The sequence below is a fragment of the Cygnus atratus genome, chromosome 1, assembly GCF_013377495.2.
Source record: "Cygnus atratus isolate AKBS03 ecotype Queensland, Australia chromosome 1, CAtr_DNAZoo_HiC_assembly, whole genome shotgun sequence".
Lineage (NCBI taxonomy): Eukaryota > Metazoa > Chordata > Aves > Anseriformes > Anatidae > Cygnus > Cygnus atratus.
The window spans coordinates 111,857,281-111,918,228 of NC_066362.1; the positions used below are offsets into that span (position 1 = coordinate 111,857,281).

Genomic DNA, 60,948 nt, shown 5'->3' on the forward strand with positions numbered 1-60,948 from the left:
GTACAGAAAAAGGCAGCATGAGAGTGGTGTTGCTCCACCTGGAGTGCTTTCTGCCAGGTTCCTCTTCACTTTGCCACACATTTCACAGGAGAAAAAGCAAAAGGCTGTGGGCTGACTCAGAAGACATGAATATCTGACAGGGCACACAGCATCTGAAATGTCTTGAAGCAAAGGCACAGGCTGTGAATCATTTCTTCCAGGAAACATTGACCAGCTCCTACATAAAAACAGCCATAACTGGTCATTTCTTTTAACCCAGTATTTTGCCTTACAGTGGTCAGAGCAGGCATTTAGGGAAAATTGGTAAGAAACTGGTGTCAAGCTATGCATCCCTTGGTACAGCCCCTCAGCTGCAGCAGGCACTCCTTGCACTGAACCACACGCTGTTAGATGATTCCCTGTACCTTGCTGAAACCAGAGACAATAGCAACCTGCACAAACTAAGAACACATTAAAAAAAAATCTGCACATTTCCCTAACCACAATGTCTGTGGGAAAACAAACACAGAGGTAGCATCGACAAGGCATACCTCTGTTGGGACATTTCAGCTTTGTGCTGAGCCCACTGATGCAGTAAATGCAGTGCCTCTGGACCACAAGGCCATTGCAAACGATGAGATGGAGACCACAAATTTTTCTAGGATTGCAACACTTCTGCAGCATGTCTTGGGCCACTTCCATCCCCTACAGCATCTTACACAGTGCCTGTCCCTGCCATACCCAGCAGTGTTAACACAGATGCTGACATTTAGTTCTCCGGTCTGGAAGAAAAGCGCAGCATCGCAGGATCATCTAGGTTGGAAAAGACCTGCAAGATCACCAAAAGTTCCACCATCCTACCAGACCATGTCACTAAGTGCCACATCCACACATCTCTTAAATACCTCCATGGATGGGGTCGCCAGCACTTCCCAGGGCAGCCCACTCCAATGCTTGACCACACCCTCTTCGGGAAGAGATTCTTTCCGATATCCGACCTAAACTTCCCCTGGCACAGTTGGAGACCCTTTGCTTATGTCTTATCACTTGTCACCTGAGAAAAAAGAGACCAACAGCCTCCTTGCTGCAGCCTCCTTTCAGGTAGTTGTAAAGCAGGCTGCAGTACTGATGGACGAGAAATCCCATCTTTACCAAAATTACCAACTAATTCTCCTCCATTTCAAACAAAATCATCTCTTGGATATTACCTACCTGGAGTGAGCGTCCCCAGCTGCCTGCAGGTGCAGGAATGCAGGTCGGTGATGGGTGGGGGTTAGGAGCTGGCTGTGCTGGCGTGGGATGGAAGAAGCCTACCTGCAAGCATAACTAAACTTGCCATGGGCCCAAGTTATGCAAATTTACTTGACCAGCACTTAACTTCTTACCTCAGAGCAGGGCCTGCAATACACGGTGAGGAGGAGAACAGCGAAATGAAGCTCAATGCAAACTCTACTGCTCTGTTCTTCAAGGCAACTCCTCTTCTTTTCCTATATCAGCACCGTGAGTTTTAATTGCAACTTCCTCATTGCAGGGACCTCATCTTTTAATTACCTTGAAAACCTCTCACAGAGTTTGGGCACGATATACTTGGAGGCAAAGATGATAATTAATCTATCTTGAGGTTACCATCCCTCTTCAGTGCGTTTAATGAATGACAGAGACGGAGCTTCCAAGAAGTGCCAGAGGCTGCAGCTCCACCTAATGACATTACTGAAAGCGAACCTTGAACACGTGCGGAAAGAGATTAGTTGTGGTAGATATGCTGTCAGCGCTGCGCTCCAACTTTTATTGCCAGCGGTCTGGAGACGTGAGCCCAAGGCTGCTGAAAAAGGCAGAAATGAAGAACACGTAAACTAACGGTTCGCGTGGCTAGTGGTCAAAGGCAGCGTTGGGAGAGCGATACTGAAACATAGCCCAAGAGTTTTGCGCCAGTCCCCTGAAATAAATGGCTTGATGATTCTCAATATTTATACCATCAGCCTTAAAACCCAGCTCCTTAGCACGTTGGCCTGGTTTTTGTTTGTTGTTGGCTTCTTGTGCATGCATGGTTGGGGTTTTTTGGCTAGTTTTTGTTTTGTGCAGACATAAAAGAAAGAGGGAGGCAGAAATGCACCAGCAGTGCCGGTTGAGCAGAAAGCACAAGAAAAGGATGTGGGTCCCCACAGTGGTTTGTGCACGGAACAGACAGACAGTCGTGATTGCAAAAGGTACACCCACATAACGTGGTGGCTTCCTAAGGGCCATGAAACATTTTTACTACACACCACTGGCTCCTGGACTGGCAAGAGAGCAAAAATCTGCTTCTGCTGCCATCCCTGAAGAGGGTATTTGTTAGACCGTAGAGGTCCTGCTTCCCCCACCCACACAACTTCCACCCCTAAGAAGTTTCAGTGCACCCAAACACACATGCAGAGAGCAGAAATTTTGTGCCTCCAGAAGGGTGGCTGGCTTGTTGCTGGAGCTGCTGAATGAAGGACACTGCCTGCCTCCTGCCTGCCCCTGCTCCTCTCCTGCCCTGGGGTTTGTGTCTGCATTTATACACTCACGCTTTAATTGTGCATACGTGGACATTTTCTCCCCACACTCCATATTTGCGTTACTTCAGGCATTTCTTTCTTTCCCTCCTAAGCAAACAAGCCTGCTCAGTTTTTTGAATTCCCTCCCACTCATAACAATAGGCTAGACACGGAGTGAAACTGTCCCTCCTTAAATCAGGCCGTCACACATTCCTCTTGCTTTAAATAAGGGACTATTGCTAAGCTCATAATTTCCATTCTTTCTCAGCCAGCAGCAGGGCTGAAGCCCTCTCTGTTTCCGACCTGGGGCTGACAGAAGTGACCTCAGCTGCCCACGCTTTTTGTGGCACCTGGGACAAGCCGTGCTCAGCCACAGCCTGGGGAGAGCAGCACCTCAACGAACAGTGAGGTGACCTTAACCAAAATGGTTGTAAAAGGGATGGAGTTCATTAAATCCTCCTTCTTATTATTGAATAGTAAATGTCCTCAGAGAAGGTATTGCCATTAAATGAAAAGCTGATAGCTAAAAATAAAGTTTCTCAGATCAGGACCAAAATGCTTTGGAAGACACAAAATTACTTCCTTTACTGAAATCCCAAACTGCCATGAAACACAAGGGTTTTGAAAAAGCCACTGTGGCAGAAGCAGCGTGGCAGTGGAGCCCCAGGTGGGAGCTGTTGGCTTCCCATGGAGCCATGGCAAGCAGCAGCCCACAGAGCCTTGAGTGGGTACGTCCCAGCCCTGTGAAGCCTGATCCTAAACCCCAGTCATGAAGATGCTCAAACGTGAGATGTCAAATATTCCATCCTGCTAAGGTGTGCCACATGCCAAACAGCAGGCCCGTTTTATTTAGAAACGTAGCTATAACAAACATTTTTCCTAAGCCGTGGCTTTACTCAACCACGCCATTCATAATGCAGTGACTAACAGATTTACTAATTTTAAGCCTACTTTGTTTGTTCCGCACCAGGAAATGGAAAATGTGAATTCCTGTTGTTCAGCTCCTGCACCAGATATAGTACATTATTCCCTTCGTTTGGAAAGTTTTGTTTCCAAACACTATCCATTACTCAAACTGTATTAATGCAACAAATGTACCATCCAAATAGTTTCCAGTAGATCTCACCAAGAGGATATTGTTTTTTCTGGTGTTATGACCAGCAACACTCATGTCAAAAAGCTCCAGTTAGTGCCACCTTTTACCCTAAATGTTTAAAAAATAAATAAATAAGTGGGGTTCTTGTTTGTACAGAATTATAACCACCAATGATTCACTACCTGCAAGTGTCGTATGCACATCCTGGTCAGTGAGGACCTCAGGAAACTATCCAAAAGCTTTAGCTTCTTAGTCTTGGGTACTTTTGGCCAGCACCAGAAGCAGCAAGGCTCACCAAGCAGTGCTGGGAGGAGAAAACAAATGCATGCTGGGCATTGCCCTCTCACCTGGCTGTGCTTAGCTGCTTACTCATGCTGTGGCAGTGGGAATAACGAGGGGCTTGTTATGACCACAGCTGGGAGGTGGATGAATACTTGAATCCTTGTCATAGATGTTACAGATGCTGTTTGGTTGCAACTCTTCTCCATTTAGCTCTGCTCTAGCAAAGTGGGTCTTTAATGTCTTTAGTGTTTCTCATCCTTCACAATAAATAAATAGATAAATAAATAAATAAAAACACACCAACAAACAAACAGAAAAGTGTGACTTAAAGTAAGGCTTTCTGGACAAAGCAGGAGCATAAAAGCAATACTTTCATTTACTCTGTCACACCTGATTTCATCTTAATGTGACATCACCAGTTCAAGACTCACTCAGGTTTCTATAGAAGAGGGACATTTTCCTATGGTTCATTTTCTTTCGATTTCATCTGCATAGTTATATCAATAGGTGCTTGTGATCTGAATGCTGCTGTCACACTGCAGAGCGAGCCAGAACATCAAAATTGCTCAAAGCCAACAACAAACCAACCTCAAATTGAGCCTGCCCCTTCTAATAAAAATAACAGGGCAAGCACATACCCAGGAAATGAAAAAATAACCAAGATACCTCTGCTTTTCTTTTTAATGAAAGCTGCAGCACCCACACACTCAAGAGGGACTGGGGTCCCCTTGGGCCAGGTGCCCCATGGACGTGATGCACCCCAGCCTCTGCGCCCCGTCATCGCTGCTGTGCAGGGGGCCTCCTCTCCACTGGAGACCTGCTCAGTGGACAGGAGCTGCCCCAAACTGACCCCCTGCTCCCTTCCAGCACGTGGAGCTGTGCCTGAACCCCCCAGCCCTGGGGAGCCCCACATCTCCCTGTGGGTCCTGGACCCTGAGCTCCTGGTGCCAAGCGCTCTGCGCCCAGGCAGCAGCAGAGCAGCCCTGCCACAGCTCAGGGCATGCTGGTGAGAGGAGCATACAGACCTCAGGGGGAAGAACGGATGCCTATGACTCTTCATATATTTGTTCAGAGGCAGTTTGAGTTATTTTTGCACTTTTTTTTTCATAAGCTTTTTCTCTTTTAAACTATGATCGATGTCAAACTGCCTTGCAAATATTTACACGTGTAGGAAACAACATCACCACAAATGACAGCTGAAAAAAACCTCACAACCTACCAAACAAGAAACTGCGTACCAGGGAGTGACAACACAAGTCACCATTTTGTCACTGCAGTAGTACAAAATTCATCTTTCAGATTGCTTCTAAAATCACTTTTTTCTGCATATGTTGTTTTAAAAACTGAATCACAGGGTACTGAGGAGGAACAAACAGGTCTTAGGTCATCTGTTTAGGGGCAACGATAGAAAGGCTAAGACCAAATCCAGGCACTGATGAGGCCACAGATGCTCTCTTTGCACTAATGCTCCGTGTTTGAAAAGGCTCCTGATGGTGAGAGAACCGCATCCCGTAACATCTCCCACCACCCTGGGCTGCTGCAGCTCTGCCCGGACACTTCCACGTGACTCAGCCTCCTGTGTAAAGGTTTCTTTTCTGCTGCATGGCCATCATCAAATTTACAGATTATAAAAATGCATTCAAAGGGCAGATGTTCATGCGGATTTCATTTATGACTGGCTACATTCAGCCCAGGCCCAGCGAGAGGCACCTTGCTGCTGGTAGGCATGACTCCCACTGACATAAAGGTCACAGGCAAGGCAAAAGCAACTGCCAGGCAAGGGGAAACAGCATGGCCAAAGTTTCTGGCCAGACACGATCCTCTTGCTCTGTTTATATAAGAGGAAAGCCAGGCAGGACACTAGGTGCTGAAGTACCTCCAAACAAGAAGGGCCTTTTACATCAAACTTGCACAATCCAGTTGTCTGCAGAATATAAAAATTGTTGTGTTTTTTATAATTTTTTTTTCCAAAAGCAGAGCTGCGTGCCTTTGCCAGATGCCACAAGGTGTGCCTCCCTCAGCAAGCACCTCGCACAACCCCAGCAGCCAGCCCCTGGAGGAGCTCACGGGCTGCCCCCCAAGCCCTGCTCCTTGCAGAGCACCACCACGTGCTCTGGAAGGTGTCTGGGTTTGCTGGACCAGCCCTCCAGTTTTGAGTGCTGGTCAGATGTGTCAAACCAAAACTTTCCTATATGTCTTCCACAGGGTGGGTTTGAGTTTACCTACCTGCCCAAACAGCAATTGGCCAACAAAGCAACCTGGGTTTGGAGCAAGGTGAGTGCAAATAATTGGTTTTTTTTTTTTTTTTTTTTTTTTTTTTTTCAGCTGAAAAGGGGAAAGAGTGCTTTCCCTCCCACACTCCCCCCCACTCTGCCCAGAGCAAACCAAGCACAAAAGCTTACTGTTCTGCCATCAAAGAAAAAATCCCCTGGTGTTTTAGTTTGTTTGATAATGTCCTGTTAACTGACGTTAAATCAGTAGAAATATGTTGATTTGGAGCACAAGGGCTTCAAGAATGCATCCATCACCATTTTCTGTGCTTGCAACCGCAGAGACATCTCTTCCACTCCATATTCTGTACCAACAAATAAAGAGAAGGAAAAAGAGAATCAAAGAAAAGAGGTAATTGCCGTTAAGATGCTTGCAGTACGCTCCTTCACCCGGCAGCAAGGACACTGCAGCTGAAGACCAAAGGGTGTGTGTGTGTAAATTGTGTGGAACCAGTCCTGGCCCTTTGAGGTGCTGAAGAGCAAAGAAAATGGATTTCACCCCACTGGAGAATCTTCAGATGAAATTGTCCACGTATTTTTATGTATTTATTTATTTATTTTGCCATTTTTAATACTCATGCAATTGGATTTGCACTAGCGGGAATGGCAGAGAATAACACTTTGCAGTTCTGGATCTGCCAGTTAGTTAAAAGGCTTTCAATCAGCCGAGTTCAGCCTCTACCACCTGAAAATCTTTTGTCAGCAGCTGTGAGTGTGGCTTCTAGTTGAAAATGCTTGATGCCTGCTGGGGTAATAGTGCTAGCTGGGGAGTCCGAACATGCCAGGGGCCTGGGAAAGTGCACAGACCCTCCCCCTTCCTCCCACCTCCCCAGCAGGATAGTTATGTTCTTGCTTAGGAGATAATGGAAAAAAAAATCTGAGAGCAGCTGTTTGTGCTTGAGGATCCATCTGCCTCACCACGTAGAGCTTTGATGCCCATTTTAAGAGGCACAACACAGGCATCTGATTTGCTGATAAAGGAAAAGATCACAGGAGGCTGGATGCTCACATGCCTGCAGGTTTGGACCTCACCCAAATGCAAAGGCTGACCTAAGATGGAGCCAGCTAATTGTGTCGCCACAACAGCCAGTGCTGACGTGATTCAACAGCAGATGAGCTCCGGTGTTTAATGCAGTCACATTTCTAATGCGTTTAGGATGCTCTGGTAATACCCCAAAAATATTACTGCTGCGATGGATGGTCTGGGACACAGAGCTTAAGAAGAATCTGGACCTCTGTGAACAGACCTTGTACATGTATCAAAACATCATCCTGCATTGTCTACCAAGTTACTTAAAAAGAACTTTAAAAGCTTCACCACTGCCAAATATCATTTTTACCTGTAATAGATGTTTAAAACCAGCTGTTCCACAAGTCACAGAGCAGAGGAAACTTGCTTTCCTGTGGATATCCACTTTACAACTGGATATTTTGGTACTCAAAAAAAACCTCACAAAACTCCACAACCAAAGAACCAAAAAAAAAAACCACCAACAAAACCCCAAAATGACAGAAGTGTTCAAGGAACGTAGAACATTTGCCATGTGCATTTTCTGTGCCATGTTGATTTTTTGTGATAAATAAAATGTCCTTTATTCCTTTGCCCTCTCTCCTGCATCCAGCCATTATTTATCATCTTCTCTTGGAAGCTCCCCATACCTGGCCAGACCTCAAGATATCCGCAGTATAAATTCTCCACATGGTTCCTGTCTGCAGCCCTCTTTGTGGGGTTTGTTTGTGGAGCTGGTGCAGGATTTGCTGCGCCATCTGGCAACGCGTAATCAAGTGGAGCACGGGGAAATTGAGAAGTCTGGAAGCAAAATAGCTAGCATCTGCAGATACCAAGCAGCCTTATAGCCAGCCAAGCTGTGGTGTCATCGGCAGAAGCCTGCCATTTCCAGATCCAGGCTCGGCGATTTTGCAGTGTCAGCTGCGGAAGCGCTTGCTTTTACAAGGGCTGGGGACAGCAGTGCTGTGCGGGCTGACTAACACCTGCAAAGTGGCAGCCTTCTCGCTTCCCTCTCACCCTAGGTAAGAGGCAACAGCACCTCTGGCTACCTTCGGGCTGTCATGAGTGGGTAACAGAGCAAACGCGCCTCTTCGGTGCATTTCTCTTTCTGCCAGCAGCCAGCAGCTATTTAGATGTGCAAGCTATTCTGCATGCCTCGGCTGAGCAGGGGAAGGCATCCACTGCAGCTGAACGGAACAGCTCTGGCATCCTCTGCCAGACTGTACTTCTTACAGTTTCCACCACCTCTTGCAGTCCAGCCTGCACAAGTGGCACAACAGTGGGATTTAGACAGATTCAAATACACATTAGAATAGGGCCCAGCTTTTAAACCAGAGTCTGAATCTGAAAAGTCTTTTAAAGACCTAATTAGGAGAGGCCTAACCAGAAGATCCATTCACGATAGGTACCAGACAGGGATTCATGAAGAGGCTGTACCTGCCCTGTCCTCCACCCCTTACTTGTGCCCAGTGACTTATTTTTTCTGGCCTCCTCAGTGTCCTCTCTCACATGCTTGGATGTCCTCTCTGCTCACACTGCAGCTCAGAGCTGCTTGAGGCAGAGACCTTCGTGAGCCTGGTGTTTGCAAAGCGTATGCGTCACTGTGAACAACAATTAATCACAGCTGTTAATCCGAGCGGTTCTTCTTCCCTCCTCCACACAGCCCACGCATCTTCCATGGCTCTCAACAACCCTAATACCCGATGAGCAACAAACCCCCTAAAACAACACAGCAACACCTTGCTTCCTTATTGACATTCTGACACAGAAACTGGGCTGTGCATAAAATGAGCCCCAAAACGGCTCCAGAAAGGCATCGGTCATATAAGGGAAGCAAGGATCAAGCACTGAGCAGTACTATTTCAGAAACCCTTGGGAACAGAAGGAAGTTCTAGGACATGTGGGTGAGTTAATTCATTGTCGTGCTCTATGGAGAAGGACTGGGTATTTACTACCAACCAACAAGCCCTCCCCCAAACAGTACTATTCATTTCCTGAATGATTCCACAGACTGACAAAGCATGGAAAGTTCTCGCTAAATGTCTCTCCCACACAACACAATTTGGCAGAGGGATTAACAGCGTAATGCGATGCTCCTTCTTTTTAATCTCATGTAAAAATTTTGACTGCTTAACACTCTCCTTACTTAGCAGCTAGCCATCAGAGCTGCTCCTCAGGAAGTGCGTACCAGGACACCGCACTACACTCAGGAAGCTTTTTGACCTACCTACAGGAACTATATTACAGCAGCACTAGCCTATAATTAAGGTTGTGTCAAAGTTTCCATTCTGTAATGTTACCCTAGAAGGAGTATACAGAGCTGAAGGTACCTAGAAAACCCATGGTTACACGTCAAATTGCTTGGGGTATTGCTTTGTACAGCTGAGACTTCAAACCAAGTACCTTGCCATGACTCACCCAAATGAATCCAAGACTTTACTGTCTGATACAACAGTCCCTTCTCCTTTCCTGAAGATTTCAAGCAGCATAAACCACATTATTTTCATGAACCTGAAGATTTTTCATCTCACTTTTCCTCAAGAGATCTAAGGCGGTAAAAGCCCTCACTCTTTCTAGTAGTCCTCCAGCACAGTTTGGTTAGCATTCCCCTGCTTATTGTGAGCACGCTGCATCTGAGCACACTTCCTCAGATGTGGCGACATCTCTGATCCAGTCCTTTGGATAAGCTTAGCTATACACTGTAGAACATGCATATATATGTACATGCTATCAGAGTGAATTGTCTTCATAAAACAAAAATTCCCAGAAAATGCCTGGGTCCTTAAAACTTTAAAAATAAGCAAAGAAATTACATTTGCTTGTACTTCTTAAAAGAATACCGTGGCTGTGCTTGGCTGAACCTTGAAAAACAGACCCTGATCAGCACCATGACTGGTAAGGTCATTCAACCTGTCCCCTTGGTTCACATTCAAGTGGTGAAGCAAGGTCAGTGAATTGCACATGTGCCACTGGAGCATGAGGAAGTAGAGGCTTACTTGCTGCGAACCTCAAAAATGAGGATGAGGGTAGGGAGCTGGGAGGCACTTGGTGTTGCACGAGGAACCTGGTGCTGTGGAGCGTGTTTTGGGAGATGAAGGTGATGTGCTTTTGTGCCAGGAAGGGCCAGCTGCTGGAATCAGCATGGCAGTCTCTGTGGGAACAGATGTACTGCAGGTGGGTACAGAGAACCTGGAGGACTGCTGCCTCCACAGCAAGGAGGTGTACGTGGGGGCACTGAGGAGTAGAGGGAGATGAAATCTGAGCTGAGCTTGCTCTGATGTCCAGGTCAAACTCTGGTTCTTTGTCTCGGTTCTTTCCCATACCCAGTCTCCCAGTTCAGCTTCAGGAATCTCTTTTGCCTCTCCTTTCCCCCGTGACTTCATGCAGGCTTGGCACTAGCCAGGGCAGGCCTCTGGCTGCCTCATGCTCCAGGCTGAGGTGAGCCTCTTGCGACCAAGAAAAACAGATGTGGTTGCTGCTGGCCATCCTGCTTGGGACACAGGCAGAAGTGAGAGAGTGACAAATGCCAGCACATAACCTGAGACACTTGACCGCTCTGCTGACTAACCCAGACAGGGGAAGTGACGGTGGCAGAGTCTTAGGTGAGATCTGGTGAAACCATCTTCTCATCTAGGAACCAGACTAGACAGAGGAACACTACACCAGCCCTGCTCTCTCCTTTCCCCACACAGTGTCTTGGGTCAGGTCACAGATCATACAAACATCTCAGACACTACTGACAGCTGCTCTATGTTCTCATTTGCCCCCAGTTTCCTAATTTCAAATCAGCTCACCTGCTCCTAGTATTTCTTTAGGTCCTCCCTCCAGCTTTTCCCACCTTTTCTATCACATTATGCTCCCTCTCTCTTCCCTCTGTCTCAGTCTGACCACCACCTCCTCTTCCCTAAAATCTCAAAGTAGGAAATCTCATGGAAAAATAACACCTGGAGGAATGCACTGCAGCATGCAAAAGCTCTTCTTGAAAACCTTTTTCATCTCTTTAAATGAACTTCTTTGTACGGCTGAGGAAATACAAGCCTAACTCCAATCTATCTAAGATGCACTTAGATATGCTTCTTAAGACAGCGTGGGCAGCTACCTTGTTTCAGAAAGAGCCACCTTACGCAGAATGGAAAAGCAATCACAGGCAAGACTTCTCCCTGCAGCACGTTTTTTTCCTTTACAAAAATAGAACTCCTTCCAAGTGTCCTTCAACACAAACAAGGCCATTTGCCTTCAGCCAGAATAGTGCGTGTTATGACATGCAATAGGTTTGACCTTCAGCATCAGAACAAGGAAGATGCTGTAATTCCCTCTCACAACAGATATGCTAGCGTGCATATTCTCATTGCATGCTCTCCCTCCTTTGAATGAGGTACGAAGTACACACAAATCATTTAAAAGGTAAGTTTGAGAAGTAATTACATGGCTGAACAAAAACTTCCATGCGGCATTTAGTTCACTGGCCGGCTGTTTCTGCAACCCTGAAAAGATCAGAAACATCATTTTTAGGAACATCTGAACAGGACATAGGATATCTGAGGATATCAAGAAGACACTAAAACCACTGAAAGATCTGTCACTTTCTAGACGAATAAACGAGCTGTCTCCACAGATTTTCACTGGTGAAATGCCAGCTGACTGTTGATCTGTTTGTCCTCACTGAGCAGGGGGCACCAGCTAAACCAGTGGTGAATACCCTGGCTTTCTACCCGGAGGTACTTCAGCACCTGAACCATTTCAGTCATGTCTTGCTGCTTCAAGCCACGCCATGCTGGCGTGATCAAACTCCCCATTACAGTATGGGCAAAATCTCAGGAGGGGAAAACGAGGTATAAAGGGCTAGGGCATGCAACTGTCTTCTTACGCCAAGTCATGTATTTTTGCAGCTTTCATAAAAATCAATACATTGATCATTAGTTTACTTTTAACAATCCAACACCATTCAACTCCAATACTGGAAAAAGACAAAATCCACATTGCTGTTAAAAGCACTTCATGTAGCTGCTCTTTTTGGATTAGTCTGGCCGTAACTCACATTAAGAAATGCTTTTGGATGAGCTTGTCTAAATCAAATACACCCTGTGAATTAGCATCACTTGATATATATAAACTAGTATTTGAACTTCACCTTTTACAGTGAAAACTGACTGGACACAAATGTACGTGCTCTTTGTGCCCCTTCAAAGGGAGCAGTTTTAAGAAAATTTGACAAAAATCCCTTTGGAGTTTTTCATTATAATATTTAAACATGTCTAACAGCAGGTAACACTAGCAATTTTTACTCTCATTTACATGGCACAAAGCTCAGCCAGGGCAGCTAGCAGGGAGAATGATAAAGCAACCCCTACAGAACTACATCCCAGGCTGTTTCTATCCTTTCGTATAAAATCACACCCCACTTTTAACACATAGCTTCACTGCTGGTTACAATTCCTTTGAGATGGTTCACTTAAATACGGGATTTGGATTAACACTAGTTTGAAAAGTTTTAATATAAAGAAGTCTTCAAAATTAGAAGCATTAACCATCTCTGCAAGCCTGCAACGCACGCCAGCCTTTTACAACTTGTTTTTCTTGTTATGTGCATTGCCGTAATTACTTCTGCTCTCTTTCCCTGTAGGGAGAAGCTTCTCTCCACAGGAACTGCTACACCGCAGCATGAACAGCAAACATACAAAATGCTTCATCACCTGGATTAATCCCATTTTACGGTCTGCATGCTTACTTGCATACAGAGATACCCATACAGAGATGCACAAAGTTACCCAAGTACTGGAAGCAACCTTGCCATGATATATGGCATCCTTGGCGTGCACACTCGATGGGCATTTTAGAGATTATAAAGCACAAAGTGCACAACAGATATGAAAGCCTTCAAAACCTGTGCTGCACCCCTGTGGCCTCCTAACAAGCTGAACTAATGGCTAGCTAACTTCCAGTAGGTAACCCGCTCTCACCTGATTGCTTAGCATTAGGATTTCTTAGGAACAGGATTTAAAAACTTTGCCTATGTGAACTTTTTCTCATGAGTCGTATGAATGAAGTCAAGCAGGGAACCAGGTGTGCCACACTGCAATTTACCACTTTTATCTTTAAATAGTATTTCACTACAAAATTTTGTATACAACATAGAAATGTTTCAAGCAACATCCCAAAGGGATCAGAGGTAAGGAACAATGTACTTTCACAGCTCGGTAGCGAAGTTATTTCTTTTCCACATCTGCTACCATGATGGGAGCCTTAGCTGAAAGTTGAGTTTTTAGTTTAATTTTATCCAGTAGCACGCAATGGCATTGCTTGATATTTAGCTCCACCTATTGGGCACCTCCACGTACCTCTTTCAATTCATCTAAATTAAACAACAACTTAATTATACTTTAAGGCTCTGATCATACAAGTTTCCCCCTGCCCCACCCTCCCCCAAACGTATATGCAAAATTCTGCTGAGAACTACATGAAAGTTCAGATCCAAGTTCTTCCAAGCAATAACCTAATTCAAGGTCTCTAGTTTATAAAATTTTTCTGGACCTCTTGAAACAACCTGATATGAATTAGTAGCTCACAAGAGCCATATTTAATTTCATTTGTTGATCATAAAATAAAGCATGAATGTCTGTGAAACATAAAAAATAGGTTCCTTTGAAAACATCTGTAACAATGTAACCAGAAATGGCCACTTGCTACAAGAAGATCATCTTCTAATTTACTGTCTGAATGTTACAGTTTACTATTTTACTTAATTTTCCTGTTAAGAGACAGACACTGTAAGTAAACATCACGAAGGTGATTTCACCAAATCTATTTAAAGCTTTTTAGGATTTGAAAGATTTTTTACAGCCTTAGAAGAACTACCAAATATTAAGTTAAAACTATCTTAAGAATCAGGGGACACAGGTTTATAATGTCATGGAAAGAGGAGAGACGAAAAGGATTTTGGCAGAGGCCACAGGATAAACTTTAAACCACTTCAATGCACAGAGGCAGAGAAATCGAAGAGGAGCTCCAGAACAGGTGTGGATCTAGAGGCATCCCTCAGCACCCCAAAAGGTACAACACACTCCCATAAAGGAAATTCAAGTGAAATAATAGTGATGTCTACCTGAATGACACTTAAGGATAACTTTTCCTCTCCAGTATTCCTAAAGGCTTGATACTGAAGTAGCTCCAAATATTCAGTGAGTTCTCATCTTTGGCACTTTAGGGGAGAGACGTAACTCTAGGTAGCACAAAAAGAAAAGACAGACAAATTTTCTGTTTCTTTCTCCAGAGATCTGCAGTAGACCTCAGTAGGCCCCTTTTGGTAAAACCTTTAACTAAAGCAGTGAGGGTCTAGGGGCACTCAAGAAAATGAATATGGAAACATCTAAGTTGTGACTGGTTACCCACAGAAACCCTCAATATCAAGTGCAAAGACTCAAAGTAGAGCATTATGTAGAGAGTCTATTTTGACTAAAAACTGTAACAAGATAAAAAGAAAATTAAAGCTGGAGAGAGAGAGAGAGAAGGAAAAAGAAGAACTATGAGTCAAACTCTTGTCTACACTCTAGGGCTCTTTGTACATTTGTTTATCTTTGAACAAGCTTCTCTTCACTGGACTTGGGAAGTGGTAGAGCAGGGAAAAACACCTCAAAATTTTCAGAGATTTGGACAACAGTACCAAGCGGCCGGCATTGCACCCATGGGAATCTGCCTTGTTTCCAGGCCTACATAAGTACTGAAGGTATGTGATCCTGGGAATTGATTATGGCTTGGCCAGAGTTACAGATGCACCGTACCAGAACAGAGTACAACAAATTACACCAGTAAAAGAAATAAAGGTTAAACATGTATAAATGAGAGTGGTAGACGTGCAACACAGATCAAACAGAAAAGCAGATGTAATTTCATTAGGATTAACAAAAGACAAGACACCTTGAACATTAGGTGAATGCTGGAAAAGTTCATGCAAGTGGGATGTGTAAGTAATGAAACTGCAAATAAAATAAGTTCCTGGTGCATACCTGTGGCAAGACACATCCACACTGAATGTGAGGGCAGGTGCAAACAAAGTCATACATAAAATCCAAGGAGGTAACGGCCCTGCTTGGTAGATAGTATCAAGTCAACTCCAATATGTAGGTAGAAGGGCAAAAAAGTTGTGTAGTAGAAGAAAGATTTCAAAATGGAACAAAGCTACAAAAACAAAACAAACCACCACCACCAAAAACCAACAAAACCAAATTCACTCTCTATGAGGACAACCGCTTACCACCTGCAAGCTACATCTTCATAATCACTCAAACTATGAAAGTTATTATTGACAGAGTCAAAAGCTGATAGCAAAAGCAGCATTAGACTGAAGAATAAACAAAAAAATTCCTATTGTTGCTCCCCCCATGCTATGCTGCTAGCAAAGACCTTTGTAAAAACCCTTGTAAAGCCTATAACGAAGTTCTGAAGCCACAGACACTGAGCTCTATCCTCAGATAAAAAGTGTTTCAGGAAGACCCAGGAAACCCTTTTAAACACCCAGAGACCCTCAATGTTTTGGTAACAGAGGAAATGGCATCTTGAGGAAGACAGGTGAGAGCAGAAAAAACATTAGGAAGAACTGCAGCTTCTTGGGCTGTTTTTTCAGATGGAGTAAGTCCCAAAGAGAATGGTGACAACACAACTGCCAGAAGTGATCAAGTACCACTTTGAGCATTTCTCCACCTATTTAATCTTTCATACTTAGACTCCTATCATTTCATTTTTTCATACCTCAGAGTGTACCATGCTAAAAAACAACTGCCAGCTACTCAAAAAAAAAAAAAAAAGCAAGCAAGGTGACCGAGATGCTGCAATTTGTGCACATAAGCATAGACTAGGTAAATGACAAAAGGTTTCAAGTGGAATAGTTATTACTTATCAACGGAAATTGTGTCAAAGAAGATAAATCCAGTCCTGCCAGGTCCATCCCATTGACTACTTATCAACTGAGTCACTTTTCTGGTCTTGATTTATCATGGTAGAGTACAGTGTCTTGGGGAATATCTTGTCTTCATTATTATTGGTTGTTCTGTAGTCTTGTTTTTAGACATCCAAACATGAATTAATAAAAGCGTTAAGTGGGTATAATTTTCTGTAAAATGCCTCTAAAGCGTGTTGGACATAATCCAGGATAAAAGCAAAGATGATAGAGGAAGTGCAACAGCTAAGCCTACTGAGTGAATTTCTGAACTTGGCCCATGCCTAGAGTAAGGGCCTACCCCTTGCTACCACAGCATGTTTGGAAGTGGAAAAGGGCTCTGGACATACCACAGCTATCAAGCCAGCTTTATAGATACAAATCACAGTTTCAGGTTAAAGAACTGGTCTTCCCCCAAGACGTTCTTTCTAGTGTGACAAAACAAAACTTGACTAGGCAGGTGATTATGCCTAGGGGAAAACCCATGCTGTAACTGTTAAAATGGTATGAGAGAGTTGCTGGAGTTCATTCCTTCCCCACCCTTGACAAGTCTGGGCTACACATGAACAACTAATACACTTGTCCAGTATTTCAAATATCAAAGTTACTACACTTACTGCTGCTCTGAAAAACAACACCCTGATTAGAAACAAACTTCAGCCTTACAAGTTGTTGAATTCACCTTGGTAAGGTCATTAATGCAGTAATGCATGCACAAATACAAAACCCAATGATAGCAAAGTGCATCACTAAACTGACAAGTCTTGATAAATGACAACTAGTGATTACTTCCACATTTATATAATCATGGACGCTATCCATGGACGCTTATGCAGACTGCAAATAATAAAACAGTGAGTTGTACATACCAAAAAGAAATGAAATTAGAGATTTTCTGTGTAAAATAGGATGGTTCAATTGCTCTTGCTTGAAATTGCACAATACCTTGTATCTTTTGTTAGATCACTTAAGGATCAAGTTATGCCTGTTAGCCTACGTAGGAATTCCCCTGGATGGGCCTGCTATCGATAAGCAACAGAACTGCTACTTCAAACCATTTCCGTGTATAGGACAATTACTTAAAAACATCAATACTTCCCAGTCATAAGTACTGAGAAGAATGACCAGCATTAATATCAAGAACTCCTTTCTGCGCCATGAGAGGATTTCTATTTCATACTGAGTGAAACCTTCAATGCATTTTTGTATATGTTTTGCAACTCAGAGACATAGGATTACCAGGTAAAGCCCATGAAATATTGACATTTTCATATTCCAAAAGCTTTAAAAATAGAATTATTCATGCTGTAGAAGAAAACTGGTAAAGATAATATGAACGCAGAGGGATTATTATAGAATAGTAAAACATTGGTATCGTTATAAGGAAGCACATCAACTGTAGTCACAGAAGAATCAGTTTTTAAGTGCAATATTTTGGACCATTTAATTTACTAGTAGATTCTCAGACTTGCATCGAGATCACACAAGTCACTTAAGCAAAAGGCTGGGAAGTGTTTCACTGTGAATAAATCCATTTCGTTGGTAAGGATGGAACAATATTCTAATATTCTAACCTTATTCAAATCAACAGTGTTTGGAAGCTTTAAGTTCATGTTTTGGTGCAAAATCTTCGAATAGTTTCATGGAGAAACACCACAACATTTACAAGAAGACAAAATATTTTAATTTAAATATGCCCCATACTATACAATTGTATAAAATACCAACTAAGCATTCATTTGAATGTTTAAAAAAACAGAGCAAGCAATATACTGTAGTAATGATAACAGAAGGTGGCACAAGCCAAGATACAGAACCAGGAAAAACAGGCAAGTTACTGTCTCACCATCTTTGTTTACAATTACCATCAGAAGGGTAGCCATCCCAAGTCTTCCATCCATGGTTTCCAGTGCCCACCTTTATGAGGCAGACGGCAGTGTACTAAACTGGGAAAATCGTATTTTTGTTTAGCTTTCTTTACTTTTACTTGAAAATCAGCACTGCTTTCTTTGTATCGCTACAAAGCAGAGCAACAACTAAGTCTCTAATACAAAACTAATACTTTGACTGGTAATCATACAAAAATGGAAAGAGGACAAAAATGATTTCAACAATTTCAAACTGTAAGAAGTAAAACACCCTAAGCCCAGCAGTAATTTTAGAAACATGGAAAAAGTCTTGGGAAGGCTTAAATACAGTTGTAACAAGCTTACAAGGTTTCCTCTCCATTTTATTTATTTTGGGGCGTTAATAAGCAGAACATGTATCCAGCTGATTGTTATACCTTAAAAAAGCAAAATAACCTTAAGCACCTTAAATTGGAGAGTGTGCCACTTGAGTTAGGTCCAAGATAGACACCAATTGTCAGTGTTTGGTATGCCCTGTGAACTGAAACAATCAGAACAAGGTCATAACTTAAGTTTAATATATTCTTCTTATCTTTGGTCACAGGATATCAATCTCTGTTTTACTTAGTATAATGACATGCCTTCAATAAACCACGTCTACACTGCACCACAGCTTGGAATGGCTTCATTACACAACTTGCTTCACTAATATTTTGTTTTAAAAATGAGGTGTGAACCTGGGTATTTAAATTAATGTTTGCTTCAAATGGCACTGAATGGATTTTTTTTTAAAACATTAACTTCAGCTACAAAACTCATCCTCGGACCAACTGTGGCAAAAGTGAATTGACAGAACCAAACTTTTGATTTTTAGAAACATGTTGGAAAGCTTCAAACATCCCCTAAAAATTGTAAGTGATATTTTCCCATAGATATCAGTTATTATCTCTTAAAAAAAATACTGAAATCCATTTCAAAGTGAAGATCTCCATTTTAAAAAACAAATAAGAAAATACACTTCTGCCATCTTTCTTCCACCAAACTTGTATGTGATAAGCTACTGTCTTTAAACACTAACATTTAAAAAAAGCTTCTCCCACGTATACCCATTACTTAAGTATGCATCATTACTTGGCATTAAGCATTTCTAAATACCAGCTTATTTTGGAAGCAAAGCTAAGAAAGTATATTCTTATTGACATAGAAAGCCAGTAGAAAAAGATACAAGTGTGCAGCTTGTAGAACAGTTCACATCAGGAATGAATGAGGAAAAGGCACTCCATCTCGCTTTGCTGTTCTACACAGTGTGTGCAATTTTCCAATCACTGCTAGACCTTTGTTCACAGCAGCGTAGATTCACATATTGAGTAGCGTTCTCATTACTCTCCATTCATTACCATTTTTTTCACTGGAAAAGTACATTGCTGTGAATATGCAACATTAGCTTTATTTATACATTTAAGAATACTTATTTTTTTTCCAAATGAGAAAGTTGAGATTACTGAACAAATGTTATTGAAGATATAAATTATTTAAGTTTAAATAATTTAAAATCAACTTATTTAAACAACTTTCCTATTGCACATTTTTTCTATAACTTTGCCAGACAAAACCCTACATAGGCATTTAAAAGAGTAAAATTTAAGAGCACAAGTTACATAGCACCAAGGTAGGGTGCCAAATAAATTGTATGCCTGCTGAAAACTGAGTGCCAATAAAAACAAATATAAATATATATGTATATACATATCTAGTAGTAACTCCGGGATGCTGAGATAATAAATACTTTAAACAATTTCCCAGATTTCCAAAAACATGTGAGAAACTATAGAAAATAATGCAAAGTTACTTTCAGAAGACCAAGAATACACATGCACAAAATCTATTATAAGAAAAAAGGTTTACAATTCCCAATGTCTTACCTTTAAAACCACCTCTGTTATCGCTATGTATGCCACACAATGACTAGCCTATTAGTTTGAGGATTTATGAGAGACAGAACAAAGAAAGCTTCCCCCTGTTGCTTTATAATGTAAAAGCCTACAGTACCCCCAAAAAATAAACCCACAGTTTGTCTTGTTAGGTTTCAAAATGCCGTCTTCTGCCTATCTTCATTCCCAGTGATCGGGGAATACACCCGTGACATCTATTGACCTGCAGCATCAAAAATAAGGATGAAAATTCCTGTATTTTTTTCTGAGCAAACTTACATTGGAATTTCTCCTACTACAACTGCTGCTGTTGCCACCAAACCTGTGACCTGCCGTTTCCATAGTAAATGTTTCCCTTGAACACACCTACTTGTAACCCTTGAAATACTATGGCAGTTCAACTTAAATGGGCAGGGGTATAATCCGGCCTTCTTGTCTGAATAATTTTTGGTTTGGGTTTCTTTGTTTCTTCTTCCACATCGTTTTCCTGGTCACTCTCGCATACGTGGACAACAACGCTAGGGGTAGTGTCAGTTGCAGCATGTAGCTCATACTTTTCTCCTGAAAATTAAAATATTAACAAAACTGGTTAAAAACGATCTATTTTGTAGAAAAGTATGAAAGAAATGACTAAAAAGAAAAGACTTGTTCTTTTTAATGCTACTTGTGTAATACATTGATGACTAAAAGCCTGATGTCACAAAGCATCAGATGTCACAGACATCTGTGCTAACCATCATTCATCATCCAGAAGTATTTAAGTACTATTTCCAAAGCAACAGCGCTCAGCTACTTTCTTACATGAGAATGTAAGTAAGTTACCCTAGGCATTTAAGAAAGCGTTCTATGTGAGCTGTCATAAAATTTCCTGGTGTGTGGTGTTTGCTTTTTTTTTTGGTCATTTTACAGCGTACAAAGACTATCCATTCACTGTACCATGCAGACTTATTTTTCCTCAGTGATGACAAAACCACAGGATCTTTCTTTCCCTCCAAAGCTTTCGCTGTTAAGAAAGCTGGATGCGCTTTTACCCACCTCACACAGAGGTGCTTTAAAACTGTTCTGGCATTCTGTGGAGCAAGAGCTAGACGGCAAGAATCACGCATCACAAGCATCACAAGGTGAAACACGGAGATAGAATACAGTGTGGGTGCAGATGTACTATGACACAAATTTGGTTGACCACTGATTTGAACTCCGCTTTTAACCACAAGGTTAATAATTGTTTTTAAATCTAACAAGATGTTAAATAATTTTAATCTTATGTTAGATCAGGGGAAAACCAAACTATTTCTTTCCACCACTTTCCTGATGAGCTCTCCTTATGTTTTTTTTTTCCCATGTTTCTTTATTCTTTACCTCTCAGTGGAGAAAAGAGTCTCCTCTAAGATCACTTCAGTGATCAGCTGTCTGAGAGCTAACACCTGTGACAAGTTGCATGCCCTAGCATGCCAAGGCTCTAAAGTGGTCTCTGCTCTGTTTCCTAGAGCACTTTAGGAGCAGGAACTGGCAAGAGCAGCAGTTCCACAGAGGAAAAGGCTCTTGCCTACAGTTCTTCTAAAACATGCAAACCATTGTGCTGAAGTAACCCTTGCTTGCACCTGGGTCCCTGGTACTGAGTCATTAAGCCCATGTTCCAATAAACCTTACAGTCAACAGGTAGAGTTTTATAGGGTTTAACATTCACTACGTATGTGAAAAATCTCATGGAGAAAGGGGTTGCAGATCTGCCAGTAAGCTTACTGTAGGGCATCTTAAAAACAGAACTTGCAGGGGAAAAACCACCAGCTTTTACTTAGTAAACTTTTAAATATTTAAGACATACACGTTTCTTTTTGGTATGGATACAATTTAAGAGGAAAGCTTTTAGCTAAGCAAGCAGCACCCACCAAGCAAGCTCTGAGCTTTCACAGGACCAGCAAGCTGTAACACTATTTATTCCAAATGCTTCATCCAAAACGACTTTTATTCCAACGAGCATAATCTTATGGGACTTTTGTTTCAAAAACTGATTTCAGGAAAATAAAATCTTCGATAAAAATATTTAGTACGTCAGGAGTACTCTCAATGAATTGTTTCAAAGACCTAATCAGGCTTATCTGTTTAGTTTACACGGTTCTGGATAAACATGATTTTGGCACCATTTTATACCTTCACTTTAACTGTAGTATTTTTCCTATAAATTGTTCTGGCCATTATCATTCAAACACTATTTAAAATTTATTATTTATTAAAAACTTGCAATAATCTACCCCATTTTTTATCCTAGCACAAGCATAGATATTTATCCCTCCACAGACTGCAAGGTATGAATTTTCACAGGTAAGAGTAATTCACTAGTGGTCTGAGACACATAATTTTCATTAGGAACTGTGGGTTTCACCAGCATACAGTTGGCCATAAGCTGCTACATAGACAACCATAACACACTACTGCATAATTGATGCATGAGGAGGTAGAAGTTCTCCTCTACCATCTTTTCCACCCCCTTCCTACTGATGTAATAAAAGTTCCCTAGCTGGTAGGCAAACAGATATATAAAGATATTACGGTAAAATAAATCAGACTATAGTTTATGTCCTCTTTGATGCTGCTACTAAATATATTCATTTGTTCTCTCTCCTAAACCTAATAGGACAGTTGCAAACAGGTTAAATCAGAGTTGCAAACTGTAAATTGTGGAAAATTAAATTTGCATTAACTCTCATTAAGTTGTTTTAACTGAGATATAAAATGACATCGAGGAATGTGATCATATCAATCCCGGAAGCATGCTTAAAATACGAGTTAGTTCAGTTTAATGGAACTTTGTATCAAAGTAATATTTGGTTTAAAACACAGATACAAGGTAGAACTGTTTCTCCTATCTGTGGTGCTATGTATTTTTAATAAATCGATGCATCAACAGCCTACACAGCTGAAATGACAAGCAGCTGACAAGACAGCACTAGAAATGAATGGTAATAAAACAGTAAGCGTGCATTCTTGTTATCTCCTCTAATTTAAACAGAGAGGGATGGAAAGGCACATTTTTCCTTCCCAGGCTGAAGCAACCTCAAAGCTGCCAATAACTGAGTAAACTGCAGAAGATGAAAATACCGAGGAGTTGGGAGTGGCAGAAACTTCTTCCTCGTAATTCCAAAAGAAAATTAGTGCCTCAAACCAGCTTGACACTGAGATAGTAGTATGTGTAGGTGGAAAACTATCTCAGAATGCAGGGAGGTAATTCTAGTTCAGAGCTACATAACTGTTAACTGTTTTAATGTCCTCATCTGAAACAGGACTTTCCTGTCTCTGCAGAAGGCTACTCAACTTCCTCTATTTTTAGGAAACTACTTCTTGAAAATTCTGGTGAAAAAGCTAACATGTTATTGAAGCAACATTCATGCTCTCTATAAATCATCATATTGTTGAGGCCTGGGCCCTTCAAATGATCCTGTGGAGTTACTGTGTGTGTAAGAAACCACAGCTTACTTTTTCTGATACTATAAATTTAATTGGCGAACAGCAATTCATTTGAAAAATTATAGAAGTTCAGCTGAAAAGGTGTTTTACTTGAGCAAAACTTGGGTGTCTCTAATCCTGTTTACCTGGTCCTAACTTGGAGATAGCATATAAAAGGTCATAGTTAATCACTGGAGTAGCATCTTCTACTTGCTTCCAACCAACAGGTGGAGAAGCAGGAGGTGAAATCAAAAACTGTTTGTCTGGATTTGGTGGTGCCAAATGCGAGCTTCCAATGTGCAGAGTCTGAAAAAAGCATAAAAAAATAAAGTTACTTCACTATTATTCATGAATTCATCATTAATGAGGAATTTTAACGTTGGCTAGATGTTATGCTGTAACAGGCACTCAAGGTGGCAGCATGTAACAGTATTACTGAAGAGAGCTATATGAAAGACCCCGTATACAAAACACAGATGAGCCACCACATCCATTAACTCTGATGAAACATGCAATGAGGTGTGTACATCTACGTCTTCCCATTACGGAGTTTTACAGAAACTTCACCAGAAAGTATCTGTCCTTAAAATACTGAAGTAGGAGGAAGCTGGATATGGGCTTTAAGGCCTAATGACAAATGGTGTTGAAACTTATTACCACAAGTGAGAGTGGTGAGAATTTAAGAAGGTATATAAATAAACTGGCTCCTTCAGGACTGTCCCTATTGACATCTGAAACAGACACACACAGATTAATTTTCCCATTAAGTTTATGGAGGAAAATAAACAGTAGCTACCAAAAAGCACCCAGATTACCAGAACCTGAGACAGTTTCACATCTTTAGCAGGAGAAGCTAGCTAGCTAGAGAGCTCCACTGACGGCAAACTTCAAGTACAAACATGTGCTAGAGTCCTGAGCACATACTGCTACACTTTGGATTCCTGCACTTACTGTTTGAGCATTCTTTTCTTCTGTGTGTGTACTGCTGGCCAACACGCTTGGCTTTCCCCACCCCGTAAATTCTATCTTTGACTATGCTGATCACTATCATCTACTCTTTCCCCAAGGGAATCTAAGCAATACAAAAGGAGACGTAAGTGCAAAACAGGCAAGAGCCTCCACATACTTGTAGCTTTGGAACAACTGGTGATTCTCTAACCAAAATGAAAAATTAAGCGTTCATTAGCATGACAGGAGACCTGTGGAAGCTTACCACTAGTAAGTTACGCTTTAGTACCTTGCAAGGATAATCACGGAGACCTACCTGAGCAAAATACAGTTTTATTTCCTTTCCAAGGAACTCTGTCTTGTGCAACTGGACTCTAGCATCTGCCGCAGATAAAGGGTTACTGAAATTTATTCGTACTCTTTTGAAGCTCTTAAAATACTGAAAGGTGATATCTCTGTCGTATGTTCTAAACAGCGATTCAAATTTGGCCTGAAAAGAAAGGACCGAAGAAAGTCAACACACAGCACTGTATATTTTCTCTAAAGAAATACAGAAATAAATTGCAGTTGTCAGGAGGGGGAGATCAACACTCTTGAGTATTGGTGTATTCATTATAGCTCAGGTATCTTTTTCTTCTTATTTATTTTGAAACTTTTCTGACCTATTACTTGTTTGTTCTTTTTTCCTCTATAGAAGCTTTTTACATCTTAATTAACAAAACCGTTAATTATCAATAAGAAGCATCTGATTAGATAACATAGTAGAAATATTAGTTAATGGTGTTGGTAAGATATTGAAAAGAAATGCTTGTTTTACAAAACTAATATCCAAAAGCCTTAAAAAAAGTCTGCCAAGCATGCCTTTGTCTAAGCGAGTAATTTTCAAGGAAACCCACACAACAGTTTTAATAGAGAAAAACGAAAAAAGCTTATTTGCAAGCTAAAAGCAATTTTCTTCAGTGACTCAGCATGCATAATAAAGTTCACGAACATCGCCTTTTTTAATAGCTGCTACTTTCACTTAGGAAAATGCATGGTAAGAAAATATATTCCTGAACACTGCTTTAATAGCCTCTTCTGTTTCTGGAACTGAATTCTGAGAAGGCTCCCACTCGCTCTTCTAGAAAGTCCTAAGCACTAACCATATAGCTCCTGAAGGGCCTTTGACACACACTCTGTTTTGACTGTGCGGTAAGTGTAGGAACTGGACCAAAGCCTCATACCTTCATAGGTCTGCAGCTGAGTTACTTTGCGGTCCTGACTGTGTGAAAAGACTAAAGCACATTTACCAACAGCTGGTAATCTCCATGATGCATTTAATGTTTGTGCTCCTAGGGCATCTATGCAAACCATATAGATTTTTTAAATTATTTTTTACTTTTAATTAAAGCATACTTCCACTCTTACTTGAGGACACCAGAGCAAAGGAGGAGAAAAAAGCGGGAAGCTGTGAAGTCAGCATGCTCTTGCAAAGTGTTTCGTGCTCACGTTAGGACACAGTAATCAGTTGCAAGCCTTATTTCAGAGACAGACAGATCAAGCATGCTGGCATTTCGGATACCTTATCTTCATAAAAGCTTACTGGAAGCTGAATATGAAGACAAAATATAGAGATATATAGAACTGCATGCCTTTTATTTAATGCTAATTTTGAATTAGTAAGGAAAGCAACAGAGATTATATAAGGCAGCAGTGATTACTTCAAAACTTTGTTTTCCTTTCTGAAGAGCTGTTTCACAAACTTGTCAGCTATATACACAACCAGTATATTTCACAGATATTTGAGAAGATATTTGAAAACCAATGCTGTCCTGCTTATTGCTGAGCCACATCTAAGCTTCAAAGTGAAATCTGAGACAAGAACAGGACCCTCTGCACAGAAAGCCTGTATTTGTTAACTTACTGTACTGGAAAGCAAGCTGGATGAAACCATGAAAACTAAGCCTGCGTTTCTCAAGTCTTAGTCATGTGTCATATGGAAAAAAAAAAGAAACCCGTGCTGAATTGCATTTCAAAGTTCACATTCAACATTTAAACTCAGAGCGCCTGCAAGAGTTGTGCAATATCTGTAGTTTTTTAGTGTGCGCAAATTATATAGGTCATAAATATCATGGTAACAGTATGATAATGAACAAAATATTATTTTTGTACTTCAGGTATCTTAGCAATCAACAACTGACTGTATCAGGACTGGGTTACTTACACGATACTAATTCTACTCAGGGAAATACAAATCTGGGAGAACTTAGAGTTCTAACACTGTTATTAACAACTATAGTGCCAACCAAAAAAAAAAAAACAGAAAAAGTATATACTATAAGTTACAAGAATCTTACTACCAAAATTATAATCTCAACATTGCTGAAAACACGTATGAAAGTGAAGAATACACTACACAGACAAGAAACGTCTAAGGTAAACTTCTGATCTTTTTCCAGAAACACATAGCTTAAGATCTAATAATTTCCACACTGAGATTCATTCGTATCAGAGCATACTGTTGCAGACTTGCAAGACCCAAGACCCTCACATTTAACTGACTTTTTCTTGTAAGTCAACAAGCTATCGAGGTAAGCTGTATTCTAAACAGTTTTGTACAGCACCTCTAGACTTTTAACATTCCAGCAGTCCATATAAATAAAGCAAAAGATAAAGCATACCCTTGTTTCTGCTTGATTGAAGACATCGCTATCTGCCACACAGGCAATCAGAGAACTAAAACTGTAGTTAAAATTTCTAAAATGCATTTTGTGCTTCGCTAAAGCGATACTTGCCGTCCAGCAGAAACCAATTACTTTTAAGGAAGCCGCTGGCTCTGCAGGCAGTGTTTATAAGGGAAACAAGTCCAGCCCCTCAGAGAAAAAAAAAAAAAAGAAAAAAGGAAAGGTTTCAGAGCATCCTGTATGTGACAGCGAATTCCTGAACAAAGTCCTGCATGCTTTGAGGCAGTCAGGAACAAAATGTAAGCTTCTACTGGAAAGAGGTGACGTCAGCACATTAGTCAGCTTCCCTATGCTAATTACCAGCGCTCGGGAGGATGGAAAAAGCAGCTGAGGTTTGCACAGCAGCTGCTTTATCAAGCCTCTTGCAGCATAGTTTCCACTGGTAGTAATTCCATTCAGCACTCAGACAACATGCTCTTCACTGGAATGGGACAACCCATCTTAAGATGGAAAATGTTACTGCTAAAGGACCAAAGTCTAGAGTAATAGGCTGTAATTAGCCAGGAGGAAAATTTCAAGACTTTGGAACAGAAAACAAATCCCTCAGGTCAATAGCTTTCAGTAATTTTTTGGAAAAAATACACAGGCTGAAATTTAGAGATTAGGAGGCATTGATCTATGAAAATACTTTTTCCCCATAACAGCGAGAATTCATTTTGAAGCTTTCTCCAATGCAACTAGATGCATTTAATTTCCATTCCCACTTTATTAACCCAGTATGAGCCCCATAAGCAAACTTCTTTATTTATTTAAAGAAACACAGCTTCATCAGAAATCAACTGGCAGGGTTTTAAGAGACAACCTGAACTACCAATAGCAGTGATGAGCTATGAAACCTACATTTTTGAACGTGTACTGGTTTGTGGATTTGTATCCTGGTTTCAGAACGTTTCCCAAGAAGTATCAAGAACAATTCACAAAAAAAAAATCATTACCATTTTAAAGTAATTCATTATATTTAAGCTGAAGCTTAATGATTTTCCAGTCTACTTGGAAACTTCCCACACAGCTTTAGATCAAAATTCATAATGAAGTCAAATTTCTAAGTGCATTTAGTTCATTTGACTATAAAACGAGGCTATCACAGAATCATCAATTTTTATTAAACTCTCACAAACAATAAACAGTCATTAATTTAAACCTTTATTTCATAAATATTTAATCCTGTGTAACTATTCACATAAATAGCCTTCTTGATTTCCATAGGCTCTACTTGCTAGCTAGAAGTTAAGGATGCTTACTGTGCCACAGGCCAAAATCCCCATTTAGGAGTCAAACTCTCTGCTGCTGCAAAGTTACCTTGGCATATAAATTACCTTAGTGCGAAAGACCACTCAAGATCTACTTCCTGGTACCTCTGCTTAGAAGCCCCTACTTTAAAATAAGCTCAGCTCCAGGAAAAGAGCTGGTTGTAAGGACAACGCAACAACTGGCCTAGATGCTGTCGGTGAGATTAAACTCAAACCCTAGAAGGAAGTAAGAGATAACAAGGCTCCGTCACTCGAGGAGCACGTACATAGCAAGAGCCTGAAGGACAGAAAGGGTGGGAGAAACAACCAATGCTGCATCCCATCTTCTGGTGAGCATAGGGCAGAAACTGCAGTATCAACCAAACACTTCTGAGGTTTCACTTGGCACATATACAGCAAGAACTGGTTTGAGTTCTCAGGATCACCGCCTGCACCCAGGAAGGCAGATACTCATAACAGGCCATCACGCTGAGCGGCAAACCACCTGAGCTAACACAGAAAATCATGCAGAGCATGTCTTGAATCCTGCTCTTGCCCTGGAATTAGGTCATCAAGTGTCTTAAAGGCTTCAGAAGTGGAAGCACCAAGCATGAGTCTGTGGACCAGTGGTCTGGATGCTCATCTGGAAAACATGGCCATGAATCATTTGGGCATACATGGAAACTGAAAACTGGCTTCCCACATCCGATGTGAATGCTACAGCTACTGATAAGAAAGTAAAGGTCCCCCCTACAACCTGCTGCTGAGTCAGAGTCATCTGGCGCACTCTGAGGCTACCTGGGTGACTTGTGGGTGACAGGTGGAAAGGATGTTGCTTCTATGAAGCCTCACAGGGCCAACACACGAGGCTGTTCTCAAGCTGCTCAACAGAACGAAGCCTCTGGCAAATTCACTGCAGACCTTTATATAGCTGAGCATGGCAAAGCTTCCTTGCAGTCCAGTGGTTGTAAAGGTCTTCTAAAGCCCTATTTTGGACTCGGCTTAAAGTAGGGCAGGTAGATTCTAGGTACTTAAATCCCTTTGTAACTCAACTTACATTTGGGTCCAAATCCCACACAGAATGAAAACACTTGATTGCTGTTATTCTCATGGGCACTTACATCTTACCGAGGATAAGGTGCATGGAAAATGACTTTACAAGTCTTCCTACAGCCATTTTTCAGACCTAATTCCATCATTTGAAACAGGACCATAGCCTGCTGGTATTACTGTGCTGGCTCTGAAGACACCAACCAGTTTTAAGAACATTTAACATCTCAGAAAACAAGTTTTTCACACTGTTCTCTGAATTCAAAATAAATATTGGCTCTTCCACTGATATGCAGTAGAATTTTACTTCATCAGTTTCAAATGCAAAGAAAAGAAACCAGTTGTAGTCTGCCCCATTTACGCATTGTTACTATTACTTTTTGGTAAGGTTGTGTCACCAGTCACTCAAAGATACAACTCAGGTTAAAAAAATGATAATGACTACATACTGAAGCCCCGTTCACAACACAGAATAAACAGAACCAGTAACCTGAAAAAGAACACTTTGAAGTAAAACCTAATACCCTTAACGCTATGCTTTGTTAGAACAGTGCAGTCTACAATGTTTCAATTACTGGATTAAATAAACTACCTTGAATGCTTAAAAACAAAACAAAAGGGTTCCTTCATTCAAAGAAAAAAATACGTATATTCTCACTCTCAGTACCCGTTTCATTTAATTAAATAACACAGCAGCACTAAGTTGAGACCCCTGAGATCTACTGTAGAAGCCAAAGTTACAAAAGCACCATTACAAAATTCTGACAGTGTTGCAATGTTTCCTCTGTGGTGATCAAGCCCTGTAATGGTTGCTAGCCACAATGAACTACCTGGAACAAGAACACTGCATGACAATCAGCACTGTGGATTCATCGGTCTGACAGTATCAGAGTAGGCTTTTTTTTTTTTTTTTGCTCCTCTCTCATCTTCAGAGAGTTTGCTGCTTCTGTCTTCTCTTTGAGACTCCCTACTGACCACATGACACAGAAAGGAGACCAAGGGTAAGGAGATAACCTGCTTAAAGATCTACGCCTTCATCTGGGTAACAAACTTCATCGGTGCAATAGGATGCTGCTGTACTCAGCAACGAAAAACTAAATGGGTAAGATTCAGGCAAAGTGACAACACAGTTGGACTTGCTTCCTCACAGTTCACCTTTGCATTGAAAAGACACAGATTCTGGAGCTTCATTTTTAAAATTTGAGCTCTGCCTCTAAAAATTGCAGAGGAGTTGCTCACTAAATACTCCCTAACCTCAATAGCTCCTGACAGATACTCCATTAGTAGCATGTCCCAGGCAAAGAAATTTAACAGACCCTTCTTAAGTTGCTTTTCTGGGAGGAGGGAAAGGAGAAATAAGGAGTCAAATGGGCATATGGAACAGTGTGAACACAAAATGATCAAGTGTCATTACTGACTATTATTTAATCTCTACTTGCAGTAAGATAGGTAAGGCACAGAGGAGGAAATGAGACCACAGAAGCAGAAAAAAGGCAAGTCACAAAAAAATGATTATGTTGCCAATATCTATCTACATCAAAGCTAACAAACCAAGAAGGAAAATTAAGATGAAATGAAGCATGTTGGCTATTCTGTAAGCGAATAAAACAGCCACTGTACGAGCTATAAATCAGAATGTAGTCCATTCTTCTCTCTCATCACTGGCATACTTCTACAATTACCCTTGGCGGGTGCTCCTTTTAGAGTCTCTGCACTCCCACTATATATGCTTGCTGATCTTCTGCTATCAAACATACAGTTTCTATTCCTGTCTTCACGTTAATTATCTTGCCTTCACCCTTATTTAGGGCAGGGATAAACACCTTGAAGTTATCTAGAATGAATAATCATGGTTACTGGTTTCATCTTCCTAGTGGTTGGGAAAGGAGGAGGGGGGGCAGACAGTAAGCTACAAACAACTTCCAGACCTACCCATGCATGTCTAGGTTTAGGAAGTTAAAATTCAGGTGTGTGTTAGTGCACACAGAGCAGACTGACCTACTAACCTACACTGTTTTGCCAATGCAGGAGCAGGACACCTAGATATCTGCATGTGACAAATGCGAAGGAGAGAATGTGAAAATTTATTAAGTGATCCTTTCTGGAACTTAACACTAATCTAAAGTTGACTTGAAAATTCATTCAGGTAAAACCAAAAAGTCTCGAAATGAGACCCACTGAAATAAGTGGTGAGCATATGTCCTTGACCGCGTTTTTCTCTACTACCTTTTAGGGTGCTCCGCAAACTAACAGAGCAGTCAGGAAACAGTAACATTCTCTATTGTTAGAAAACCTTCAGTTCCTGCCCTTGGGATTCAAGAGGTAGGTTGTTTTGCTGTAGAGGCTTTTCGTGTTGTGCTTTTTTTTTTTTTTGGTTGGCTTGCTTGGAAGCTTATTTGATGAGCAAGAGAAGTCACAATGTCAACAGACTCACCCAAAAAGCCAAGAGTGAGGGCAGTGAGTTAGGTCACTTGACTTAAAATATCTGTACAGTAACCTAGTCTCATTTTACTAGTTAAAATGAAAAAACCCAACCTCTCCCCTCCGAACACACACACACACACACAAAAAGATCTCCCCCCACATGAAGACTGAAAGGAAAAACGGACATGATTTCTTTTTGCAAGTCTGGCAGGATTTATTATCAAGTGAAAACAACTGGCCGATCAATCACATTTGTTTCTTTTTCTCCTCAAAATCCTTACATTAGGCTGGGCACTGGGAGACAGACAAACTTCATGTCCAATGCAGAAGAGTGAAATGGCTGCACACCTCCTCATGCAGTCAGACAGTAACACAGCCCTCGGCAGAGCTGTACGAGCTTCTCCCATGCCAGGCAAATCCAGATCAGAAACACAAGTATAATGTACGAGAAAGGCAGGGAGCATATGGGAGAATTATCACACAGCTAAAAAGGTTAATGGACAGTTTCTTCTGCTTTTGTGGAGCTGTGCACTCATTGTTCTACTCATTCCTAAGATTATCAGAAAGATATTACAAGGAAGTATACACACTGTGTTAGTACGTTTAGCAGAGAAGTACTCCACAAGTAAAAAACAAGTCTTTGGTATTGGAGAATAAACTGTACAAGAACGTCTGCAAATGTATTTACAGTAAAGAAATCACAGAGAGCAGAGCAAAGCAAGTACGCAGACTGGTTTTCCAAATTATACAGAGCTACGTGCACTGTATTAAGTCAAGGTAACACCCACACAATGACAAAATGGAAAAAGGGGCATGAAGCATGGAGTTAAGACTGTCATCATCAACTCCTCTCATTAACTTTGTTTATAATGTGGAACAGCAGACACATGACCATTCGCTATTTCATATGCGAACAAGTATTTTAGTCACAATTTCCAGCCATAAAAGTAGAGACAAAAATTCATGCAGCTTTAAAATATAAGCATCTGATGCCATATAGGAGGGTACACAAGGGAAAAGCCTATTTGTCTGTACAAGTTATGCCAAGCACCATACAGGAATGTCTTTAAAAAAGATATTCAATGTCTATATAACTGAACTGTTGGACAATATTTTCAGATATAAAAAGCAATTTTTCAGAAATTAAGCTTAAAAACTTGTCTAAGAGCACTGGTTCAATGCAATCATCAGTATCATATTTGCTATCTCAGTAGATACTTCTTGCAGAAAGACAGGGCTAGACTCAATTGACAATAAAAACCAAAGGCCACGTGCATGGGGTGTGGTACCTGGTATCGCCTCTGTTTTGGACTTAGCTGTTCCAAGAAAATCTTTTCTTCTTCCAAACAGCAAAGCATAGAGAGACAAGTGACCATTTTTTAAAACGTTAAGAAAAGCTTATGTAAAAGCAAGCAGAAAAGCTATGAAGATTCAGCATCATTATGTGCAGTACGCATCCTTAAAAAAAAAAATCAAGACTGAAACAACTTTATACGCCTAAAATTATAGAAGGACAAAAGCCAATCAAAATGAGTTTTCAGAGAACTTCACTATTTCTCCAAATTTATTCAGTATAGATTCTCAAACTCATTCATTTTAATTCCATACCCTAGAAAGAACGTATTATGAAACATGAAGTCCTTTTGTAGTAATTGGGCAGGTGGGCTGAGAAGAAGGAAAAAGTTACTGTGAGGTCAATTATAAAGACTTCCTCCATCATCCCCTGCCTCTGCCTTCCTCCCCTCCCCATCCCAAGAGGAAGTTTGGTTTCAAAAAACACCTTCGTGAAGACAAGCTGCTGCTTAGAAGTGGATGAAAGTGCCTAGAAAGGACTGTTCTGCAATACTACAGGTCAATCCCTTACATACTTGAAGATAGGGGGACACAAGAAAAAAAAATCAAAGTTAAAAGGCAATTGAAAGACCACAATGATAGTCTTTCTCTAACCAAGAAAGATGTAAATACAATCATTCCCATGGCCAGATGCAGACAGAGTGCCAATTTCTATTTCAGAAAGCAAGGGGAAAGAGATGGTGATGGGGACAATGCTACAATGTAACTCATGGAAGTGATGCACATGCCTCACTAGAAAAAGCTAACTATGGAAAGGGAAGGAAATCCTTAAACTACTCTTCCATTTTTCCTTAAACTTTTTGAAGGCTTCTATAAATATAGGTATCTATATTAATCCTTTCCTCAGAGTGGAGATTTAAAAAAAAAAAAAGAAAAGGAAAATTCTCCAGAGATCATCTACATCTGTTATCAACTGAAAAAGGGCTTTTAAAGCAATCTGTTTAAGTTCATTTTTGCATACTCTAGCAAAAGCAACTGTAAACAATTTACTGCAGAACTGTAGGAAGTTACTTGTAAAAAATAAGCCCACCCACCTGCCCCCCCCATTCCCCAATTTAACAAGTAATATCTCTAAGCACTGTGTAACTATGAAATAAAGGAAGCATGAGGTGTTCTTCCTACCAGTATAAATAGGAAAGTCATCATCAGTCTGTCCTTCTCAAGGTTACTTATTTGAATACTAGTGTGGGGAAAAAAGATATAGCAATTAATGGATAGGTGGATTTGCAAGATGTCTCCTGCTCTCTTGAATTATTTCAGACATGCTATACAAGTCAGCTACAAAAACAAAAACTGGCTTTTCAGTTCATTATTTCTTGTGAGGGGGCACCTTCTGAAGATGAGCCCTGTTTTGTAAAGATGGAACAGCTGTAAAGTTATTTATAAGCCAGATCCAGTCGAGGGAGAGGTCCATGGGATAGGGCACATGCTTAGTGTTGGATTCATGCATTCTTTAAACATGTCAAACATACTCTGACAGTAACCACAGCTGGAGTGGTGCACTCTGATGCTGCCTCTACACGTCAACCACGCAATAGAGGGAGCTGAGGGGCATTAGAGGGTATCTTGGTGCTGGGCTTGTACACTAGTCTTCAAACCACTTGTCTTCTAGATACCAGAGACCAAATTTTGAGGAAATGAACCTTTAGTGCTAGCCTTTACATATATAAATTTTGATAATGATGTAAGTAAAAACAGCAACTGGGACAAGAAGCGATGAGGAATAAAGTTCATGCGTATAGATAATCGAGTTGTGACAGCTTATGAGAAAGAAAGGAGGTAAACAAAGACACTGGAACCAGGTTCTCCAAATGTCTCATGGTAAAGCAGGGGGGAAATACCAGTAATGGATCCAACAGTAACACAGCTCGGTCCCACAACTCAGAATATTTTACTCAAACCCTATCAAACTGAAGCCAGGGTGGTCAAAGCTGTCCAACATCCAGGTGTCCTGGTAGCAAGTGCATACCCTCCTGGAGCTGGAAGAGGCATGCACAACATAAATGAAATACGCCAACGGAACACCAAACCTCAATTTCATTTATGATTTTAAAAACCCAACTCTGTTTGGGTAAGTAAACTTATAAATACATTAAGACATGATATATTTTATAAAATAAGAACTTTAAAAAACTGAATCTTGAGATAATTGGGCAGAGTTATGATCCAGATTCAAATGTCAAAGGCAGTCTTAGTGTTGTTTTTTTTCAGCAATACATTCATCAGAATAAAATCTTGATCTCAAGCAATATGTAAAAGAACAAAAATGTTGATAAACATTTGTCTGGCTCTCTGGTTTTATGAAACACACTGACCACCACATAAGAATTACAAGGACAACAGCACTGCTGATGCAATATCCTACTATATCCATTGAAACTTTTCTAAACAGACCAAAGAACCCAAGATATTTTTATCTCACGTTGCACATTCTATATAATGAAGAAGGTAATCATAAAAGGTCAATACTGAGGAGAAAAAGCAGAAGGAATGAATCTGTCAGCTTATGTTTTCTCCCTACTCAACATCTAAATCAAGAGTTACCATTATAAAGCATGAATCACTGCTTATTAAAGCTTCAGATAAACCAATTTAAGAAGCCTAACTACTTTTCTTTGAGCACCCAAGGCTGAATCTAGTTTTCAAATCTGTTCTGGTACAGCCAGATAACTTTTTCAGTTGTTTCTGAACCTATGAACAAGGATCTCTATGATGGCTATTTCTCCTCAACTAGTTGGACAGAGTTCCAAAGTCCTTTAACGCAAGAAAACTCTGAAGCCAGTTGTCATTTCGATTGATCATTTTGGAAGCTACTTGCATGCCACCAACCTCTGTTTTGGTATGACATACACCACTACCCTTACTCCTCAATTTCAGAGTACGTTGCAAGATGACATATCTTACAACATATTAAGTGAAAATTTCACAAGTGACATCTGATGGTGGAAAACAAAACCCAGTCATTCTTATCTGATGATGCTCAAACTGAACTGGGTCTTTCAAGCTGCAATGAAACTTCCATTATCACATCTGGGAAATCAAATCAGTTCACCACGGCTGGTTAAACAGTGCTTTATCATCAGATCCACCTGCATTTTTTTTATTGAAAATAAGTCGATAAATTCTGCAACCTGGAGATGCTCCAAAACCAAGCACATACTCCAAGGCTAAGGAAAGTACAAAAGGCAGCTTGGGCCATGCTGCAAGCAGCATTCTGTTTACTCTCCCATTCCCCTACACAGCAAGGTGCTACCTCCACTCAACCTGTGAGCTTCTGGGAAGAGGGGTGTAGTGGGTTTACGTGGCAAGGTTTTGGTAACAGGGGGCCATCGGGGTGGCTTCTGTGAGAAGGATCTAGAAGCTGCCCCATGTTTGGTAAGGGCCCCACTGCTGACCAGAGCTGAGCCAATAAGTGATGTTGTTTTGCGCCTCTGTGAGAGCATATTTAAGACTAAAAAAAAACACTGCGTCACACAGCAGCTGGGAGAGCGAGAGGAGTGAGGAACAGCCTTGCAGGTGCCAAGGTCAGTGAAGAAAGAGGGGGAGAGGTGCTCCAGGCACTGGAGCAGAAGTCCCCTGCGGCCTGTGGAGAGGCCCTTGGTGGAGCAGGCTGTCCCCCTGTAGCCCATGGGTCCCACACGGAGCAGATCTCCACGCTGCAGCCCATGGAGGAGCCCACATGGAGCAGGTGGATGTGGCCTGGAGGAGGCTGTGGCCCATGGAGAGCCCCCGCAGGAGCAGGCTCTGGGCCAGAGCTGCAGCCCGTGGAGAGGAGCCCACGCAGGAGCAGGGGGTCTGGGGGGAGCTGCCACCCGTGGGGGATCCAGGTTGGAGCAGTTTGCTCCTGAGGGATGGACCCCGTGGTACGGACCCATACCTGGAGCAGTTCTTGAAGAGCTGCTGCCTGTGGGCAGCCCCCACAGGCTCAGTTCAGCAAGGACTGGATCCCGTGGGAGGGACCCCACGGCACAGGGGACAAGAGTGACCGAGAAGGAGCGGCGGAGAAGCAGCGCTATAGACTGACCATAACCCCCATTCCCCTGTGCCGCTCGGGGGGAGGAGGTGGAAGAGGGTGGATAGGGGGAAAGGTGCTTTTGGTTTCTTTCCTTTGTTTCTCACTTCTCTAGCTTGTTAGTAATACGCAATAAATCTTGCTGTCTCCCTGTGCTGAGTCTGTTTTGCCCGTCACGATAATTACTGTGCGATCGCCTCGTCCTTATCTCAACCCTTGAGCCCTTTCCATCGTATTTTCTCCCCATTCCTCTTTGAGGAGGAGGGGGGGGGGGGTGAGAGAGCGGTTGTGGTGGAGCTCAGCCGCCCACCCGAGTAAAACCACCACAAGGGGTCATTCTGGAAAGAGAGGTCATGAAGATGTTTCCTCAATGCTATTCCTGTGGACTTCTGAGAATTTGGGTATAGCCTTACATCCAAACATAATACACAGGTGTCATTATGCATACTCCCCCTCACAGATGGAGTACAGCTGATGCAAAATCTTCAAGAGCTATTATTATTCTTTGATGACATTTGCTGAAGTAGCCTACTGGCTTGCCTACAGTCTGATTACCTTTAGAGTGCTTTTGTTTGAATTAAAAAGTTGCAAAGAGAAGTCTGGAACAATCAGTCTCTCCTCAAAAGAACTCCAAAACCTGCAAGTTTTGTTTACTGTTCAATCCGTAATTCCTGAAAGATACAACTCTTTCTTCTCCCTTCATTTAAAAATTTTACCTTTTAAAGATATGTGAATTGCAACCCAATCTGACTTCAGTGAATGCCTGTCAACTTTCTGCTTTCCTTGATTTTAATTCAGTAACTTGTTACATGGCAGAAGAAAATTCCACAGAAGGTTGCCCGCATCTATTTCTATTGTTTCAAAAGGAGAATAAAGAAGAAATCCCACTCAAATGAGTTCTTCATAGAATTACAAGCATGCATTTGAAGTCCGAAACTACAGATTGTACCCTGAAGCTGTATGTATGTCCTTTCAGCAGAAAGCCATAATACCAATGCATCCAAAGTTTTGACCACAGAAGTGTGCATCACCTATAGACGTCAGCAAGGTTTCTATGAGGCCAAGCGCTGAATTCAGCCATGTCTGCACACAGAAGCTATCCACTCCACAGTTGCTCCACTGAAGGATAAAAATTCGTATAACCACTAATGTGTTTTTTTTTTTTTTTTTTTTTTTTTTAAAACCGCAGATTCCAAAAGCATTGCCAAGAAGGAAAGTAGTGGTTTTAACTGGATAGACTCTTACAAGATTTTTTAAGAGGAGCTTAAAATATGTGAATTGTCATGCTTACATTCTGTAGCCTACATATGTTCAAATAGAATATATAGAGCTGTGCTGTATCACAGAAGGGCTATTTACAGATCAAGTGTGTGACAGTTTTCCAGCCAACCATCAGAAAAATAAATACCTACAGTGTGCTTATTCCTTCCTTGGAAAAATCCATGACTTACACTTCCATTTCCAATCATTAAACACTAAATTCCTGTTCACTGACGGGTAACATAAAAGCCGTAATTTGGAAATTCCACAACAGAGTACTTGAGTAACCAACTACACTCAGAAAACTTTAATGTAGCAACTATATTCCAAAATTTAAAAGCTTTCTGCAACCTATTTCTACTCCTGCAAGGAATTTACTCAATCCATGGTAAATGGATTGCAATTTTGCCCTCATTCAAATATTCTGGAAGAAAAACATTTTTCATACAATATATTCACTGGTAACTATTTTGCTATTCATATTAAAAACATCATTCTGCTTTGAAAAGTGACTTTGACGTGCTGAAAACTAATATTTAAAAATCTGCAAAAACTGAACAGAATATTGGACTTATAAAAAAAAGTATCTTAAGATCTTATACATAGCAAGTACTCTAGAAGAGATAAACTTCTGTTTAAGTTTGTTTCATTGAGAAAAATATTTTTAATGAATAAGAAACAAAATGAGAAATAAATAAGATCTGCGTTGCATTCTGTCAGTCCATATGGATGGATTATATAAACAAGCTATTCCAATGCTTTAACTCCTGTGCAGCACCACTGAAGTGGTCATGAATAAACCTGCTGAGGAGAGAACAGATCCTTCTACAGATAAATCTAAAAGAACTCCCCTACTTCGTTTGAGAAGTGATATTTATGGAACGCAGGTGTTAATCTGAACTGAGCAACCAGGACATGCAGTTATCGCCAGTTCACATAAGGCTGCCAAAAAGCCTGATCAGCACTAGAATGCCATCCCACTCATCTGCACCTCAAAGCCAGCCAGCACTTGGGAGCTACAAACCATCCAGCCTAGAGTAGCTGGTATCTCTGGGAAACAGAAGAGCAGTGCAAGGAATATTTATGGCTGCTGTACACCTAGGAGGTATCATAGAAAGTCCACAAAGCTTGTTCTCACCTGGAAAGCAGGAAACAGTCATTAGCAAACAGCATCATAAAGGGCAGGAATTTCTGAGGAGTACTCTACATTCACTAGGAGAATTGCTAAGGGCCTATAACCCTATATTCAGAGACCATTCAAGGATGATCTCCTCAGGACATTACTTAATCCTTTAAAGAATGATCTTTCAAGGTTTAAAAAAAACACAATAAACAATGCATTTTTTTCCCTCCAGAGTTCCTTCATGCAAGGACAAATCTACAGAAGAAAAATGTCCCTTAAACTGATAGGGTAGGGTGAGTTTTCTCAAAGTCATCAGACAGTAAGTCAAATAAATAGACTCTCTTGAGCCTCCTAGTAAGTTTTAATTGAGTATGACACAAGGATGAAGGCTTAAAGGACAGCATTTGTGATTAAAAAAATGTGTGTGAAAATACCAGGGATGGGAGAGAGCTGGAAGACCAAGGAAGAAGCATGCAAAACTTGGTTGTTAGCTATTCAGCTTGGCACAAGCCAACCAGGCAGCTCTTGTGAGCTTCCAGACAAGCTAGAACAAGTACCAGCGTATGCCATGGCACACAAAGACGGGAGGATTCAGAACTTTGTAGAAGGTGACAGCCAAGAACACACATGCAGAGTAAGACAGACATTTGTTCTGCAATCTGTGTAACGTGCTTAGTGTACAGAGGAACTTGCAAGCTTTAGGACCTTCTTTAATCCATACACTATAAAAACTAAATAAAACCACTAAGTTTACCTTAGAAAAAAGAAGTCTTGTTTTCTGTTCAGTTTCCAGAGCTCAAAACAAAAATGAGCTGACTGCATATAAAGACTGAGATGCACAGTGAGTAACTGACAATCTGAAAAGTGCATTTAGCATAGCATGTGTGCTTTGCATTTTAAGAAAGAACGAAGGCCAAAAGGGACAGAAAGAATTAGGAGTGACTATCTGGTCAAGCATACAAAAATTTAGGAGAAAAAAAATCCAAATGGATGGAGAAGTGCAGTGGTAGCTTCAAAATTGGTTCTCTATACAGAGACAGGGAGGAGATTGTTTTCAGTCTTTAGTGCAATGCTATCTTGTACTGCTAACAGTTACACCTATTTTCAGAGCCCTTTCTTATCATTAAATTTCTCCAGGTGTATTTAACTGAACAGTTAACACAACGGCTTTAACTTACTAAACAAGACGCAGAACATATTCCACTAGACCAAACTGGTCTAACCAAGAATATATCCGGGCACAAGGTGCTGCTGGCAAAACAAACAAACAATTCCCATGCAGCCCCCCAAAAAACTTGGATGCAATCACCTTTGGCAGAACCAGCTCTTGTCAAGCTGGAGGAAGCAGCAAGGAGTGAGACTTGTCAATTAGCCAACACTCACAGCTTCACACCTGTACAAAGGTGTCAGTAACTCCAAGCAACTCCCTTCCCAACACCAGCAGCTCCCAACAGGCTGGTGGATCAGCAAGCACAGTCACAAAAGCTGCTGTAGGATTTGCTCCAAGGAAGCTTGAAAGCTGTACTTCCTCACCACGTGCACTTTTTTCTGGCATTTCTGATGTACCCTTTTAGTACTGTAATGCTGTAATCACTAACACTGTTCTGATCACGCTTGCCAGGGCAAAAAGTGAAAATTCACACGCTTGATGCCTTTGCATAGGTGAAAGACTGTAGAAGTTGGCTGAAAATTACAGTGATGACATTAAGAGAAATATTCACCACCATCCAGCAGAGGAACTTTTGGCCAACGGACTGAATATGAGGATGCTAATTTTAGCCAGTTCTTTGAACAGCACTAAGAACAGTAATCAACACCGAGGTGAGGGTACATTATCAAACTTGTTGAGTACTGATGTGCAAGACTTCATTTCCACAGTTGTTTCAACCATGCAGACTTTGACTTTGCTTAGCTGTTATCCTGAAAGCCTGAGAGCCAAAGGAGAGAAGATCAGTAACAGGTCTGGAAGAGAGCAAAAGTGGGCTCCCCATCTTAAATTACACCAATGGAGAAACACAGGTAAAGAGGAAAGTTTGGGGAAGAAAGAAGAGGAATTCTCTGAGCATTGTAAATATTTGAAGATTTCTCAGAAATATCCACACCTTTCATCTGACACTAAGTTTAGTTCAAAATAAGCATTTTTAGAAATGCCATAAGAAAGTCAAAGAGCAGCAACTGTAACTGCTTGCTATTCTAACTATAGCTTCTCTCATTTGTGCCCCATGATTTGTATAAAAGACACGGAAAGTTGCACTATTTCCTGATAGCATAAGGCAAAGACTGGTCACTCAAATATTTGACTAATTCATTCCACTGGGTTTTCCATAAGTGATTCATGGCTGTACTCTACTTTCCTGGAAAACATTTCACAAAGTCTGTACAGTATGTAAAGTAGTATATTTTCATTGTCTAGTTTCTAACTGTGGATTTTGTGGATTTTCAAGACTCTTTAAAAGCAAACAGCATTTTTAATGAGTTCATCCTACCAAATACACTTTTGTTAACTCAAGCACTCCTATGCCCAGGATGACTGCTATCATGAGAAAGGCGTACGCGCTTGTTTTTCTGACAAGTTATTCTAGGCTTACATGCAGTTCTACTTATACATGTAACCAGACTTAGTACATCCTTTAATAGCACATTTTATCCTCTCTTGCCTGTCCTGATCCTGACATTGCTATTTTATGCTGATTCTGTTCCCAGTTAAAGTTAATGCCGTAACGCTGCCACTTTCCCAAATGAAAGGAGGATCAAGTCCTTATCTGTAAGCTCCTCTTAATAGGGATTTATCACTATTTAGATGTCACCACCAAAATTATAGGGAGCTGGGGGTGGAACAAAAACTATCAATAAATAGGAATTTAACTGTTTAATACAAATGAAGGCAAGACTGAGGACAGGTTGAGAGTCGATTTCATGGCAACCTCAAAAGCCAGAGGCTGGTCAGCACCAGTGAAAATACAAACAGTGCTTGTAAAAAAAAAAAAAAAGCCTCAAAGAAGAGCGGAGCTGTCAGCAGACCTAATGCCATCTCCATGAACCCAGCAAGGGCTGCCATGTTTAAATAGCAGGACACATTACCCTCTATCACGGTATGTGTGGGAGGGGAAAACCAAGGAGTCGAGTACGTACAAGTGAATCCCAGATCCATAGACACACGAGAGGAATGGAAGTTTCCCCAATGATTTTTCTTACTTCCATATAGAAGTATGGTAATTACAGACACTTACCTCTATCAAGATTAAGGCAAAATGATGTTCCACATGAAGGTAAATTTGTGCGGGCCCTGTAGAGGAGCATCTCTGTAAAACATTCTCTAGAAAACCCTCTGACACCAGCCTAGAGAAACTGGGAAGGGGGATAGCAGTAATTTTATTAAAATTGTTTTAATGCAAATCTATACGCTTATTTTCTTCAAAAATGTTATAAAAAATTGTATATGTATTTCACTCAATTTTCTAAGTAATCTCATTTACAGGAACTCCAGTCACAGATGCCCTAGGAAACAGTTTTTTTTTTTTTTTTTTTTTTAAAAGAAAATTTAGGAAGAGCCTCCCTGAATACTCACATCTTCAATCACAAGTTTGTTCTTTTCTTGGAAGTCACAAGACTACAAATAATTTGTTTACATAGAGGGACTGAAAAATAATTACAAGTTCTCTGAAAGTGCTTGCCAGACTGGTTCCTAAAATCCCTCCTGGTGTCAGTTCAACACATTACACACCAGTGGGGCTGACTTCAGTACCTGATCAAAGATCTGGTTCCTCTGGTCAAGCCTGAGTCTGGAGGGTACTTACTAAAACAAATGTGCCTTCAAAGTAGTTCCCAGGACCCTCACCTCCTCCCATGATCATTAAGAAATTTAAGGGACTGTAGCTCTGTTTAGTATGCAGATAAGCCCTGGGTACAGTGAAATGACATGTAACCTTGTTTCCCATTTAGATGTGGGTTGCTGTGTCTGTGCAACAGGTTGGTTTTTCTCACCAGACATTCTTCCCTGTGCAACAGGACAATCGATTACCCAGTTTCTCCCTTCCCAGACAGTCTGACACAGTGTTGCTCACATTGCTTCTGGCTTGAGTTTGACTTACAAATTTCATTTTTATGGGAACTTTACACTACTTGCTTCAGGCAGGTTTCATCGAACTTTCCATTAAGCCCTTCTTTGAAATTACCAGAAGTGTTTAGGCTCTAAGCTTTATTCGTTTTATCAGTTTTAGAAACACGATACCACCCATCTAAATAAAAGCGCTATCAAAATAGGAATAATCTTATAGTGCTGGAAACTTATTTCCCTCTGAAAGTTAAACAATATTGAAATTTCAGTGGGATATTGAACATGGAGGTAACTCCTCAGGTTTCCATACTGCTTTGAAATTTGTTGTTTACCTGCTTTCATAGTTCCCCAAACACTTTTATGGAAAATACAGCCATGAAGCCTTTTTATCAGGCCAAGGAAGAAAGGCAGACAGCTCCCTTCAGGGTGCTGCCCTAAGCTATTCTTAGCCTGTTCGCTATTACTGCCACTCTCCAAGGTATTTCTGAGGAACTTCATTAAGTTACTGCAACAATAAAGTCCTAGTCAAAGGAAAGACTGGGATTGTGTACTTAGCATTTCAATAAATACAGACAAAGACATTTTTCCCATGTGAACAGCTAAGGCTTATCACTTTTTCCAGATGAATTGTTTTGATCGGAGTACTTCTGCAAAAAGCTTTTTTGGAGATGGAAGTGCTTTATTTCACAAAATTTGTGACCGAAAACACCTAACATACCTATATCCTTCCTTAAAACGGTTTGTGCACAATTAGTAGATACTCTTTTAGGAGTCACAGTTTCATAAATGCTATTTTTAAGCATGGGTCATTTCTCAAAGTCACTTAATTTTGACAGCCTCTAAAGAAAAGCACTACCTTGGTTGTTTGTAAAGCCAATCAGGAAAAGTTCAGCTGACATTCAAAACCTGTCAAGAACAGTAAGCCTACAAGCATTTCCAGTTCTGCATTATGCAACCTGAATGTTACAAAGTTTTTGTAGATTTAAATTCAAAATAATTACACAATCTTCAAATTAGACAATATGCAACGCAAAGTACTCACCAGAACAGTCAGCACAATAAAGTGATACCTAAAACAAGCGGGAGGGATTAAACAATAATGAGCACAGATATGTGTTGGAAAAAAGATGTGTGTGGCGGGGAAAATGTTAGCAGGTCTTTTAAGAAAACCACCGTCTTATGAATTTAGAAGAGATATCACATTGTCAGCTATAAGAAAGTCTGCTGCCTGTTTTAGGGCTCAGAAACTACTAGTTACATATCCTGGGAAGTTTTATACTGCAAGCTGATTTATCTTTAATGTTTTTCCTTATAGGAGAGGGAGGAAAAAAAAACACAAAACATTACACTGCTAAACCAGGGAAAATTCTTTTAAATTACTCCACTGCAAGCTGTTTCATCTGTAATCACATAACAAGTGCAGGATGTAGCAATTACACTAACTCCTTTTGTCTGAGATGGATGAAGCTCCAATAAAATAAATGCAATCAAATCTGTCTGTTCAGCAGTAAGCTTCGGTGTTTCACATCCAATCTATTAAAAAAATAAGATTATCCACTTCAAGAATGGAGAATTAGGATGACTTGGTTGGATTGCCACATTAAGCCTTTTATAGCACTTACTTGCCAGTGGTCATACTTTGGTTTTAGATTTACAGTTCCAAGTACTATTTCCCCCAGACTCTCATGGGGTATCACACAAACTTCTCAGCCTTCCCTCCTACTAGGTCTGTCCAATTGCTCATGAAGAGCATGGCTGACCTTCCAAGAAAAAAGAAAAAAACTATTACTCAGTGCTCTGTCAAATCCTCAGTGCCACACAGAGCAGGTTCTCCTGCCTGAGAGCTGCCCCAGCGCTCAGGAGCCTGAAAGGGACCCAGGCTCCTTCCCTGACACAACCTGGGCTTTGGGACTGCGTTAGTACAAGCTGATGAGAGTTTAAGTGCTTGTACTACATCGTGCGCTGAAGTTTTGCAGCTGTTTTTTGTTTTTCTTTTACTTTGCTTTCAGGAGATCCTTTATCTCCTTTTTAAAGCATAGATTTGTTGTAAAAATACTTGGGCAATATTTAAGGATTAAGTGACTGAGCAACTACACTCCTAACAATTATGGTTAAACCATAGGTCTCAAACTGAGCTTCTGGAATTTAAATTAGGCTTACTCTGTGAAAGGCAGACATGGAAGCACAGACAGAACAGACTCACAAACTTAAGTAACTTCTGTTTTCCAATTTATGATTAGCCCCTAAGGGATCAGAAGTTAACTCTTACATTCAGTCTGGTTCTTCTGTGATCTCGGATTTGTATTTAAGTGATGTTAGATTGTACTTTTTAAAGCATCATAAACTTCTTGCTTCTTTACTTAGCATGGCAATTAAGAGACTAAATCTACTACAAATAACTTCGACAACCAATTAACTGTGGGAAAGAACTCCCCGCCACCAAAACAGATACTAGTGTTGTCATCAGCTTGCCAGACCAAAGGACACTCAACAGCATCAATTCAGGTCCCTGCCATGTCATCTGAGGCTCTTCATAGTCTCCACATTGCAAGTTACAGTGGGGTTTGACTGTTCACTATTCCCATTTACTTCCACACCAACTTTGTCTGCAGGAATCTATAATCTGATGGTCCCTAAAATATTCCTAACTTACCTGAAGTCCACTTTTTAAATAAAAAGCTAGTTCAGAACATTTTCAGAGATAAATGCTTCAAAACTAATATGGCATGATGTTATACCTAAACTTTCGCATGCTATGGAAAGGACAAATGGACTCTCATTAGTACTTAAGAATCTTACACAGAACTTTATACTGCTCCATCCCTTTTGATTAGGGAATATAAATATATATCTTTCAGGCCTTTAATGCATCTTCAGGACTGCATCATTTAAGGGGTCAGAGGATTATAGAAGTAAAAAAGATCATTTTCAGGTAGCAAATTGAAGTTAGCTGTCATTTGGAGCATTTCTGCTTATACAAGTATTCATTGCTGCATGCTGTCAGTTATTCTGACACACTTAACACACCTTATATTTATAATTCAGCCACTTTCATGTGCCAGATTTTACCTAAGTAACAACTTATCCTTCAAAAAACAATATTGTTAACAGGTGAAACTAAATCTAGATATTACCTTGGATTTAAGATTTTTTTTTAAAAAAGTGTGTAGAATGCTATTTTAGTCACTTTTCTTTCCATCCTTAGCTGTCACTTCCAACAAGTAAAAATAGGTTTTGTCCCAAAAAAAATCTTTTTTCCCCAAGTTATCTCCCCTCCACCTCCTACCCCTCCAGTTATGGCAGGTAGGTGAGCTCTGTAATACTGACTGAAGATATGACCATAATCTTGATTACACTGAATAAATAGTTAATCATAGAAGTTTCATTAACATCAAAAAAAATGCAGCTTTCGTGCCAAAACTACTCCTTGAAGGAGGAGGAAGGTAGGGGGAAGAAGAGGACTAAACCATATGAAAGCAGCATGGATTCTGGGGCTTTAAGGACCTTCTTAACAGAAAGACAACAGTATTTGTTTAACTTCAAGATGAAAGATATTCTCAAAGCCAAGGACAAGTTATGTATTCTACAGCACTCATCTGCCCACTCTTTTACTATGTTCTCTGTGAACAATGGAAAAATAAAAGTCAGGGGAAAAAGGTTATACTCAGGAGTCTTTAGAAAACCACAGAGCTGTTGAGAAGCAGGCTGCTATTTTGTGAACTTTGAAGAATGAAATTTTCCACTGGAGTCAGGGAAGGAAGAATGGAAGATGGTTTCAAAATATTTTTAAAGAATGTTCTGGGTGGGTAGCAGAAGAACAATACAATTGCAATTAGCGATTGTATTTCTAAGAACACACTAAGCGTACCCAGAAGATTCAAAAGCATTTTTAAAATATTCTGATAAAGATAACAGAACGAGCCACAGAAGAGGCTAGATTTTATCTTAAATCAAATGCATTTTTGTAAGCTTAGTGTCTAATATTCTGTGATTTTCTCAGATATGTGAAGTTAGTGACATGCTACATAGTGTGATAAATTATATAACCTATATTTCTGAACATACTGAATATCGATTACAGCTTTTTACCAGCCAAATAGGAAGCTTCACAAACTTTGAAGACAAGCTATGTAACTAACCCTTTCTGTGCAGCAGGCATATGATAGCAACACAAGGGCTGTATTACTTCAACTGTTTATGGAAATATCTTGGCAATAAGAACATGTGAAATACCTATGACCATCTGACCTAACCTTTGATGCCTCATGGTAATTTTGCTATTGAAGCACTACTGTTAGCAAAAAAACACTGCCATTCAAAGCTGTTGCAGTGCCTAACAATAGAGCTTTTAGGATGCACTGCTGTTTTTATGGGAAACACTCCCCCTTCATCTAAAACAGGTGTAAGACTTATCGGAAAATAACTCCTGAAACTGTTTTCACTTCCTGAATATTCAAGGCCACAGCTTTTGTTTATAAACTTCTGCTTCAAATAACATTGCTAAAAACAAATACAGTTCATGCATTTCAGAAGACTGCTTCCCCTGTAGCTTTAGAAGCATGTAGCTTTCACTTTTTCCTCAGCAGGGGAGATGAAAACTTCGTTGTACTCCAGTATTGATAAGAACACAGTTTTTATTTTGGCAGCTTCCCAAGGAAGAAACAAGAGACATAGCTGCATCTCAAGTAGTTAATTAGGGAACAATTTCTCCCCCAAACATCTCCTGTCAAGAATTAATGCATTTAATCTGCTATCGACTAGGTTACTAATATCACTTTTAAAACTTGTTTGACATATACCAAAGAAACTCAAAATTTGTTTGAAGTTATTACATGCCTCTCAGGCAAATGACCTTCTCCCACACTCGGTTTCTCAAGTGGAAAGTATCTGACTCCTGATGCAAAGACTATCTATTCATGCCTAATAGGTGGGCTCTGTTTAGTGTTGTTAAATTATATGTTGTAATGAGGCGTGAACACATGGGCTAACAGCATTTTTAACAGTCAGAAGTCACAATGATTTAACCTAGTCTCTGATCCGATTATTCTTTTGGTTATACAACCCCAGGCAAGAGTTATTCATACTTTCCACTGCCTGCAACAGCAGCTGTTTCACTATCACCCTGGAGCCTCAGGAAAATTCAAGCCCTTAATCACTATTTCCATTAGCCAACAGATCTTTGCTATCAGCTTGAAGTGATACAGCCAAAGTGCCAAGAAGTCTAACTACAGGAAATTGATTAAAAAACTATTCTGCAAAGAAGCAGCCACATACATCAGAAGTTGGACAAATACCACTAGTGGGTTCCCACTGATTCCTTCAAGCATACACAAGCCATGCACACAAGCTCTGTGCACATCCTTCAAGTATGTATGTCCCGCTTGATGCAAGAAAACTTACTTCTCTTATTAAGTAAGATCACAATCTGCAGGACGTACAGATTCTAATTCTTATCTCATATTTCTTTCTTTGCACATATTTAATTTCACCCTGCTCCCCAAACTGGACAAACCAGTCTACTGCATACATAATCCCACTTTAGACAACTAGAAGCCTCAACTTTCTGCAGTAACGGGCAACTTGCTGCTGCAAAGCCCCCAGTCCTGAACAAGTTATCAAATTTCTCTCACAGATGGGAGTTGTTCTTAATACACTTCGTAACAACACCTACATTTGCTGGGTTGCCTTCCCTTTCTTATTTTCACAGAATGGTTTGGGTTGGAAGGCACCTTAAAGACCATCTGGTTCCAACCCCCTGCCATGGGCAGGGACACCTCCCACCAGAGCAGGTTGCTCAAAGCCCCATCCAGCCTGGCCTTGAACACCTCCAGGAATGGGGCTTTGATAGTTATCTCACAGATGTCTTTTATTTAACCATATGGATTATGAATGGCTTCTTCACCTACAAAATCAGAAACAGGATAAAACCAATTTCTTATAACAATACAACTTGAGTCTACTGGCACTTCACCAGCCCTGTTACATTAGCTTCCTATCTCTGCAGAGAACGGAAACAGCACCTCTATGAAAGAAAAAGAACAATTTTCCATGCCTTTCAGCCAGTATTTGTTTGGAAAGCAGCCCAATCTTTAGAAGTACTTCGCATCCAGACAGTCCCTCATTTTGAAACCAAGCCCAAGCCTTCCCAGAAGCTTCCAGAATATTTTCTTTCATTGATGAAATAGCAAAGTGATTCTTTTACTCACCTATACAGCATCTAAAGAACTCTTTCTTGTCAAAGTCTGACTCTGTTCTAAGGATACCAAGATTATCATCATTAAGCATGTGATGCATACACACAAATAAATCCAGTGACCAAACAATACTTATCTCGCCATTATCTCCGCACAAATCTAACATACAATCCAGCACAGCTATTTGCTGCTGAAATACGGGACACACACCCATTACAGCATTAAGCTTTTATGATAGTTTCTATGTATACCTCAAGAGAGCTCTCTGCAGCTTCTCAATAGGGCAACTACAGTGTAGCTTTCAAGATAGAAGTGCCAAAAGCACCTTATTTTTCTCCTTGCCAGTCTTCTGCAAAATGACTCAAGTTTATCCAGTCAAACGCCCTTCAGCCACGCTGAATACAGATAGGAAAAAGTAATCACAGTACTTCTAACTCTCTGACTTCATTCTCTTAATAGGGCAGTTTGGTCACATTTACTCCTCCTAAAACCACAGCTTCATCAGAACGATACATTGCCTCACTGTTTCTCGTGGCTTTTGTACTTTTGTAATATCTTTTGTACTTCAGGAACAACAAGCAACTGATATCCAACTCATGAGGTTTGCAATGTACTCAGCTCGGTAGCTAGGAGTATGTTTTCCTTCCAGGAAGTTTGCCAACATCAAAATAACTCCAGAAAAGAAAACCTCAAAAAAGGAAAAACAATTCAATTACCTGCGTCCGATCCGATTATTAGCTTGTGAACTATCTGAAAATCTACAACAAAGTGAAGTTTATCTTAGATAACAAGGATACTTTTTTAAAAAAAAAATAAATGAAATCCAGTGCACACACTAAGTATTGATAGCTCTGCTTTTATGAGTGGTACCAGTAATAAGTAACTCATGTAGTTAATGAAGTAAGAAGAAAGCCCTCCTAGTTATCTCTGGCAGTAACAAATGCTTGCGGGAAGAGAAAGAAGATATAAAGGCAGGTAAATATAAACTTCTCCCACTTAATTATTGCAACAGCAAGTCACAGACTTTGGGGATCAAGATATATACCCTGATCACAGTGCTCAATGGCACCCATGAATCTGTCCCACCCCTTTCTTAATATTAGGCTTCTGGCTTCCCTAACATTCTAGGGTAATGAGATCCCCAGTTTAATTATGCATTACACACACACAAAGTTGTATTTGAGACCTCATTCCCAACTTCAGGTTCAACGAAGACAGCTGGATATTTCAGCTTCACTAACGTATTTCCAGCATATGTTCTATGCTGGAAATATTCCACAGGGTGGCTCACTCCCACACCTCCCCTCTCTCATGGAAACAAGAAGCCTTTACCCTTCAAACTCCGGTTGTAGAATTTGATGGAGCCCACGTCTTCTTTTTTTTTAAACAAGCCTGCAAATCCTTCATGAATACCAAGTTACAATAACTAATACTGCATGAATGATCTCTTCAGACAAAAAAAATAAAAATAAAATACAGTTTCCATTGGGAGGTGGGGGCACATTCTGGCTATCTGAATGGAAAAACCTGTAACTAATTATAAAGCCATTCCTAGTTGCTTCAGGCCAGAGGTGTGTAGAAAGCTTCTGTCACAGACAAAGCGAAGTCCTTGTGCTACTGACAAGAGTCTCAGCTGGGTCCATCTCTGAGGTACTACTATCATCAGCTGCATCAAGTCTTGAGGGGGGCGGGGGGGGGGGAAAAAAACACAGCAACCCAGAATCTCCACATCATGGTTTTCAAACTTGTGTTTCATCAATTTGAAGTTTCACTGAAAAACAGGACTTTTATATTTTTATAAAGTAATCCACAGAAAACATTAACAGGCTTCACAAACTGTTCTTTTGCGTTCAGTTTTACTTGACACATTGGTGTTAAACAGCTCACAGATTTTTTATCAGAAGATGCAGCAATGGCAACAAAGAAATCTTTTTTCCCCCCTCACTAACTTGAGAAGCATCTCCATGTAAAGCTTAAAGTATGGCAACACTCTTTAGACCTGATAGTGCTTAGAGCAAGAGTTAAAAACCAAACCAATCTCAACTAAAGCTACCTAGCATCCCAGCTGTTTGTTAGAACACTATTTTAAAAATACAAAAACAACGCACACACAAGGATCTACAATATTTTTTCACTATAATAAAAAATACAACATTGTTTCTATTATGTGCTATATATGAATTTAACAGTGTACCTGTTTTCAAACATTTTACTCATTTTTTCGTTTTCAGTTCTGACACTAACTTATGACCCTAAAAGACCAATATTAGACAAAAATATACATTTACAAACATTTTTAATCAAAATGTGACCAATTGAACAACTATTTTCAGTGACAAACTGCTGGAGATCTAAGCTTTCTCTATGACTGTTGTCAAAAAGACCATCTCTTATTACCATTTTAAACCTATTTTGCTTAGGACAGTTTAGTCATTACCAATTAACATAAGCATTAGTGCTTATACCAGCAAATATTATAATGTCAAGAGGTTTTTGTAATGAGTTTCAAATTTGTATCACATCTAAATTCTGTAGTTATTTTTACATGGGCACATCTGTGCTGGTATTTCTGAAGAACGGACCTTAATTTGTTCCTGAAAGACACAGATAACAAAGAACATAAGGAAATGTACTCCACAGCATTTTAATGTACACTGGACTTGTTGGTGTGACCAGAGCACAGTGATTTAAACCAGACAGAGCTCTTCCAAATTTCCATGAGATTCTCCAGGGAAATTAAAGCTTTTAAACTTGTGTCACAAATTTTGCATAGTTTTTTTTAATGACTTGGGGTTAATGATTAGAGTATTAGATCATACAGGAATATTTTTTTCTTTAATATCTACAACACCTATGCTATTAATGACCATTTTACAATATTTATTTTTACTTCGTGAAAGTATTTTTAAGCAAGCCACTTAACAGCCATCTCAGGCAGCATTACTGAAACTGTTTCCATTTATAGCCAAACATGCTAAATCTGAATGTTGCTTACCCTTATTTTCACCCTGTATGTATGACTTTCCTTAACATATTATATAAGTGACATACTACCCTTTTATTTCTACATATAAAAGGATTTGCACTGTTTGCTCGAGGAATGGGATGATCTCTGTACTTTAAGGACTTAACTAGTACTAGGACTTTGGATGTAGAAATAAGTATTTTATGCTTTCCATGTGACCTAGGAGACCTACAGAATGTTCCCAGTGCGATATAGAACTGAGACTGCTCCCGAATCCCTCCTCTCAAGACCATGACATAGAAAGCTGCAGCATGAGGGCTCGCTTGTTAGTAGCTCACTTATGTTAAAACTTCGACTTGTATTCACGTATGATGCATTCTGAGATGCCCTGAGGACAAAAATCTACAGAAATGAAAATAATTCTCCCTCCTCCTGTGAAATCACCCTTTCTGCTGTTTCATGGCATTACCTGTACTTTCACAAGAAAGATAAGTATGGAAGGAAGCCACCTAAATTGCTGTTCAATGCCTCAAAGTCCAAGTCTATGAAAAAAGCGGTCAAGCACTGCTTGAACAAACTTCTTTGTGCTGTATAGTCTCTTCAGACCCTTCTACACCAGCTGAAGATAAGAGTACTCAGCTCAAAAGGTGATTTATTCAAATCATCTTTGTGATGACAAAGAAAGCAGCATCCCACATGGGCACTGGGAAGAGCAACTAGAAAGCCTTCTCTGGGCTCACAGGCCAGAAAAGCTACTCAAGTGGGAAGACCGAAGACGTCATCCTTAAACGAAACAGACACACTGAATATTCCACCTCTTCATGACTATTGCTGAAGTTTCCGTACAGACCATGTATTTAGTATAAAACATTCATATTATTCATAAGAGTACGCCAGCTTTTTAGACAAAGTTTTTCCAGAGACCCTCAGGAGCTGTGGAGGTGAGATATCCCAATGACTCTCCGGAGTTCACGTTTGTCCTCAGATGCCAAGATATGAACAAGTTCTGCCTATGCACTTAGCAGACTGGATACATCCCAGAAGCCATAAAACTGCATTAGCATGGTATTATGCTCCACTGTAACGTCAGAAATTATTACGTCAGCCATAGCACTACAGTTATACGGTCTCCAGACTTCAAGTCACTCAAAAGTCTGCCTTAACCTGTTAACAGCTGCAGAATAAACCTGTATCATCTGAAAGTACAGCACCTAAATAATTCTGAAAGTTTAATTTTACTGCAAGAATTTTCATACCGGAAGATTATTTTTTTTTAATCATCCTTAGCCATTTTACTGTTCAATATAAAAACAGATCATTGGGATAGGATTTTGAACAACAATCTTAACCCTCGGCTTTTCCTGAAAAGCAACGAAATAGAATTATAAACATTGTCACAAAAATGATTTGAGAAAAAGCACCAGCACATAAAGAATGAAAGCCTTCAAAAACATACACAGAAAAGTACGAATTTCATACAGTTCCCACTAAGGGAACATTTCACCAAAACCAGTGCTGTAGTCACAAAAATATAAGCTTTTTTTTTTTTTAACGTGACCTAAGAGGATTAACAAACTTTAAGTAAAAGGATTAATGAGGCATGCGACTGAGACAGGAAGAGATTACCAGAAAACCCAAGCACTATTCTGTAAGGAAGGTTTTGTGAATATTCCTGAGAAATCTGACCAACTTCCTGTAAAGCAGAAGTAATTCTTTAAGTATTTAATACAAAATACATTCAACATCTCATGATTATTTCAGTAGGCTGAAAGTCAATTAAAAGTTTCCAGAGGCATGGCTCATTTAACAATGAGTTTATTTTCAGATCAATTCACAAACAAGTTTTTCCATATTAAACCTATACAAAGCTAAAGGAAGACTAGACTTTCAAGGCTATGATAATCATTAACGAGATGCAATATATCTGCCATTACTGCTTTTGCTCTCGGTTATACTGCTGCAGAGAATTCTGACCTTTTCAGGCCTTATCTTCAAACACAACTATGATTTATTTAAAATAATCAGGCGCTGTTTCACAGCCAGTTCTACCCATGCTTGCCACTGGAGGTTACATGAGGACGCAGATGTTCTCTCCTAGGGTAGGAGGAGACCGGCTCCCTCCTACTAATGCACTGGAAAGCAATCAAGCTAAGTTCCTTTAAAAATTCAGCTTTCAGGGAAGTTTTCTCTAGCAAGCTCTGGAGAAAAACTATTATTGTGATTTAGCAGCCTGTTATCTATGAGTGTGGGTTTTCCATTAATTAAGGGAAACCTGCTACATTCATTACTTTGCAGTAACTTGGGAGATTTAGTAGACTAAGGCAATTATAGGAACCTTAAAGTAATGCAAGGAGTTCAACCCGCTCTAAGGAAAACAGCTGTATCCAAAATCTGTCCCTGCCCCCATTAGAAAATGCCACACCGCAACCCACCAAAACTAGTTCCTCAGTAGCCCAAAGCTGAGTTCTTTTTATAAACTTTATGTTCCTCTTTTAATCCCCTCAAATTAAATGAGTGATACTTGTCTACAATTAAGCTGAAATGGAAACCTGACAGAGCAGACCCAGGTAACCTACTTAGCAAGAGACTACTGGGGTATAAATGAAGTTATTTAGCCCCCCAGTGGCCATGCTCTGAAGTTTAAAATCATCAGTGAAGTATGCCACATCCCTCCAGGATTACAAGACACAAGCAAGCTATTACCTTCTGCACTTTCTACTTCTCAGTGGAAGTTCTATTAAAACATTCAAGTGTCCTCCACTGACACACAAAAAAAAAAAAGAAAAAATGCATACCAGCTGAGGAAGACGGAAATGGGCAAAAAAAACAATTGCTGGCTCTGGTAATTAGCTACTGACGCTTTTAAATGAGTACACAGGCTCATTTTAAAATCAGTAATAGTACAGTTACGACAGATCAAACTCATCTGCAGATTGCACGAATAAATATTGCTTTAAGAAAAAAACACAATTTCTCAAGCATAAAGTCAACATTAAAACTACTGAAAAGCCAGGGGAAGGAGTAGAAGACATTTCAGGAAGTCAGAATAGAATTTTTTCCAAGGTAATTAGCCAACCTGAAGATCAGATAAAGTGTTTTTACTTGAGATCATTTATCACACACATCTGTGAAAGCAAAGGTAAGGGAATACAGAGTCTATAGGAATTTCTCCAACTAGGAGTTAGAAAAAGCTTGAGAGTACGTATTTTGGCATTCTAGGGAAGATTTTGGAAGTGATGCTTAAATACCTCATGGATGGCTTTCCAAAAAGTCAGATTCTTTCCTATGTGAATACAGCAGAGAAGAAACTATCACTTACTAGTGCTATTACCTTACCTGAGAAGATGGTGTATTTTTAAAGAAATTTATGTCAAAACCAATAAAAAACAAAATCAGATTTCAACTGCAAAAAAAGAACGAGCAAAGACATACAACCAACATTTCTAAGACTTAAAATTCTGTACTTTCAGTTTTGTTGTGCCACTCTTATCATTTAAAAAAAAAAAAAAAGGATTTCACTGTTGAGTGCTTATTTCAATATTTTTCTGTCCAGAGAAACTGTGAAAATTCAACATGGCATGAACAGCAAAACAAGAGAAAACAAAACCCACAAAAACAAATAAAACACCCCTGGCCCAGTGATGCATTCTGAGAGCAAATCACTGATTTTAGGGAACCTGCTCTGTGCATTCTCACTTGTAAAAACATCTCTGCCCAAGCAGTTTGGTGGCAATGGTAATCTAAGGAAATGCTGTAGCCACACCCCTACCTCGCCCCTAGCTGAGGAGGAAGGAGTTTGACACAAGCAGGAATCACTGACTGGGGAGGGTGAAATAGAGATTGTTGTTGCCAGCCGTCCCCCATCTCACCTTTGATTGGATCAACCCCCCTCAAATAGGGCAATCCAGGATTACTAAAGGGACCTGCCAAAGAGAAGAGAAAACCCAACTCTTTAGAAGAGGTATTTTAAGACTGTTGCATTCACCCTATTTCCTACCTTTTCCAGAACTCTTAAAAACACATAGAATTCAACAAAGGTAACAGAATATTTATAAAAATGCTATGTCTAGTGATGCTATATTTTGCAATATGTTTATTCACTCCTTTATGACAGAAGAAATCTAATGCAATTGTTTGCAAATCCTGTAAGAGCAAACTTGACTCTTCCATAAACTGAGTTTTCTTAAAAGTAGCTCCTTAAGTATAGTGAGGTTATCATAATCTATTCCAGATGCTAAGTCATCACTCTAGACCAAAACCACCTTCATTTTCTTGGGTACCAGAATTAGTAACTCCTAATGTAAAACTGGACGCATGCACAGAAGGTGCATTTTAATACAACCTTACTCTTTTCATATTACCTAACAGCAGCATGACGAACCCGCCTTTCACCAATCCAAGCAGACTGGGATCTCTGAGAGCAGTGAGTGTCTCACCCCACCTCTTCAGTAAATCACTTCAGTGGCAGAGATTCAGTTAACTAAAGTGAGAACTGTTCTTTAATCTATTAGAAGTCTGCGTACATCTACTAAGTGCCTCAACGTTCTTTATAAAACTTCAAGAAAGATTTCTCTTCCCTGCTGGGCACAAACACCATATTTGTTGAGGTTCAAAATAAAGTTAAATTCCTAAGGCGGAGAAGAATTAAGAACAACAGCTATGCTGCAGTAACTGTGCATATTGTCATCCCTGTTTAAGGCAAGACAGTTTACACCAAGATGATTAATTAAAACAATAGGAAATAAATTTGAGATTAATCTGCATTCCTACCTGCTGTGATTCTTGGCAAGAAAAAATAAGTAGAAAGAATAAGGAAAAAAAAAGACTGCCATTTCAGTGATGCATAAGACTTTGCTCTGATCTAAGCTTAGTGTCTGGAGACAGAGTCTTTGGAATTAAAACAGAAAGACAGAAAAATGGTTTAAGTGTTTAGACACGTCCTGATCTTTCATGTAATTATGCATTTACGTTGTCATATCTGCATTTTCAAAATACACCCTTTAAGGTTATAGAATTCACTTAAGAAAAATACTATTACCACCAGCAAGTGAAGATACTAGAACTGATTATATTTTCTTAAGCACATTTGGAATGAACTTGAATTAAAGAGGATAAATCCCTGTGAAGGTGCCATTCCCTTCCTAGCAGCAGGTGCCCTGAGTGATACAGGATTACACTACTGTTAAAAGTTACATAATTTTAGAAAGTAATAGAGATGATGCAGCTATATTGTACTCCAACCTCCAGTTCATTTTTAATGCATTGGAACTGTTAGCAGCCTTGAGCTGTTGGACCTCTGCTATATCTACTCTAAGTTGTTTTTCACAGAGACAGCCAATTGTTGTAATAGGATTTTAAACTAGTACATTTGTTGCCTAATTTTTTCAAGTCGGTTTCATTTTGATCTTTAAGAAATGAACATCTTCAGTATCAAGGGCACCAGAAAATAAGAGCTTGATGGAAAAATGGGGTGTAAAAATAAAAAGAAAGAGAAATGCTGGCTTCACTGATTCTTTAATTCTGGTCAGTGGTGTGACAGGTAAGAGGAGGTAAGCTCGACTTGAATCCAACTTCCATCAGGAAAGCCACGGACGAGGTGAGAAGCAATCCTGAAGCGTTTGTATCTATCTATTAGACCTGGATCTGTCAGGCAGCTTACAACATTCTTCTGACACCTGCTGTTACCCTGCCCTGCTCCGGCAGAGCGGCGTGCAGCCCTCTTTGCTGGCTTTTTAAACAAAGCCAGGCACTGCAGACCCACTCGCGATGCCCAGCAGCTCCCTTTGCCTGCTCGCAGGGCAGCCCCACGCTTCAGAGCCTGCCTGTCGCCCCACCAAGCGCCTCGGGCTGCCTTCACGAACCCTCCCTCCCTGCTCCCCCCACCCCGAGGTGGCGGCGGCGCGGCCCTCACCCGGCACGGCCCCTCCTGGAAGACGCGCGGGTCGAGGTTGCAGGCGATGGTGGCGGTGGGCAGGTCCGCCAGCGCCTCCGCCTCCATCGCGCCGTCCACCAAGCTCCAGGCCGCCTCGGCCGGCAGCGCCTCCTCCTCTTCTTCCTCCTCCTCCTCCTCGTCTTCTTCCCGGGGCGACGGCTCCGCCGGGCCCCTCCCGCCGCCGCTCTCCATGGCCGGCGGTGAGCGGAGCCCCCGCGGGGCGGAGCCCGGCTGAGGCGGCGGCCGTTGGTTCCCCCCCGCGGCCGTTTAACCGTCGCCTTCCTGCCCCCCCCCCTCCCGCGCGCAAGCCTATAGGCGCCCGGCGCCGCCGCAACAGGTGGCCCGCGGAGCGCGGCGCTGCTCGCCGCCATCTTGAGTGAGGGCAGCGCCGCCCTGAGGGGCGTTAAATGTGAATAAAAGGGGTGTCGGTCAGCCACCGTCGAGTGCTTCGTGTTACTCTTGCTTGTCCCCGGAGCTACCTGACCAGCCCTTGATGTCCTGCAAAGGGTTTCATTGTGTTCCAGAGCCGAGGGGGGGGAAAAAAAAAAAAAAAAAAAAAAACACACACTTGTAGCACTACTGGGAGAGTTGTGTGGTGTCTGTGTCGTTTCCTCCCTACCTCGGACCTGAAGGAGGCGTATTCTTAAAGACCTTTTTTTCCTAGTGACAAAAGTCTGTAAGGGACAGCTGCACCTTTCTTAGCTAAGCTCAAGGAGCTGCTCGTGTCAGACACTCTGAAGATGCCAAAAGCTTACCTGATGTGCTGAGCTGCTTAGTCCAACGTAACTGACCTAGACAAACACTTTTCTTACATACCCTAAATATGTTGCTATATATATATGTATAAGACCTAAAAGTGAACTTCAGATGACAGTTTTTTCTTTCTAAAAAGTTACCGTGATATTCGCATATTGACCTCAAACATCCTATCCTAGTAGAAGTGTAGTGCAGAATAGTTAAAGGTAGTAAGGAGTGAAAAGATGTTGGATGATAGCAGGCAAAATTCTAACCCAATATTCGACTTCCATGGGGCTGTGTAAGAAAGCAGGTCTGAAAGTGGAAAGTGCAATCCCTCCAAAAGCTGTTTTCTCACTAAGACCAAAAGAGGGCTACCACAAGAACACCACTTTTGGCAAGCTGAGGGGCTAATCCTATTCTCATTTTCAATTTCCAAGAAACTTCTCATAGACATGAGTGAGGAGGCAACTGTCATTTACAATACAGCTCAGACTCCCAGGACTTAGAAAGCAGTGTCATCACACATAGTGATCTTGTCATCAGGTGTCATCTATCCAGAGGCTCAGAAAAAAAAATATTTCAATTCAGAATGTCTAGTATTCTAGATTGCAATTTTAACTTTATTTTTGTACATAACATATGTTAGCGTGCACTTGTAAAAAAAATTACTGTGCCACACACAGGACTGGATTTTGTAACCAGGCTATAAACATATTAATGCAGGCTACAATGGGTCACTTGTTGAGCAACATTAATAAATGATTTAAAATATGGTATGGCAAATATTTTTAATAATGTTCAAAATAACATACTTTTACTGATCTTTTCTTCCAAAATGCACCAATATTTTAGTGGTGTAAAGAACATCTGAAGAAACAATTTTGAGGGTTGAAAATTATGTGCTACCTACTGATTTGCATTGTGCAAAGTTTACAGCAGAGACAACAACCTCACTACTTGAGATAACCATTGTTATCTTTAGTTAGCATTGCTGACCTTTTTTTTTCTCAACAGATCAAAGACTTTAAAATGATGAAATACTGGTCTCAGTCAATTTTAATGAGATCTTGCAGGATACAACAAGGCAAAAAATGCCAGGCAAAGAGATAATCATTTGCCTTCTCCTTCCCTCCTACAATTTTTTCAGACACTATAATCTGTCTGTTGTAATCCATTCAAGCCTTTCTCAGAGAGAGACACATATTACATACAGCATATTTTCGTGACTGATTGCTCTAAGTGATGTAAGTCTGTATATTTTCACACCATTTTTCACAAAAATTCAAACAAATGGTATCTTATAAAAAAGGTCACGTATATGAACTTGCTGAAACTTTTTAGAGCTAACATTTCAATCTCTAGATAAGCTAATATCATTTTAAATCTTATTCTATGCTCTCAGATTTGCTTCCTGATGTGAGTGGTGATACTTGCTCCTTTGAGAAGCTATCTGTACTCTCTGTTTCAAGAGTCCTAGCCCTCTACAGAAACCTCACCTGAGGAATCTGAACAAAAATCTTCTGTTACAAGTATTTAAAAGCTCTCATAGAAGAAGCAAAACCTGCCAGCAACAAATTCCTGTGATTGTAGTCTGCCATGTTACTGTTATGAAAGCCATTCAAAAATAATAACCT

At 40.4% G+C, this 60,948-nt stretch overlaps 2 protein-coding genes across 3 annotated transcripts in view; both read right to left on the reverse strand.

Annotated features, from left to right (window-relative positions):
- Positions 1-2,497, reverse strand: part of KCNE1 (potassium voltage-gated channel subfamily E regulatory subunit 1) — a 17,500-nt gene extending 15,003 nt beyond the window's left edge. The window contains exons 1-2 of the mRNA XM_035545873.2: positions 2,386-2,497; positions 1,365-1,801 (exon numbers count right to left, since the gene is read on the reverse strand). The gene's annotated coding sequence lies outside the window, so the exon portion shown is untranslated. The remainder of the gene's footprint in view (positions 1-1,364; positions 1,802-2,385) is intronic.
- Positions 2,498-17,745: 15,248 nt separating this feature from the next.
- On the reverse strand, positions 17,746-58,860 carry RCAN1 (regulator of calcineurin 1). 2 transcript variants are annotated; one of them, XM_035545874.2, is made up of 4 exons: positions 58,556-58,860; positions 24,571-24,744; positions 23,453-23,612; positions 17,746-20,423 (listed from the first exon to the last, which is right to left on the reverse strand). In XM_035545874.2, the coding sequence occupies exons 1-4, from the start codon at positions 58,766-58,768 to the stop codon at positions 20,260-20,262; spliced, it is 711 nt and encodes a 236-aa protein (XP_035401767.1). In that variant the 5' UTR covers positions 58,769-58,860; the 3' UTR covers positions 17,746-20,259. The 2 variants fall into 2 exon arrangements, with proteins under 2 accessions (XP_035401767.1, XP_035401768.1); XM_035545875.1 differs by lacking the exon at positions 58,556-58,860 and adding an exon at positions 26,915-27,243.
- Positions 58,861-60,948: the final 2,088 nt, after the last annotated feature.

What these genes read in the sequence shown, in the direction of transcription:
- RCAN1 (XM_035545874.2), bottom strand. Translation starts at nt 58,768, where the DNA reads ATGGAGAGCGGCGGCGGGAGGGGCCCGGCGGAGCCGTCGCCCCGGGAA. An exon ending in TCCAGGAGGGGCCGTGCCGG is followed by an intron (nt 24,745 to 58,555) that starts GTGAGGGCCGCG and finishes CTTTCTTTTCAG; the next exon opens with GCCAAATTTGAATCGCTGTT. An exon ending in TAAAACTGTATTTTGCTCAG is followed by an intron (nt 23,613 to 24,570) that starts GTAGGTCTCCGT and finishes TGCTTTTTTCAG; the next exon opens with ACTCTGCACATTGGAAGCTC.